This window comes from Quercus lobata, chromosome 3, assembly GCF_001633185.2.
Source record: "Quercus lobata isolate SW786 chromosome 3, ValleyOak3.0 Primary Assembly, whole genome shotgun sequence".
Lineage (NCBI taxonomy): Eukaryota > Viridiplantae > Streptophyta > Magnoliopsida > Fagales > Fagaceae > Quercus > Quercus lobata.
The window spans coordinates 24,774,854-24,846,561 of record NC_044906.1 but is presented as its reverse complement, the minus strand read 5'-3'; the positions used below and the strand labels follow the sequence as shown (position 1 = coordinate 24,846,561).

The following is a 71,708-nucleotide window of genomic DNA, read 5'->3' as shown; positions in this document are numbered from 1 at the left end:
TGGGTACAATTTGATAGGTGCAGTACATTAGGTTCCCTAATTTTTGAATTTAATTCATTGGTTAATGCAACTGGGTGTTTGAATTTTATTGGGGCACCCAAGTTACATGACCTAGGAACTGTATCTAAGTTTTTTTTCTTTTGCAAATACGTATTTTGTTGCTTTTCGGGCAAATCAGATATTGGTTTCATGATACTGTACCTTTGGATGTAATGTTTTTCTTGTCCATGAAGATTATATGATGTTTCCCAGTTGCTGTATAGGTTATTACATTTGTTTTTAATTGATGTGTTGGTAAATCAACTCAAAAAGCATTTGTTGTTTTATGCATTAGTGTGCGAATGAGGTTTTACGGTGTATTTTCTTAATAAGAGCGCTACAAGGAGTCCTGCAATCTATTTAATGTTATGTAAGCCAAAATTGACCTTGAATTTGGATGGTGAGTCTGGTTCCTTTTGTTGTCCCTATAACAGTGATACAATTTTCCTCATATGGAATGGTTAGTTCTTTGTTTTAGGATGGGTGCGTATTTTTTTTTCTTTGGTTTGATAGTTTGAGCTTGGACTGCTTTCTGTGTATTGGTAGCATCAAATATGTTTGGATATGTTCTCACTGTTGTACCATTTGCAATAATTACTGTTCTAGATATTATGTGTTATCATCTAACAGTGTTGAGCTCTTGAGGGTTTCTTTCTCAATTCGTGTAACATACTCTGTAGAGTGGCAGTTTGTCCCCTTGTGTTCTGTGTTTTGATACAGCTCATACGAAGAATGACCCCCTCGGTTGGGGAGCTTGTTTTATAGTAGAGTTCAAAGACTCAAAAGTGCTTTAGAGTCTTCTATTGAAAATTTAATTTTATCTAATTCTGACCAATTATACAACCATTCTGCTAATCTGTTACACTAACCATTTTGTTCTGCTTTTATTTTACAGATTGCTTCTGAAGGGCTTAAACATAGAGTTTTTGAGGTATCTTTGGCTGATCTTCAGAACGATGAGGAACATGCTTACAGAAAGATACGTTTGAGAGCTGAAGATGTGCAAGGGAGGAATGTGCTCACGAACTTCTGGGTGGGGTAGCAAATTATTTACAATTATTTCTTTTTGTTGCAATAGGACACAAGTTGTTTTCATTTAATACTTTATATCTGGTATATTTATTTGGTTTTTCTGCTGAACTCAGGGAATGGACTTCACCACTGACAAGCTGAGGTCACTGGTGCGCAAGTGGCAGACATTGATTGAGGCCCATGTGGATGTCAAGACTACTGACAACTACACCCTGAGAATGTTCTGCATTGGATTTACAAAGAGGAGGGCAAACCAGGTCAAGCGGACCTGTTATGCCCAGTCCAGTCAGATTCGTCAGGTTTGTGTTCTAAGTTCTATTTCCCCCTTTAATCTGATTTGGTGTGGATTTAGATAAAATAATGTTTAAGTTTCTTTTTTGGCTTTCTCTATTGTCAGATTCGCAGAAAGATGAGGGAAATTATGATATCCCAGGCTTCTTCATGCGATCTGAAGGAGTTGGTTTTGAAGTTCATTCCTGAGGCGATTGGCAGGGATATTGAAAAAGCAACTGCTGGTATCTACCCCTTGCAGAATGTTTTCATCCGAAAAGTCAAAATCCTTAAGGCTCCAAAATTTGACCTTGGCAAGTTGATGGAGGTATGTATATAATTCACACGCTACTTTCCCCTCCTTTTTGGAGTTGGTGTTTCAATGTTTTTCTATTACTGTTAATTCTCTGAATTCTTTATTGACATTTCTGATTATTCTGTTTAGGTTCATGGTGACTACCATGAAGACGTAGGTGTGAAGGTAGATAGGGCAGCTGATGAAACAATGGTTGAGGGGGAGACTGAACAACCTGTGGTGGGAGCATAAAAAGAAAATTTATTTTTCTCTTGAATCGTGATAAAGTTTTGCTAATTTGAACAATGAGGGGGCAGAGTTCTGCATAGATTTCTACCTTTGAGAGCTTTGTGTTTTCAGTTAGTGGATGTGCAATTTTTATTATTATTTTCATTAGCAATTTTCTCTGTTTCATGGAGCTCATATATTTTATGATTAATACTTATTATGGTCAATTTGATGAATATCTATGTAGTTATTGATTTTTGTTATTTGAAATATCTGTTTGTTCTCTTGGTTTTTGCCACCCTTACAAAGGTCTCTTTTTTGTAGTTGTATCGTTGGTGTTGGGACAAGTTGTGTGTTAAGGTCAGGTCTTGGTTTTAATCTGCCTTAATACTGAACGAGCTTCTGTCTTGTTTGCAATGGTGCATACTATTGTCAATTGACAAATCAGGAAGCTCCGATTGAGATAGAGAAGGTGTAGTTCTAGTTTGATTGAGTCATGCTTTTTGGCACGTAGTGTATGTTTGGATTGCACTGAAAACAGGGGGCTTATGCATCTGCTTTTTTCTTGTGTGTGTGTGTGGGGTCTTGTGCACTGTTCACAGGACTTGTATGGATTTTAGCAAATTTTTCTTTAAAATTGGGTCTCACGGTATTATTTACACATTTAAAGTCATGTTTTCATTACTTGTCTTCCCCCTTTTCTTTTTTAATAAAAGTTCTCTGAACAACTAACTACTTCTAGTGGGTCTATTGTTCTCAATCCCTTGTAGTTGACCCAAGAACCATTAAACTGTTAGGCTTGTATCTCTTCCCCATATCTAAAATGTTAGTTCAAACTAAAATACAAATAGGAGAAAGAGGATGATTTGGTTACAAATAACTCATGAGGGAACACATATCAGCTTCTCAGAACCATGAGGCAGCGCTGGTGCTGCATAAAATTCAAATTTTGCATCTTGCTTTGTGCTTTCGTTAAGTAGATGTGCAATTTCTATTATATTTCAGTAGCAGCTTCCTCTGTTTTATGGAGATCATTATATATTTGATGCATTATGATGCCTTTGGTGCATCAAGCAAAGTTGTTTTTGGTGTATATGTGGAAGTTGTTTTGTTGGCTTTATTGATTTTTGCCAAAGCAATGCCCTTGCTCGGTAGCATATATAAATAAAATTTTATCACATCAACTCTTACTGGAGCAAAAGACGAGCAAAAGATGTACTAGCCATTTTTGGTAAATTTAATTATTTTTGCCACCTAATTTTGTGATTAGTCCTATTTAGGGTATGTTGGGCGTTTTTCTAGCTGCCCTAAGACACTTTTTTTTTTTTTTTTTTTTTTTTCAGTATTTAAACAAAGCTTTGCCTAGGCAATTTAGATTTTTAGATGAATAAAAATTAGAGTTTATTTTCAGTATTTTTGGTGGCTTCCAAAACCCTATCACCTTGTGGATTCTTAATCACTCTAGGATTTTTTTTTTCTTTCAACATTTAAACATATTGTAGCCTCTAAAGAGTGAAGATATTTCCCTGACCAAAATATTATAGCAAACATAATAATAATAAAAAATAAATAAATAAAAATTGAACCTAGAAACAATAAAGTACCAAGTTCATATCATCTAAAAAATTTGCATATTTCATATCTAACACATCAGTTCAGACTATATTACAAAGAGATTAAAGAAAAAACTGTACAAAACAAGATTGTTGATTTCCTAACAAATGACTCAAGAGGGAACAAAGTTGTAGCCCTTAGAAAACCCATCTACGGACGATGTAACCAAAAAATAAAAATTACATATGATGGTGATCAACAGCAATGGCTAAGCCTTGGCATATGCAGAGACTCTTCAACCTCTCTTTTTCTTTTTCTTTGTGCATTCTCTGATTCCCAGCAGTTCCTTGTGCCCTTTCTATCGATCCCTGCAACATTGGCCATGCCAGCAGTATAACCCAAATCTCGTCGATGATCAAAGGACGTTCCATGTGACATTCTGTGAATTCGATGATAACCATGTTCTTTAGCAACTCTTTGTGTGTCAACCTTGTAATTACGGTCCCAATCCTGAACTTTCTTGTTATCACCATAATTGTTATGGTTTTGCTTGACAGGATGAATACCATAATGGTTATGGGTTTGATTTACATGATGTACAGGTTGTGGAGAATCCTTTGGAGTATAAGGCTTATAGTTACTGTTCCGTTTCAAATTTTGAACTTTCCCGCGGTGACCATTATGGTTATGAAATCAGCTCCGATTGACATGATGAACAGATTGCTGAGAACCCTTTTGAGTATTAGCCTTAAAATCTTGAACTTTGTCACATCTGTCACCATTATACTTCAAATCTTGAGAACCCTTTTGAGCAAGAGAAGATCCAAGCTTCCTGCTAGTGTTATCCCAACGAAAATAACATTTAGTTCTCTGAGTCTGAGTCTTAATCTTGGCTCTTTCAATATTCTCTTCTTCAGTGAATAAGAAAGAGTAATCCCTTGTAAACTGGAGAAAATTTCTCTTCTCCTCTATCAATCTCTTCCTCTCCTCTATTTGTTGAGGAGTAAGCTTACGGAGTTCTCGGTGTTTAATGACAGCAGCCAAAGAAAACTTGCCAACATGAGACCACTTCCTATCTTTCTCAGACAAAGGAGGTCTTCTTGTTCTTGGTTTGGTGGCACATCAAGAACTCTCTTGATCCATGCATCCCCATCATGGGGTTTCATCATCAAACTGATCCTCATCGTTAGAATACAATATGGGTATTGAACATCAAAGAAGCAGAGCAAAGGGGGTTTGGATTCTGAGTTTGTCAGAGTAAAGAGTGTGTGTAAGATATGATACGTTTACAATGCTTTGGGTTTCCTTAGATATTACAATGTGACCGACTCTTGTGTATTAATCCGAATTCTCTAAGATTTTGTTTTCCTAGTTCGAATGGGACTAAGACTACCTATTCAAAATTCGAAATTCTGAACAATGCTTCCCTAACGGGCCTAACCGACTTAAATATTATTGTTTTTACATTAAAAAAAATGATTCTAACCGACTATGGGATAGATTGATGAAGAGGAGAGACCTGGCTTTAGCCAAAACAATTTTTTCTTTTTTAATATTGGAAATAATTCTTTTCTTCCCTTTTTGAGAATTTTTTTATTTGCTGCCCCTCTTTCCAAGATATAATTATTTTAATGCAATCCAATTTGTTTGAAAATATTAAGATAAGAATCAATCATTATATGAAAGATGATGATGCAGATTCTTTTATCTAAAAAATTAAGGGAATTTTTAGCTACCAGAGTTATCATTCTTGTAATAAGAAATACAAATGATGCACAATTACGTGCTTGAAATCAACTCCTTTCCCTCTTTTCAAGAAAGAGAAAGAAAAGTATTGCCTAGTTCGGTTTCAGATTTTGATCTATCGGTTTCAAATTTGACATTGCTAGTGCTTGCTACATAATAAGTCATGATATATTCTTCAAGCCTAAGTTTTTGGGATTATCCTTTAGGAAGATAGATTCAAGAGAACCTGCATTGTTGGTATAATAAAAACAATGTCAACCTCTCTCTCCCCTCTAGGGCAAGTACCTTGTTTTACGAAACGCTTACGGCAAGTACCTTTTTTTCTACCCATCCTCCCAGCAATTGATGATCCAAACTTTTTTTTTAGGAGGTGAAACCCCCTTAGAGTATGGAGAGGTTGACTTCACATCACTAGTACTGTTCAAAGACTCAAAAGTTTCATCTTCAGGATTCATCTAAACATGTGTCGCAAATTAGGGTAGAGAGGAGAGAGAATATTTTGTTCTAGGTTTTTCGCTGGAGCAAAATTGAGCTGATGATCCAACCTAAAGTATAGAAGATAAAGGAAGCTTCCCGCTAAAGGAAAATGGCAAACAAATTGGAGGTAAATGAAATATCGGTGACATTAAAAACACACACTACAAAAAACTGGTTCTACAACCGCGTTTTTTTCCAGCAAGTAATAGAATCAAGAACTTGCTTATTTCCTAAAAAAAGAGGTGTTATTGAGAAACCTGGATGTTCTTTTTCATCCTCATTTACACATAAGAGAAGGATCAAGGATAACACTTCAATCTCATTACATAGAAACCACAACCAACTTAACAAAGAAGAGGTTCATAGAATACATATAGTACATCAGATTATTCCACTCATAATTAAAGTTTGGGAGTGTTTAGATTTTATACTTTGAAATTTTAGAATTTTGATTTTACACCCTAACATTTTAAAATTTGGATTTTATCCCCTCAATTTTAGGGGTGTTTGGATTGTACTCCCTAAAATTTGGGAGTTTTTGAATTTTACATTCTGAAGTATCAGAATTTGAGGTGTAAAATCCAAACACCCCCAAACTTTAGGGGATAAAATTCAAATTCTAAAAAATTAAGGTGTAAAATCCAAATACCCAAAAAACTTCAAGAGGTAAAATCCAAATTCTAAAACTTCAGAGTGCAAATTCCAAACACCCTCAAACTTTAATGGTGTAATTTGCAATTTACCTTAATATAAAACCAAAATGACTTTTAGTTGATCACTTCTTATTGTGCTACATGGGTATATAAATTTGTGCCACATTTACCTTTATACCTTTATAGACACCGAAAAATTGTGCCTTTATAGGGATTTTAACTTACTGTTTAGTTCAATTCGTCTCAAAAGTTACACAAAAAAAATTCGTTTCAAAGCACCTTTTAGCAAAATAAATAACACGAGAAACACCCAACCATATTCTATTTAAATAAAAAAAAAAAAAAAAAAAAAAAAAAAAAAAAAGAAGCAAAACAGCAAAGAACTCATAATTGTAAAATGCCGAGAAAGAGAGAGCAATCTGAGGGTCCTTCACCATCAGGCCAACTTCTCACTGGAAAGCTTTCCTCTTTACTTTCGGGTTGTAGTAACTTTTTTTTTTTTTTTTTTTTATAAAAATTTTTCGAACTAAATATTTACTGCACGAAAGGTTTGAAAACCCTGACTATACGATCTCTTCTTTCCTTCAAAAAACCCAAATTGAAAACCTTAGAACCACACGTAGAAAACTCTGCAACTGTTTCGTTCTCTCTCATTCTAATCTCAATCCAGGGGTGGCTCCACATTGTGTCCAAGGGTGGTCACAGGGCCAAAAAATGATAATTATTATATATAAACTTTTTTTTTTTAAAAAATTATCACTTTTAATTTTTATAAAAAAAAAAAAAAAATCAAAGAAAACGAAGAGATGAATTGATGTATTTATTTTATTTTTTGAATTTGGATCCTGTGGGGCCAGAGAGTTTGTGACCCTAGCCCATTTCATGTTAAGGTCCAAGGCCTGCGCCGAGGAGATACAGGGCCGAGTACGCATCATAAGAGTCATGGACGGTCTAAGGAAATGGCCGAGGACGAGCTCCTGCTTGGCATGCCATAAATGCCCCTAAAAGGAAAAGTGATCACAGTGCGGGAACAACACAAGTAAAAGGCTGCCAAAACTGCAATAAAGCATTCTGCGCATGACAGAGCCATGCCCTTAAACTTTCACAACCACCCCCAACCACTCTGGGTATGGGCTGATGGGATAAGTATCAGTCTTGGAAAAGTCTATCCTACACGTGGACGAAGGATAAGGAACACAGGCTAGTATAAAAAGAGGGACAAGCAATCCGGGAAAAGAGGTTGGGAAAAATGACCAAAAACCAGAGCCTCCCAGCCCGTCTCCAGGAGAAAGACTCCTAGAGCGAACACGATTTAATTATGTATGAACACCACGAAAAAACCACCGTCTGGTGACCAAGGCCTAGCCTTTCAAACCCACGCTCTATAAATGATATTGTTTGGGCCTTTTTACGTGCGAACCTAACATTATTATGGGTCATCACAAATTGTGTCCTTACAATTGGCGCCGTCTGTGGGAAGGCTTGTGTCTTGGCACAGATGGAGGGTTGATACAATCCTTCACATCATTTCCAGCAGCCGGATGTAGTGTTCTAGCGTATAGTTCCACTAGGGGCTATGTTTCTTCACTAGGGGCTGCGCTTCGTAGCGTCAGCAGCACGGATGGTTCTAGGGCCTTGGCCAAGGAGCTAACCCCCCATAACTAAGGTCCCACGCCACAGTCGAGGGGTTAATTCCCCCAACTACTTAGAAATCAAGTTTTGGACAGAACCAAGGTATTGCATGGTCCTCGGACTCAAACCTATGGGGAAACCAACTACTTAAAAATCAAGTTTTGGATAGAACCAATGTATTGCATGGTCCTCGGACTCAAACTTATGGGAAAACCAACTACTTAAAAATCAAGTTTTAGACAGAACCAAGGTATTGCATGGTCCTCGGACTCAAACTTATGGGGAAACCAACTACTTAAAAATCAAGTTTTAGACAGAACTAAGGTATTGCATGGTCCTCGGACTCAAACCTATGGGGAAACCAACTACTTAAAAATCAAGTTTTAGACAGAACTAAGGTATTGCATGGTCCTCGGACTCAAACCTATGAGGAAACTAACTACTTAGAAATCAAGTTTTGGACAGAACCAAGGTATTGCATGGTCCTCGGACTCAAACCTATGGGGAAACCAACTACTTAGAAATCAAGTTTTGGACAGAACCAAGGTATTGCATGGTCCTCGGACTCAAACCTATAGGGAAACCAACTACTTAGAAATCAAGTTTTGGACAGAACCAAGGTATTGCATGGTCTTCAGACTCAAACCTATGGGGAAACCAACTATTTAGAAATCAAGTTTTGGACAGAACCAAGGTATTGCATGGTCCTTGGACTCAAACCTATAGGGAAACCAACTACTTAGAAATCAAGTTTTGGACAAAACCAAGGTATTGCATGGCCCTCAGACTCAAACCTATGGGGAAATCAACTACTTAGAAATCAAGTTTTGGACAGAACCAAGGTATTGCATGGCCCTCAGACTCAAACCTATGGGGAAACCAACTACTTAAAAATCAAGTTTTGGACAGAACCAAGGTATTGCATGGTCCTCGGACTCAAACCTATGGGGAAACCAACTACTTACAAATCAAGTTTTGGACAGAACCAAGGTATTGCATGGTCCTCGGACTCGCCCTCGGACTCAAACCTATGGGGAAACCAACTACTTAAAAATCAAGTTTTGGACAGAACCAAGGTATTGCATGGTCCTCGGACTCAAACCTATGGGGAAACCAACTACTTACAAATCAAGTTTTGGACAGAACCAAGGTATTGCATGGTCCTCGAACTCAAACCTATGGGGAAACCAACTACTTACAAATCAAGTTTTGGACAGAACCAAGGTATTGCATGGTCCTCGGACTCAAACCTATGGGGAAACCAACTACTTAGAAATCAAGTTTTGGACAGAAACAAGGTATTGCATGGTCCTCGGACTCAAAACTATGGGGAAACCAAGTACTTAAATATCAAGTTTTGGACAGAACCAAGGTATTGCATGGTCCTCGGACTCAAACCTATGGGGAAACCAACTACTTAGAAATCAAGTTTTGGACAGAACCAGGGTATTGCATGGTCTTCAGACTCAAACCTATGGAGAAACCAACTACTTAAAAATCAAATTTTGGACAGAACCAAGATATTGCATAGTCCTCGGACTCAAACATATGGAGAAGTCAGCTACTTAAGAAGAATTCTAAGTCGCTCAGTTCTCAGACCAAATACCAGAAAAGGTTAAGGCTATGAAAGTTATTAGGAAGATGGCGAAACGCCTTATTACTCAGCAACCTACAGGGGCTGTACATTTTTGGGTCATATATCCTCGGATGATTACTTCCTACATGGCATCGAGCATTCAACCATCACCTCGTTCAAGTTTGGGGTATACAACCCATTTTCAGGTCGGTCTTATTATACACGATACCTCTAATAAGTTCATAATAACATCTTTTTTCTTAGTAAGGGATTTCGGCCCTAAGTATTGTTTTCTCAGGTCGGCGTCATTATGCCAGACAACTCTAATAAGCTCATCATGATATCTTTTTCTTTTCTTCTTAGTAAGGATTTCTGCCCAAAGTATCATTTGTTCAAATCGGCATTATTATGCCAGATAGTTTCAATAAGCACAGAGCAAGGTCTTTTTATTAACTGGGATCTCGGCCCTAAGCATCGTTCATAGTATAAAAATAAAAAAGAAGTCACAGGATAGTACGTCTATTCACGGCATAACCATTTCAAAAAGAAGAGATAGAATATACGAAATAAAGCAATGACGACTTTTATTAATATAAAGAGGTATTACAGCGTACAATGAAGGGCTTAAACAAGCCTATATAGAAAACGAGTTACAAAAACAATAAAATAAAAAAATAAACAAACAGCCAGAAATCTTTTTAAGCTCTGCTCCCAAGTCTTTCCAAATTCTGCCCCAGTAGCACCCATATTGAGAGGAGGACCTTCCTTGGTGGGAGAGGAGAAGAAGAGGAAGAAGGAAAAGCACCAAGATGGATCTGGTAATGGGAAAGAAGAAGAAGGAGAGGCAAAAGGAGGCACCAGTGAAAGAAGAGAGGAAGAAGTAAGGATACTTTGTCCCTGCGTCAGTCCTGACTCCTAACACGCTGGTGTCATGTTAGCTATGCTCATAAGAGAGCGGCTGGTACTGATAATGGGTGACCCCAGCTCAGTCGCACCAGAAGTTTGATACGACGAGCCCCTGCTTCGGATTTGGGTTGAAGGAAGGATGAGAAGTATCTTGAGTCTCTGCCATCCCTGCCCTGACCGAGTCATTTTGAGCTTCTGAAGAACATGACATTTTTGGGAAGGGTATGGTCCCTTCATTCCCGCTCCTCTCTCGAACATATCACAATTCAAGGTGTAAACTAGCGGATAAAGGAAACTCTGGGGGAGGCTAAGGGTTTTAGACTTTAAAGGGATTAAAAGGTCTCTGTATAAGAGAGGTAACCTCTTGCCTTTCTTCTTATATGAAGGGCAAAACGGGAGGCATTTAATCTATCCAAATTTCCAAGAAATCTGTAAACGAGAATATACCCACTCCACTTTCCCACGCCGTCAATAACCGTCGAATTTAAATGGTCTTGTAAAGGGAAATCATTAAAGGCGCGTTTCGGATAATGAAACGGCAGGAATGCAACGTGAATGAATTCAGAAGAATGTCTCGTAGTCCGGTGTGTTTCCTGGATAGATGAAGAGACACTCACATTGATGAAGGGCAGATCTAAGCAGACTGCAATAAAGGTGTGGCATTACCCAAAACCCTCCTCTCCGACCAAGAGATCGGACAGCAGGATTTTGAGGGGTTATTGTGGGGCCAGAGAGTTTTTGACCCCAGCCCATTTCATGTTAAGGCCCAAGGCCTGCGCCGAGGAGATACAGGGCCGAGTACGCATCATAAGAGTCATGGACGGTCTAAGGAAATGGCCGAGGACGAGCTCCTGCTCGGCATGCCATAAATGCCCCTAAAAGGAAAAGTGATCACAGTGCGGGAACAGCACAAGTAAAAGGCTGCCAAAACTGCAATAAAGCATTCTGCGCATGACAAAGCCATGCCCTTAAACTTTCACAACCACCCCCAACCACTCTGGGTATGGGCTGATGGGACAAGTATCAGTCTTGGAAAAGTTGATCCTACACGTGGACGAAGGATAAGGAACGCAGGCTAATATAAAAAGAGAGACAAGCAATCCGGGGAAAGAGGCTGGGAAAAATGGCCAAAAACCAGAGCCTCCCAGCCCGTCTCTAGGAGAAAGACTCCTAGAGCGAACACGATTTAATTATGTATGAACACCACGAAAAAACCACCGTCTGGTGACCAAGGCTTAACCTTTCAAACCCATGCTCTATAAATGATATTGTTTGGGTCTTTTTACGTGCGAACCCAACATTATTATGGGTCATCACAAATTGTGTCCTTACAGATCCGTTTTGTGACCACCCTAATTTTTTTTTTAGGCCCAACGTAATTAAACTTTGAACAAGGTTAGTAATAAACTTGGTTGTAGACTAAGGTTATAACTCTACTCAATATATATATTTTTAGATGTGAATTTTGATAAATCCACATTTGGATTACATTTTTTTTCTTATATCCTCCATACTTGCAAAATTTAAAGAACATAAAAGATCAATAAATATGCTATCAATCAAATGTTTAAATTTTGAGTTTTTGTAACCTAAAATTATGTATAAAAAATAAGTTTATAGATTGAATAGTAAATAATATCGGATTGACATGGAATTTGATATGTATTTTAAGAACATAAGGAATTAACATGCAATTCAACAGTTATATTTTTAAAATATATAGTCATGTTAATTTTTTCAGTGAGGGTTATAGTCTTAGGTTACAAATAAGTTTATAGTTAAATTTTTTTCTTAAATTTTAATCTCCTTAACAATATATTAGTCCTCGCAAACAATAAAAAAAAGGGATTAGGATTTCTATTTCATGGCTGAGATTTATTTGAGGAAATCTATGGCTAAGATGTGCCCTCATTTAAAATTGGTAATTTATACTAGAGAGAGACCTAACATGGCACTCTATCTAAACAAACGTTAAGTTTAGACAGATTTGATAGGAAAAGAAGAAAAAAGGCTTTCATTAGAGAAGATGGTGGTTTAATATAGGGAAGGGAAGACCCCATCTCCTTCATTGGCTTCTCCCTCCGCTTCGTATTAGGTAGATCTCCCTCTGACACTGTTTCATTTTTGGGTTAGTAAGGGGATGTTTGGATTTCATGTTTCTATGAGAAAATGGGCAAATGCCCTTTTCAAAAAAAAAAAAAAAAAAGAATCCAACATTTTGCCCCATTTCCAAACTAATTAGAAAAATGCCCCTCTTTTGAAATTCGATTTTCTCAAAATCAAGTAATAAGGAAAAAAATAAATAAATTCTGAAACCCTATAGTGACGTTTTAAGGACCTATAGTGGCGTTTTGGAACTTGAGCTCCATGAACTCGAATTACATGCAATTTTTTTTTCTTTTTTTCTATAACTCAAGTTCAAGGATCTCGAGTTTTAAAACGCCACTATAGGTCTTTAAAATGTCACTATAAACTCCTTAAAAACGCCACTATAAGGCTTAACTTGATTTTGAGAAAATCAAGTTTCAAAAGAGGGGTATTTCCCTAATTAATTTGAGAAATGGGGCATAATGCTGCTTTTTTTGCCCGAAAGGGCATTTGCCAATTTTGTCCCATGTTTCCATAACTCATAATTCTGTTTCCATCACCCATAACTCAAAAATGGTGGGACCCATGATTGAGAGGCTTGTTTGGATTTTGTTTCCAGTTATTGTTTCTATCACTCAATTCTCTGATTTTTGAGTGATGAGTTATGGAAGCTAAAAACACATTTTAAGTGTTTTCAGTTTCCATTACTCTGTTTTCAATGGCATTTTCGTAATTAAAACTACATACTAGGTCCTACTGGTCTTATCATGTCAGCTTTCCCTTCTCTCTCCCACCGGTCACTCTCTCTTTTATTTATTTATTTTTCTTTCTTCTCCACTTTTCTTTCTTTCTCTCTTCTTCTTTATCTGTTCTTCTTCAGAGCAAAAAGCTCATACTCACCGACCACTCACACGCTGTTCTTTTTTTTTTTTGTTCTTTTTATTCTTCTCCCACCGGTCACTTGCACGCTGACCCATCTCTCTTTGTCCTTCACCATTCTCACGCTGAAAAGCTCATACTCACTGATATATTGACGAGAAAAGCCAAGAGATCATCGGCGTTGATCTTTAATCAAACGCAGAAAAGCTTCACTACGCGCTCGTTCTCCTCATCGCTGCTATAGTACTTGTTCTTCGATCTGGCCAATCGAAATCGACATCGACAATAATGGCGGATCTCTGTTGGAAATGATTCAATCTGGAAGCTCTGTTGTCGGTGCTGGGAACAGCTCCGTTGGAAACGATTCTATTTCGGTCTTGCTATTTCTAGACAGGTTTTTATTTTTTTATTTTTTTTTTGATTTGGTGGCGTATGGAGTTTAGGAAACTGTGAATGGAGTTTTTGTGAATGTGGTGTATGGAGTCTTTGGTTAAACTGTGAATGGAGTTTTTTGTGTTAAACCATGACTGTGGTGGTGGCAAAATGAAATGAGTAGCAAAGAAAATGGTGGGAAATGAGGGTGAGTTGGGTAGGCTAATAGCAGTCTCTGACCAATTGCTCAAGTATGGGTCCCACAAAAAGTAAAAAAAATTTGAGTGATGAAAACTGAAAATAGTGTCCAAACGGGTGGGGTGTAGGGAGTTGTGGTAATTTAAGTGATGAGTGATGAGTGACGAAAATTGAGTGAGGAGTGATGAGCGATGAAAAAAAAAATCCAAACAGGGCCTAAATCTTCAGTCTTTACTTGGATTTTGAGTTTATGGGCAAAATTTGCTGAATAGTAATTTTTAAAGAAAATTTTAGGTGAATATCATGTGTTTGAAGTTATTTAATTATGTAGACTGTTTTTGGAACTTGAGTTTCAACTCAAAATCAAGTTTAACAAACTCGAGGTCCAACTAGTATAGGTTTGACGTGGAATTTAAAAAAAAAAAACCACGTGTAACTCGAGTTTAGCAAACTCAAGTTCCAGATTGTAAAAATTAATTCACAAAACACTAACACACTATTTCTTTCCTCGTTTTGTTTTCTTTTCAGTCAAAGTCAGTGCTTCAAATTTAAAAAAGGTTGGGCTTTAATCATTTGCTTTTTGACCAAGAAACCAAATGCAGACTAAATTCAAACCAGTGCTTCAAATTTCAAATAGGCTTAAATTTTTTTGTTGGAACTCGGAAGTGAGAAGCAGTGGACGCTTCATAAGAGGAGTGAAAAAGAAGGGCTTGGAACTCGAGTTTAGTAAACTTGTAAACTCAAGTTCCACATGGTTTTTTATTTTATTTTATTTATTTTTATTTAATTTTTTTAAATCCACATCAGACGACTATCAATTGGAACTCAAGTTTGCCAAACTCGATTTTGGGTTGGAATTCGAGTTTGATAAACTTGAGTTCCAAAAACAGTCTATATAACTAAATAACTTCAAATGCATGCTATTCACCTAAAATTTACCAGACTGAATGAATAACTTGCAATTAAAATACATTACGTTAACTATATTTTATATGCTATATGTGCAGTTACACAGCTTGCAAAATATAAATGCTATGTGCTTTAAATAGTTAAAGGAAGATTGACTTGCTTGTTTAAAACAAAATAAAATGAAAAAAAAAAAAAAAAAAAAAAAAAAAAAAAAAAAAAAAGAAGAAGAGAAAGAGTAACAAATAAAAGAAGCAGAAAGGTAGTAAAAGAGAAGAGAAACATGGAGGAGATAGAAAAAGCAACAGCCATACTCCATAGCTGAACCAAATCCTTTATGTCGAGTGTGTCTCAGTTCTTATAGCCAATCTAAGTATCAATGGCCACACCACCACCTCCGTTAGATTTAAATGCCTCTGTTTTTTTGTCTTCTCTATTCTCTATTTTGTTTGGTTAATGTAATGATAGCCTATTTCTCCTTTTCCTGTTAGATCTGTCTAAACTTAACGTTTGTTTAGACAGAATGCTTCGTTAAGTCATTCTCTAGCATTAATTTTAAATGAGGTGGCACATCTTAGCTATAGATTTCTCTCAAATAATCTCAGCCATGAAATAGATTTTCTCCATTTTCACATTGAAATAGAGAGGATCCGAATCTAGATTCAAGAGCAAGGCCAAGAAAATTTTTATTTAACTAAAATTATGAAAGAAGATGTAACTTGCAACATTGATAATGAAACTATCATGCAACAATTTCAAAATAAGAAAATTTTTATAAAGTAATTGTATGACTTTATATGTGTTTGAGTATTTTTTTTTTGTCAATATATAAACTTCTTTTTTTGTTAGATTTTGTATAATTTAAGTTTTTTAATGACCGCCCTAAAAAAAATTTTGGAGCCACCACTGTCTCAATCTCCAACAACCCAAAAAACCTAACCATCCCATTTGCATAGATCATGACTTGTTGTTTGGGCTTGATTCAAAAGCCACAATTTCCACCATTGCCGGTTCTTCTTGGTACGCTTGCTTTTCCCCTCTCCCTCTTTTCTTTGAATTTATTTTGTTTTTGTTTTTGTTTTTTTTTCACCCTTCTCACTTTGGATGTGGAAAAGTCAAAGTGAGGAATTATTATTAAATTTTTTATTTTTTTGAATCTTGCAATGTAGAACTATGCTTTTGTTTGACTGTTCATTGTTTGTTTGTTTTTCTTTTCCTTCCTTTTGGTGCGTGGTGTGCTTGAAATAAATAAAGGAATGCAGTAGGCTTCAATAGTTGTTCATCTTCATGAGCCAAACTGAAAAAAGGGGCTTTGACTAATGGAACTTTCGCTGACAAGTAATAATGGACTGGGAAAGCTAACATGTGATAACATGTTTATGATTTTTATTTTTGTTTTTTTTAATGAGACGTGTTTCTGCTTTTGATTATCAAATATGCAAGTTTCTTGCTTATTTAATTTTATATGCATCTATTTCTAATTAATTCCCTATTTCTCTATTTGTTTAAAGGGATAGTATTTGTAGTTTTTGGGGCAAAAAAAAGATATTGAAATTCTGTCAACACAAGTTCTCACTTACCTAAGGCAGCTAAATCAGACGTGATTGTGAGTTTCAACCAAATAATTTTTTTTATTATAATTTTTGTGGCGAGAATTCCCTCTACATGTGAAAAAGATCAATGAAAGGCTGTTTTTTGTTTGGTTCGTTATTTTTTGGAATACATAAAAAAAAAAAAGAAAAAAAAAAAAAAAAAAAAAAAAAAGCTGTGCGAGTCATAAACAGTCTTAATTTTTTTTTATATAAACTCTATGATTGTAATAGTTCTTTTTAAACCAACTGGGATCTTTGCATATCTGGGTCTCCTCTGCTTCAACCATTTTTGCAGGTTCTTGATTTATTTGAGATGAATCATTCTTCCACTATCTGAATTTCATAAATTCCTCCATTATGGAATTTGAGAAGTTGCTTAATGCTTTGTTAGTGCACTTTGATTCATTGTTTATTTTTTTGCTCACAATTTAGATGTTGTTGACAGGTTTTGAATAACTTGTACAGTTAGTATTTGTTTTGGTATTCTTAAATTGTTGCTTTTGGTTGTAATTCTGTTGTTGTGTTTTGTATATGGTTTTTTCCTTAATTAAATTTGTATAGCTATTTAATTGATTGGTAGATTGGTTTAGAATTGTTATTGTTTCAATGACGTCCCATGGTTATTTGACTTATTAGTTAAATTTAGGATGTTGCTAACTAAATTTTCCTCTACAATTCAAAGATGCTATACAATAAATATATGTAAGCCTAATTTGTAGACTTTGTTCAATCCCTTAACGTCTTAATTCAAAAGAGGATGAGTAAGCCAAATGTCTATCTTTAATGGTTCTTTACATAATTTTATATGCTGTTATTAGTGATTTTGGCATTTGCTCTTAGGTTTTAGAATTTTTAGATAAATTCTGCAGCAGGTGTTTTGGGTCAATAACCACTTGTAGGTTTGGGTGTGGAGAAGAAAATAGATGGACTTAATGCTGTGTGTTAGGGTAATAAGAGAAGGATAAGGTTTAATTGGAGTTATAGGCTGAGGTTGTTGCATTTGCAATCTGAAAATTTCAAGTCTCAAGTTAAGGGAAATCACATATGTTTTGAGATATTAAATGGGATAGAATTAGGCATGGTGAGAGAAAGTAGTAGGGATTGGGTATGGAGTGGCATTGAGACTGAATAGGTATAAAGTTTAGGTTGCTTCAGTTGTATGGTAAGGTGGGGGGATGAACCAGATTAATTTATAAGATCATTATATGTCAAAAGGAATGTGATAAGCTATAGTTGTTGAGTTAGATTTTCTCAAGATTGTGTAAAGAATTAATATAACCTTGAATGATAAGTCTTGTCACAGTTTCTAATTGGGCTTGAAAAATAGCGAATGATAACTATTTAGATAACTTTGAAGAACGCTAAGGCTAATGAGGAATGCTAGGACATAAAGATCATGGATAGTGCCAACATTGGCCTAAAGGAAGCCATCACTGATGATAGAATCAATTCCATTATTGTGAACTATAATAAATGTGTCTTGAGAGAAAGGGAGGGTGAGAATGAGAGGAGGAGGAATATGAGAAGAATGTGAGGAGGTTCATTTAAGGCATACGGGTCTTGGAAGTGCTGGTGGGGACTAATTGCTATGTGGCAAAAGATCACTTGGACTGGTTATGATATTACAATTTGCATGTTATGCTAAGCGGACAAGTTCTATCTGTGATTTTTGTTTTGGAGAAGACGAGGATGAGTTGTCTTTTATCTGTTTTCTTTTTTAGCATAGTTGCTGCAGTAGACATTCATTAATTAATAAGTTTCAGGAAATAAAACTTTTGAACTTGTGATTGGTGCATAAGAGAAGCAGTGTTAAAAATAATGTTAGTGGTAGGTTTACATGAATTCGTTATTTCTCCAATCACAACTTTCTAACCTTAGCAAAGTGTGAAATTGATTGTCCTTAACATTGTTTAATTTGACAACTTCTCAAGTGACATTATCTTTTGAATCTTACATTCAATAGGTGTTAAAAATAATGTTAGTGGTAGGTTTACATGAATTCGTTATTTCTCCAATCACAACTTTCTAACCTTAGCAAAGTGTGAAATTGATTGTCCTTAACATTGTTTAATTTGACAACTTCTCAAGTGACATTATCTTTTGAATCTTACATTCAATAGCTTCCCTGTACATCACATGGGTTAGTAACTAGTATATCTAAAACTGAAGTGTAGCATTTAATATTGCTAAGTTCTTGTTATGTCACCTCATTCACCACGTCATTGGCCACATAATCATTCTTTTCCTTATTTTTTTATTTCTAATTTTTTTTATAATATTAAATATATAAATAGATTGACTTTATACATTCATCTTGAGCGGTTTTAACTTTACATATAACTTTGTCTTTACATATTCTACTTTAATTTTGTCATTTATAACTTCTTCTTTTTTTTTAGAAACTAGATATTTATAACTAAACAATAAAATCAATGAAGAAACAAAAACCAAAAATAATATCTATACATACCTATTTATACTATATATAATAATGGAAGCTTTGCAAGAAATTTTATAAAACTCTTTTTGCGCCACGTCATTAGAATCCTTTCTTCTTATTATTTTTTGCAGTTTTTACCTTATTCAACCTTTCATTATCTCCAACCATTGTCTTCTTAGTTCAATCTTTCATCTCCTCCAATCATTGTCTTCTTAAATTCTTAATTTGATTCCCTTTATAGATTTTAAAATTTTCTACTTTAAATCTTCTTAAATTCTACTATTTCATTTTGTTAATCCTTACATCTACTTCCACCCTTCCTCCACCCTTCCTCTTCCATCTTATTTTTCATATAAATTTCTTATTACTTCATTTCCACCTCTCTCTCTCTCTCTCTCTCTCCTATTCCTCCAAGTTGTTCACGATAAAAAAAGGTCAAGATTCTCTCTCTCTCTCTCTCCAATTTTTTGTGGATTTTTTTATTGTTTCAACAACTTTTATTTTTCACTAATGGCTCTTTTTGTTATTATTGATTTAATTGTCACATCACATTTGTTTTTCTTTTTGACAAATTTGTATCAATTTTATGCATATTTAGGTACTTTGGTATTCCATTTCCAGATTACAAATTCTTTTTCTTTATACTATTGGTTTGATTTGATTTAGGTTAATAATTAGTAGTTTTCCAAGTTAAAATTTGATTTTTTTTTAGTGATCTATTTAGATGTTAAACTATAAGGCTTTACTATAAGTTTTGTAAATCTGTAGATTTTGTAAAGAAGGTACTTTTAACAGTTGTATTAGAAGTACTCTATAGTACCACTTATTCAAACAAAAGCAAATGTTAGTCAAATGAAACTAATTGGATGAGTGACACATTTTAGGTTTTGCAATTATATTATTATTGTTATTATTATTATTATAGAATTTAATTATAACATTTTGCTAATAATTTTTTATTTAATAATCTTTTTTTTTATAGATTTAATAATAATCTTTTTGGGTGGACAAATTTGTAGTTTTTGTAAAGAAAATAATCTCAATAAATTATTAACAACAAATTGTTTTCTTAATCAGTGTTAAGTAATGATTGATATGCCATTTTATTTGTTTGCAAAGCATCTTCATATAGGTATGTTTTGATTCGGTATATATATTTATGAATGTATTGAAATAAGTAATGTATTCAAGTAGAAAATATGATCATATTTTGTATACTTCAAAAGCGATATAATAAATGGGCCATTAGAAATGGGTTCATTGGAGTCCTGCCTCTGTTTTGGTTTTATTGGGTTTCCTTTGTTAGAGTTGCTTGTAGTTTTCTTCTGCTTGAATAAAAGATCAGACATTTAGTAAACAATAAGTAAATAAATAAAATAATCACCAAATATCAAATTATCGTTGCTAAAAATAAAAAAGTCAAGAGATGTATACTTTCAATGTTTCATGGCTCCCTCCAATATCTCAAATGAGTATAAACAGTAAAGATGACAAGATTTCAACTTTCATTAGAAATATGAAAGTATGTGCAGCTATGAATATAAAGAATAGAAATAACAGTAGCATGATTTGTCATAAAAAACTTTCCACCACATTATATTCATGCAAGAGTAAAAGAAAAAATGTTTTTACATTAGTTTGAGTAGTGAATATTGATAGAAATTACTGTTTGGTATTTAATGATTATGACTTTATGGTCATGTCGTATTTTCCATTGTATAGTCTCTTTTTTTTTTCTTTTTTTTTTGGATGGAAGCAAAACCTCTGTATTTATATGTGGAATTGCTAGGTGGATGCATATGAGATTGTAAGAGTCTTATAATTGTACGTTTGTTTAGATTATTATTAGATCTCTGTGTTAACTTATCTTAAAACGATATCATTTTGGCTAGAAAATTGATGTTGTTGTAATAAAGAGTGTAAATTGCAAGTTTTGAAATTTGAGGTATCAACTTAGAAATGACCCCTAGACTTAAAGAGTGTAAGGAGTATTATAGCCCAATATTCTCTGGTGGGCAAGATTTAGGTATATTACTTAGGCACTGTTCTTTAGATTTCTCTTTTAAAATTCTACCATGTAAATTTTTTCTCATGAGATGAAAGTGTATTTTTTAGTTAAGTAGCAATATGGCTAAATTTTAAGAAGAGAACCTAAGGAACAGCACCTAAGGTACTGTACCTAAGTTTTATCTTTTTCGGGCGAATAATATTATAGGTAAAGAATAATTTAATAGTATGTAATAGTGTTGGCAATAATTATAACAACACTATTTATAATAATGCAGTTTTTTTTTTTTTTTTACAATTAATTAATTTAATATGAATGGCAAAATGACCCATATGGCTTTATGATCTACACCAATGGTCGTGAAAACAAGGTCGAAGTGGGGTTTATCATTAGGGTTCAACACTTCGATTTGGGTGAATCGGGTGATTAAATTTACATATTTACTGATTTGCAAAAGAAAATAGTATCTGCCACCGATGTAGATAGAGATGCCGTGAATATGGAATTTTCTGACCAAACTTCTATGTTGTTCGCAATGGAACATACCATTTCTTTACATTACTTTGTCCTTTTTTTTCACCTCAGCATAGGTGTCCACTGTCCACATCTCTTTTGAGTAATTGACTATTTCTCTAGGCAAATTAGGTAATTACAATAAAGAATGAGTTGACCCCCAAAATGCTGTTTCGGGTCTTGAATACAAGACCTTGTAAATCTTATGAGATTTTATGAACCATTAAATCACTTAACCGGTAAAGTTATAAATTTTTGTAGTCTAAAATTTAACATAAAAAATAAGTTAATGAATCGAATAGTAGACACGCAATTCAGCGGTTAAATTTTTAAAATATATACCCATGTTAACTTTTTTATTGAGAGTTACAGCTTTAAATTACAACTAAGTTTGTAGTCAAACTTTGGTTCCCTTAACAATATATTAGGCTCTTACACATAAAAAGAAAAAGCCCAAGAAATTTTTTTTTTAACTAAAATTTTAAAAGAGATGTAACTTGCAATATTGATAATAAGACCATCATACAAAAATTTTTAAATAAGAAAACTTGCAGAAGGAAAATGTAATACTTTATGTATTTGCGTGTGTGTGTTTTTTTTGGCCAATATATAAAGTTCTATTTTTACGTGGGCTAGTGAAAAAAAAAAAAAAAAAACTATTCGTATCATGAAATGGGTATCATAACTCAAAAGATTCAAATCATATTAATTATATCAATTAAAAAAGAAAAAATATATATTAAAAAAAGGAAAAGAAATAAAAATTTCCCTTGCATCTATCATATAATAATATATAGTGATGGAGGCTTAGCAATTAATTTTTCTATTCGATCATTGTGCGATGTTATCTACATGTTTCCAATGCTTCCACTTCCCTTTTTTTTTGCTCTTCTTCTTACTCTTCCCACTATTCCTCACCTTACCATTACTCTTCCCCACCCTTTTTGGATCTTCTTCTCCCCATTATTCTCATCTATTTTATTGTTACTCTTCCTCTAACCCTTCATCTCTCTTACTTGACTTTTCTTACACCTATCTTATTTTCTATAAATTTGTTATTTCTCTCATCCAGTGAATGTTCTACCCCAAAAAAGGAGTGATCGCTCCCTCTTTTTCATATTCTCTTCTTTCTTTGGTTGGATTTTTTTTATGCTTTCTTGTAATTTTTCCATTTCGGTACTTTGTTTCTTAATTCCCCATCATAGGTCCTCTTCTCCTTCTTATTATGTCTTTGGCTAAATGAAAATTATTAAGTATTAAATGACCTCTTTGGATAAGTGAGTCTACTTCCTCTAAAAATGGTTAATCATATCTCTTTTTGTGTTAAATTTTTAGTTCTTTATTTCATTTTAGAATATTCCAAAATGAAGACAGCTTTGAAAAGTCAACAAATAAAAATATTTTTATATTAGGCCCGTGACTAGCATTAGTAATAACTATTGCATGTAAAAATATATCTTACATCCTAAAACTATCCTCAATATTAAAAAGATTTTTATTTATGTAAATTGATTATCACGTACTTCTTAATATATATTGTCCGTATACATCATCATTTTCACATTTTAAATATAAACATCAATATAAAATATGAATATTGCGTGCGAAATCACAAATATGTAGCGGTTCAAGGATAACACTTCAATGTTAACTCAATTTATTGCCATTACATTTACATAGACACCACAACCAACTTAACAAAGATGGGATTCACAGAATACATAAAGTGTATCTGATTATTCAACCCATGATCAAGCCAAGAAAGAAAACTCATATATATCTCTGCGGTGCTTTTAGAGACAATCTTTCAACCAGCAGACAACATTAATGTAAAAGGTTTTTTCATTCCTAATTGTAGTGGTACACCTTGAGCTCGCAGTCAGTATCAGGATTCCACCACTGTTCATGAGCATGTGCTTGGAGAAGCGGTGTATTTTTAGTATTTATGTACAGATTTGCCGAAGGAAGAAGATGCAAACCTTCAGCCCCCCTTGGCAATGTTGTTCCTGATGAGATGTGTTCAAAATAAGCAATATAACCTGAACAAATAAGATCACCTCGGTTCACGAACAGTTTAGGGTGCCAGTCATATAAGGCACGAAAAGGGTCATGCTGAGCCTTATTAGAAGCTTGTGCTGCAGCTACTAAAGTAGCCTTGACAAAACTCTTTGCAATGCGGATTTTGTCCTGCGTTTTTTCAGTACTCTTGGTCCACTTCATCAAAATATCTGTGAGAGATGGGAATGGTGGATTATAGAGGTATGTTTCAATCCTATAATTCAACCTGGCCATGTTCTAAGGAATGTCCAGCCAACCACATATTTGGTGCACCTCCAGAAATACTAACCATTTCTAAAACTTTGTTAATGCCAATTAATCACAACACGTACGTCGTCACTATTAAGTTTGTTAAAGCAGCACTCCACGTCCAACTTCAAGTCCCGCACAATTGTGCCTTCTGATATGAAATTTCCTCGGAAGGCAATAACATATTTTGGGGCCTTACTTGCAGAATCGTAACTGTTACATTTCTCATAAACAGCACCAAAGATGGACGTGTCAACCTGATCTGAAAGCACACAGTATAATTGGAAATCGAAGAATTCCCACCAAGGTGGAGCAAGAAGTGGAGCTCGAGGTTCCTTAAGGCGCTGCTGGCGGTCGTATTCTTGAACATACACTCCTTGGACCAAGCTAGCAATAATGGATCTTCGATGATTTACATTGTTCCTGCAAAAAGAATACAACACAAAAAGGTTGAATTCACCATATGCATCTGATATCATAATAGACTACCTATATATTGTCCCAAAAATTTGGAAATTATGAATTTAATCATTATTCTATCAGTTAATAAGATACAAAAAATGATGTAAAACACAAATCACCTTATTAGACAAAAACCACCAATCATAATGGAACCAATCAGATTACCATTTTGATCACAATAAAATCAGTTCAGCTACAAGGCCTTCACTTTTCTTTCCTCTTTTTAATTAATTGCATGCAGATTATATCCCTTCTATGAACGTGCATGCATGTAATCATGATCTCCTCACTAAGTTTCGTTCCTCTTCTTCATATATTTTCAACATAATTTATCACCGTGAGTGTTATAAGATGTTTACTTATCTTCATTACAAGAAACCCACTATTCTTGACATTAAATTATGCTATCAACTCTCGCTTGTGTGTGTGTATATATATATATATTTTTTGATCACTACTAATAATTACACTCCATGAACAAGTTCTGGGTGGAAAATGGTCTTACCAGTTACCAGTCAACAGCCTTGAGACGCGTTGGTCCTCTAATGTGGAAGCTATATATTTCTGATCTGTTCATTTTTGACCGATAGCCTTTGAATGGTTAATGGAGCCAATATATGTTGATATAATTGATCAGTATGTATTCAGATACTAATATATATGTATATATATATATATATATATATATATCACGTTTGTTTATAAATCTTCTAGCTAGGTGAGGCTAATGCCCTTTGGTCCCAAATGCTTCAAGCACTAACTTTAGGCCGGCCTGATCTTCTTGGAACTTCATTATTTACAGCTGTATCTCGAAAATTCTTGCCAATAGATTGAAAAGCTAGCTAGCCACTTAATGGTTTCATATGTTCTTCTCAAATTGTATTTATAATTTTCTGGAGAATATTTAATTGATCAATTAAAATTTAAAATTCTAAACTGACGTGGATGGCATTTATTATTATTTTATTATTATTTTATGCTGACTTGACATTTATTAAATAATAAATAATTTACTATTATTATTTTATTTGCCACGTCAGCATTTACTGTGTCAACAGTGCACTCCGTTTGCCACGTCAGCTTTTTCTGTTAGTTGAGTGACGGAAATGACTAAAATAACAAGCGTTAATTGGATTAAGGACTAAAAGTGATAAAATATAAATGTAGGGACCAAAATAAAAATAACCCCAAAATGTAGGGACGAAAAAAGCATTTACGCCTTAAACAAATTGTAGCCTCTACAGAGTGAAGATATTTTCCCTGATCAAAATATTATAGCATTAACAAGAACAAAAAAAAATTGAACCTAAAAACAATAAGGTACTGTAGGTGCCCAATTTGTTACGATCCCAAGACAGTGTTGGGCTCGTACGAAAAGAGGCCCTCACAATATCATTTGTAGAGAGTGGGCTTCAAAGGTATGACCTTGAGCATAGATGAGCTGTTTAGTAGTAGTTCCTACGGGAAATACTGCATGGGCGGGCTTGGTTTCCCTAGCTAAACCCCTTTTCTTTTTTTTAGCAAGAGTTGTAAGACCCCTCCAGAGCTTTATTTTCTTCTCCTTTTATACTGGTGTTCCATCCCTCTTTTTTGCGTCCACGTGTTGATTTTACTTTTGGGGTGCAGGCCTGTCCAGTCGACCCATACCTAGAGTGGTTGGGAGTTGCTGAAAAAGCGCATGGGCATGGGCATGGGCTTGTCAGACGCCGAATTCCGTATTACTGTGTTGGCTGCTTTTTTCCTGGCCCTGCCCCTACACTCAGTTTGCTCCTTTCTTTGGGCGTTTAGTGAAGTGCCGAGCAGGAGGTCGTCCTCGGCAATGGCTCTCCTCAGCTTGAGCCGCGGACCTTAAGATAAACTGGGCCTGGGCTACACTTTCTTTGGCCCCACAATAGCCCCTCAAAAGCCTGCTGCCCGACTTTTTAGTTGGGGAGGAGGGTTTTGATAATGTTGGGCCTACATCATAGCCTGCTCTGATTCTACACTCCATTAATATTTGCATTTTTCCACTTACACGGGGGACGTGTCAAATTAAGAGGCATTCCTTCACCCACTCACGTGGGGTCCTTTGACACCCCTACGCTCGAGGTGCTCCTTCATGAGGATCTTCAGATCCTACGGTCACGAATGGCGTTGGAACTTGAGCCCACTATTCCATGTCTGTAGCATTCTTTGGAACTCTGCGTAAATTAAATATCTCCTCCTTTCCCTTTAAATAAGTAGGACAGGAGGTTATTCCTCTTACATTCAAACCCTTCGGTTTTCTTTACAACCGCAATCCTTCAGCCATAATCACAGTCTCCATATTTAGTGCTCTCCATCCTTAGTGTAATATGCCTAAGGCACGTATAGGGGTGAAGGAACTGCACCCGCCACAGAGGCATCGGGTCTCTCCGAGGCTCAAGGTGGTGTGGTCTGGACAAGGTGGACACAGACTCAAGATGATCTTCCATCTTGGTAAGGCGAGGATGGTTTTTCTACCTCTTTTAGCCAAAATCCGAAGCAGGTACTGGTCGCGTCAGACTCTTGACGCGTCAGAAGTAAGGTTTTTCGCCATCAGCGTCGTCTGCTTTATCGCAGACGTGGTTATACGGAGGCTCCTCCACCTCCGACTCTCTGCACTGTTTCTTCAAACGGTGTTAGCCTGAGGTCAGGTTCCCTGCACCTTTTCTTCAACGGTGCAGGCCCCAAGTTGGGCTCTTTGGCTGCCTGAGTTATGGGCATGTAAAAGTGTTGAGGAATGGTTTCCTCAAACAACATCTTGGAACAGCAGCCAACCCTTCCTCTGCACTTCTTCTTCGGCTTTCTCTTCATTCTCTTGTACTTTTTCTTTTCGCTTATGTAATTAGCTTTAGTATAAGTTTATTCCAGCTTTCATTGTACGCTGTACTATTTCTTTGTCTTAATAAAAGATGAACTTATTTCTTTCTAAATACTTTTCCTTTCGGCATCAATTACTTTGTGAACAAGTACGCTTATGTATGTATTTTCCTTTAGTGATGTTTAAAGCAGGAAATTTTGAAACAGAACCTTACCAATTTGAACTTATCGGCATTATTAAGTATTATCAAATATAATAACGATAACTCCCAGTAAGTAAAACTCAGAAAACTAACCAAGAGAATGGCTTAAAACCCCGTAACACAGGCACGGCGATCGTCCGAGAACGATAAATACAAAATATACCCTCCGAGGGGCTGCCGAGCAGCGAGGGGCTTTGACCATGTTTTAATAACACTTGGCCCTATAACAGTTGCACCAATTCCTTTTATATCGAGGATCTGAGGGTAGGCTGCGGATTTCAGTCGGTCTAGGAATTAACCCATCTATCAATGGATAGCTTTCATCTGGGGTAGACTCTTAGGGCCATATAACGTCCAGGCTGTGTCTACTCCCTGCAATTTTCCTCTTCAGTAGTTGGTCTTCCCAGAGGCTTGAGTCCGAGGACCATACAAGGCTTTGGTTCTGTCCAAAACTTGTACTATTGCTTCTAAGTAGTTGGTTTCCTCAGGGGCTTGGGTCCGAGGACCATACAAGGCCTTGGTTCTGTCCAAAACTTGTACGTTTGCTTCTAAGTAGTTGGTTTCCCCAGAGGCTTGGGTCCGAGGACCATGCAAGGCCTTGGTTCTGTCCAAAACTTGTACTTTTGCTTCTAAGTAGTTGGTTTCCCCAGAGGCTTGGGTCCGAGGACCATACAAGGCCTTGGTTCTGTCCAAAACTTGTACTTTTTCGTTTAAGTAGTTGGTTTCCCCAGAGGCTTGGGTCCGAGGACCATGCAAGGCCTTGATTCTGTCCAAAACTTGTACTTTTGCTTCTAAGTAGTTGGTTTCCCCAGAGGCTTGGGTCCGAGGACCATACAAGGCCTTGGTTCTGTCCAAAACTTGTACTTTTTCGTTTAAGTAGTTGGGTTCCCCAGAGGCTTGGGTCCGAGGACCATACAAGGCCTTGGTTCTGTCCAAAACTTGTACTTTTTCGTTTAAGTAGTTGGTTTCCCCAGAGGCTTGGGTCCGAGGACCATACAAGGCCTTGGTTCTGTCCAAAACTTGTACTTTTGCTTCTAAGTAGTTGGTTTCCCCAGAGGCTTGGGTCCGAGGACCATACAAGGCCTTGGTTCTGTCCAAAACTTGTACTTTTGCTTCTAAGTAGTTGGTTTCCCCAGAGGCTTGGGTCCGAGGACCATACAAGGCCTTGGTTCTGTCCAAAACTTGTACTTTTTCATTTAAGTAGTTGGTTTCCCCAGAGGCTTGGGTCCGAGGACCATACAAGGCCTTGGTTCTGTCCAAAACTTGTACTTTTCTTCTAAGTAGTTGGTTTCCCCAGAGGCTTGGGTCCGAGGACCATACAAGGCCTTGGTTCTATCCAAAACTTGTACTTTTGCTTCTAAGTAGTTGGTTTCCCCAGAGGCTTGGGTCCGAGGACCATACAAGGCCTTGGTTCTGTCCAAAACTTGTACTTTTGCTTCTAAGTAGTTGGTTTCCCTAGAAGCTTGGGTCCGAGGACCATACAAGGCCTTGGTTCTGTCCAAAACTTGTACTTTTTCGTTTAAGTAGTTGGTTTCCCCAGAGGCTTGGGTCCGGGGACCATACAAGGCCTTGGTTCTGTCCAAAACTTGTACTTTTGCTTCTAAGTAGTTGGTTTCCCTAGAGGCTTGGGTCCGAGGACCATACAAGGCCTTGGTTCTGTCCAAAACTTGTACTTTTTCGTTTAAGTAGTTGGTTTCCCCAGAGGCTTGGGTCTGAGGACCATACAAGGCCTTGGTTCTGTCCAAAACTTGTACTTTTTCGTTTAAGTAGTTGGTTTCCCTAGAGACTTGGGTCCGAGGACCATACAAGGCCTTGGTTCTGTCCAAAACTTGTACTTTTTCGTTTAAGTAGTTGGTTTCCCCAGAGGCTTGGGTCCGAGGACCATACAAGGCCTTGGTTCTGTCCAAAACTTGTACTTTTTCGTTTAAGTAGTCCCTGGTTTCCCCAGAGGCTTGGGTCCGACGACCATGCAAGGCCTTGGTTCTGTCCAAAACTTGTACTTTTGCTTCTAAGTAGTTGGTTTCCCCAGAGGCTTGGGTCCTAGGACCATACAAGGCCTTGGTTCTGTCCAAAACTTGTACGTTTGCTTCTAAGTAGTTGGTTTCCCCAAAGGCTTGGGTCCGAGGACCATACAAGGCCTTGGTTCTGTCCAAAACTTGTACTTTTTCGTTTAAGTAGTTGGTTTCCCCAGAGGCTTGGGTCCGAGGACCATACAAGGCCTTAGTTCTGTCCAAAACTTGTACTTTTGCTTCTAAGTAGTTGGTTTCCCCAGAGGCTTGGGTCCGAGGACCATGTAAGGCCTTGGTTCTGTCCAAAACTTGTACTTTTGCTTCTAAGTAGTTAGTTTCCCCAGAGGCTTGGGTCCGAGGACCATACAAGGCCTTGGTTCTGTCCAAAACTTGTATTTTTGCTTCTAAGTAGTTAGTTTCCCCAGAGGCTTGAGTCCGAGGACCATACAAGGCCTTGGTTCTGTCCAAGACTTGTACTTTTGCTTCTAAGTAGTTGGTTTCCCCAGAGGCTTGGGTCCGAGGACCATACAAGGCCTTGGTTCTGTCCAAAACTTGTACTTTTTCGTTTAAGTAGTTGGTTTCCCCAGAGGCTTGGGTCCGAGGACCATACAAGGCCTTGGTTCTGTCCAAAACTTGTACTTTTTCGTTTAAGTAGTTGGTTTCCCAGAGGCTTGGGTCCGAGGACCATACAAGGCCTTGGTTCTGTCCAAAACTTGTACTTTTGCTTCTAAGTAGTTGGTTTCTCCAGAGGCTTGGGTCTGAGGACCATGCAAGGCCTTGGTTCTGTCCAAAACTTGTACTTTTTCGTTTAAGTAGTTGGTTTCAGGGCCTTGGCTTTACGGAATTTAGCTCCTCGGCCGAGCCCCTAGAATCATCTGCGCGGCTGACGATATAAAGCGTAGCCCCTATTCAAGAATAATAGCCCCTGATGGAACTTTACGCTAGCATGCCATAACCAGCTAGTAGAAATGCCAAGAGAACTGTCTCGAATTATCGCCTATGCCAAGACACAAACCTCCCCACAGACGGTGCCAATTGTAGGTGCCCAATTTGTTACGATCCCAAGACAGTGTTGGGCTCGTACGAAAAGAGGCCCTCACAATATCATTTGTAGAGAGTGGGCTTCAAAGGTATGACCTTGGGCATAGATGAGCTGTTTAGTAGTAGTTCCTACGGGAAATACTGCATGGGCGGGCTTGGTTTCCCTAACTAAACCCCTTTTCTTTTTTTTTGGCAAGAGTTGTAAGACCCCTCCAGAGCTTTATTTTTTTTCTCCTTTTATACTGGTGTTCCATCCCCCTTTTTTGCGTCCACGTGTTGATTTTACTTTTGGGGTGCAGACCTATCCAGTCGACCCATACATAGAGTGGTTGGGAGTTGCTGGAAAAGCGCATGGGCATGGGCATGTGCTTGTCAGACGCCGAATTCCGTATTACTGTGTTGGCTGCTTTTTTCCTGGCCCTGCCCCTACACTCAGTTTGCTCCTTTCTTTGGGCGTTTAGTGAAGTGCCGAGCAGGAGGTCGTCCTCGGCAATGGCTCTCCTCGGCTTGGGCCGCGGACCTTAAGATAAACTGGGCCTGGGCCGGGGCTACACTTTCTTTGGCCCCACAGGTACCAAGTTCATATCATCTTAAATTTGCATATTTCATATCTAACATCAGTTCAAACTATATTACAAAGAGATTAAAGAAAAAACTGTGCAAAACAAGATTGTTGATTTCCTAACAAATGACTCAAGAGGGAACACATTTGTAACCCTTTAAAAACCAATCTACAGAAGATGTAGCCAAAAAATAAAAAATTACAAATGATGGTGATCAATAGCAATGAGTAACCCTTGGCATGTGCAGAGACTCTTGAACCTCTCTTTTTCTTTTTCTTAATGCATTCTCTGATTCCCAGCTGTTCCTCGTGTCCTTTCTGTCGATCCTTGCAACATTGGCTATGTCAGTAATATAATCCAAATCTCGTCGATAATCAAAGGACTTTCCATGTGACATTCTGTGAATTCGATGATGACCAAATTCTTTAGAAACCCTTTGGGTGTCAAACTTATAGCTTCTTCGACCATCAACTTTATACCTACGGTTCCAATCTTCAACTTTCTTGCGATCACCATAATGGTTATGGGTTTGATTGACATGATGTACAGGTTCTTGAGAACCCTTTGGAGTATAAGCCTTATAGTTACTGTTCCGTTTCAAATCTTGAACTTTCCCGCTGTCACCATTATGGTTGTGAAATCGGCTCAGATTGACATGATGAACAGATTGCTGAGAAGCCTTTTGAGTATTAGCCTTAAAATCTTGAACTTTGTCATATCTGCCACCGCTATGCTTCAAATCTTGAGAACCCTTTTGAGCAAGAGAAGATCCAAGCTTCCTGCTAGTGTTATCATAACGAAAATAACATTTAGTTCTCTGAGTCTCAGTTTTAATCTTGGCTCTCTCAGCATTCTCTTCGTCAGTGAATAAGAAAGAGTAATCCCTTGATATCTGAAGCTTTATTCTCTTCTCCTCTATCAATCTTTTCCTCTCCTCTAGTTGTTGAGGAGTAAGCTTACGGAGTTCTTGGTGATTGATCACAGCAGCCAAAGAAAACTTGCCAACATGAGACCACTTCCTATCTTTCTCAGACAAAGGAGGTCTTCTTGTTCTTGGTTTGGTGGGCACATCCAGAACTCTCTTAATCCATGCATCCCCATCATGGGGTTTCATCATCAAGCTGATCCTCATCGTTAGAAAACAATATGGGTATTGAAAATCAAAGGAGCACAGCACAGGGGGTTTGGATTCTGAGTTTTTCAGAGTAAAGAGTGTGTGTAAGATATGATACGTTTACATTGCTTTGGGTTTCCTTAAATATTACAATGTGACCGACTCTCGGGTATTAATCCGAATTCTCTAAGGTTTTGTTTTCCTAGTTCGAATGGGACTAAGAATACCTATTCAAAATTCGAAATTCTGTTCCTAAAAAAAAAAATTCGAAATTAAGAACAATGTTTTCCGCTAACCGACTTTAATATAATTTTTTTTTAAAAAGAAATAAAGAAATAAAAAAAAAGTGACTCTAACCGATTATTGGATAGATTGATGAAGAGAAGAGACCAGGCTTTAACCAAAACATTTCTTTTTTCTTTTTTAATATTGGAAATCATTATTTTCTTGCCCTTTTTGAGAATTTTTTTAATGTCTCCCCTCTTACATAGATATAATTATTTAAGCGCAATTCAATTTGTATGAAAATATTAAAATAAGAATCAATCATTATTAAAAAAAATGATTCAGATCTTTACTTTTATTTCCAAAAAATAAGATGATTGCTCTTTTTAATATCTTTTTATTGGATATGAATTTTAACAAACCCACAATTAAATTACATTTTTTTCCTTATGTCTTTCATACTTACAAAATTTCAAGAAAATCAAAAACTAATAACTATATCATTAACTAAATATTTAAATTTCAAATTTTTATAGTCTAAAATTATGAATACAAAATAATGTTATGAATCAAATAATAAATAATATTTGGTTAGCATGAAATTTGACATGTATATTAATAACATAAAGAACATGCAACCCAACAATTAAAATTTCAAAATAGGGTAAAATGCTATTTTGGTTCCTAAACTTTACCAAAAATTTGTTTTTCGTCTTTAAACTTTAAAAATTTCTTTTTCATCCTTAAACTTTGTAGCTATGTTAACTTTTTTAACGGAAGTTGTAGCTAAACTTTGTCCAAGTTATTATTCCTAGTATAAGAAATACAAAGGATGCACAATTACATACCTATGGAGTTGTTATTCCAGAAATCAACCTATTTTCCCCTCTCCTCAAGAAAGAGAAAGAAAACTGTCGCCCCAATTTAGTTTCGTATCTGAACTATCAATTGCTTGTGCTTGCTGCATATTAGCTAATAAGTCATGGTATATTCTTCCAAGTCCTCATGTAACTTTTTAGTGATGCAACCAAGCCCAATGGACGCGAAGAAGTTAATAAATAAATAAACCATGTATTTTTGGGACTATCCCAAATAAGATAGATTCACAAGAACTTGTATTGTTGGTATAATAAAAACTGTTAAAGAGAATAATAATAAAAAAAAAAAAAAAAAAAAAAAAAAAGCAGAAGCAAGAAAGAAAGAAAAACACATAGAATTACGTTGTTCAGCCAACGGCCACAGAATAATGCCCTTATAGCTACATCCTTACTATATACTCAAGTCATCTATTTCAGTGAACTCTTAATAGGGTTTATATAAAGACTAGAAGTTAAGGTTAACCCAATATCGGTTTACAACAAAATTCGGCCTCTTGGGCCATTTCATCAATCATAAACCCAATCCTTTAACAAAACAATGTCAAACCACCCTATATAACTCGAGTGGTTCTTTTGGGATAAACTAAGGTTAGCCCTGAGACAAATTGAGCCACTGAGCTTTGCACAAATGTTTGGATCTATACACCGTCCAATCTTTATTCCAGTGGGTTGCGAAAGCTTTAAAAGAATAAAAGAGAGAATTCTCATTGTTGGTATTTAGCTGTGGAAGTCACAAGTCACAACAGACATGGAGTATAAAGGATTTGTGATACAATTAGTAAAGATTTGTAAAGGTAGTACTGGTAGTTGTCTGCAATTATTGGAAACAAATACAGTAACATTACACATTCCTTCAACTTAGTCTAATCATACAACAGAACATTGCCCAAATTAGAGCTGAAAGGTACAAGCTATAATAGAATTTGAGAGCATATTAAGGAATAAGGATGGGAGTTGGGACATTTAAAAATAAAAAATAAAAAGGCTAACAGAAAAGAACCACTTAAATAAGAGAGGCTAACTGTAATACTAATTTGTACATATTGACAATGCCACTAGCTGAAGCATGCTACTATTTCGGAAGGATACATTGAATTTGCTCGAAATAGTACAACCAAACAACATTTCACAGCATCATGAAAATCACTGCTCTCCTGTTGAGCTGAGAGATGGGAACGGTGGAATAGATCTCAAAATCAACTTTCTACCCATCCTTCGAGCAGTTGAACCAAACTCTTGTTTAGGAGGTGAAACCCTCTTGGAGTTTGGAGAGGTTGACTTCACATCACTAGTACTATTCAAAGCCTCGGGAGTTTCATCTTCAGGAATCATCTGAAGATGTGTCTCAAATTTGAGCCGAGAGGAGAGAGAATATTTTGTTCTGGGTTTTTGGCTGGTGCAAAACTGAGCTGATGATCCAACAGAAAGCAGAGAAGATAAAGGTAGCTTCCCACTAAAGGAAAATGGCAATCGGATTGAAGGTCTGAAAATGAAATATTGGTGAAATTAAAAACAGATATAGTACAGATAAACAATGTCCAAAACTCACAATGAATAGAATCAAGAACCTGCTTATTTCAGAAAAAGGTGTTATTGAGAGATCTGGATGTTCTTTTTCACTCTCATTTACTTCCTGTAAACTTATCTCCAATGCATTCTTACAGCCTTCTGATTCTTGACTCAGAGATCTGAAAGAAAAGTAAATTTATCAAATATTTTATCAAAAAAAAAAAAGAAAAAAAAAAAGGAAAATATTTTATCAAATTTAAAATGAGTAGAATTGATAACCTGCTATTCTCTGATAATTCTGTAATTGGGAAATCAAGATGTTCCTTTTCATCCTCCTTGACTGTGTGTAGACTTGCATCCAATGCATTCTTTTTACAAGCTTCTAATTCTTCCCCTTCGATATCAGTTTCTTCAGCTCCTATTACATTAAAAGAAAAAGGAAGTTGTAAAACAACTAGAATTATTGCATGCTCTACTTAGTGTGATGCTTAGAAATCTATGGTCCAAGTAAAGGGCACCAGGGTGGGAAGAGGAAGAAATTTAAGTATATTTACTGCATATTAGAATTCAACTTAAAAATAAAAATAAAAACTTTAAAAAGCACCTCAGTTGGTCATAAGATCTGTTAACAACTTATAGAAGTAGAATTGAAGTGTCACAGTTCAATTCAGTTTCAGGATAAAGATTAGTGCAATTAAACCAAATAAAACACTTACCATCCTTCCGCCCGAATGCGTTCTTACATCCTTTACATCTGCAGTTGATAGAGCATCCAACCCCACCCTTTTTATACACAAAACAAATGGTCCACATTAGATGTCAATTATCATAAGGCATGTACACAAAGGGGTATCAGAAAAAACCTGAAAGCATTCACAGTATTTCTTTAAGCAACTTGATTTTTTACAGTTGCATCCTCTTTTATGCCTGGCTGAGGCTGGAGTTTTGTTAGATTCATCCTGCATAGGGAAAAAAATGAAGAATACATGTTTAAGGGCATTGGCCAAAGGAAGAAACTATTATTGAAAACAAATTAGCACCACAGACATCATTGCTCAACCCTCACTATGAATCCTAGCAAGTTGCTTTGGAATTATAAAATTTAAAATCAAAGGATTTAAAGAATAATTACTAGTATAAACCACTTGAAATGATTTTTAATAACAAGTGATGGGCTTTGGCTATGAGAACTTTGCTCCAACAAAAACCCAGGTCTTATGAATTTGAAAGAACATGCTGTACTTAATCCTTACATATCCACAAATTGATAAGGCTTAAATCCACCCATAAATTTCATCAATAGAAAAAATTGTACTTTATTCTTTATTCAAGCCATTAAAACTAAAACCAGAAATCAAATTCCTTCTCTTCAAATACTTGTTATTAAAATGACCAAAAATAAATTTTGTCAGTCCCACTTCACAAATGAGGCCAGGCTCCATCCAATAAATTGATGGAGTTTGAGCAGAATGACTGTGATGCCTCTCAAATCTGATGTAAGGAAGTATCAAATCTAAGAGGTGATTTCTAACCCCAAATTCAGGAACAACATCTGCGCTTCTGATCACTTTGGGAGCAAATGCAAGTGGGTTGCGAGATTCAATGTTTCTCCTAGTCTCCAGAACAGTGCTTTCATGAATAGGTTTGTTAAAGCAATCTTGGCATGAACAAGGCTCAACACAGTAGAGGCCAGCAGCAAAGCATTCACAGTAACTGTATTGAAGAACATGACCAGTAAGACTACAAGTGTCTATTAAATCTGCAGGGTTGTTGATGTCAAAGGAACATTTATAAAATACGTAGCATTCCACCATTGCATAATAATAATATAAGTACTGTCAAGTGCACATACTGAAAATTTAATTTAGTAGAAACAGTAATTGTTATTTTAGCTAATCTCCAGAACCTGATACAGTTGATCCTTCTGTTGTCAAGACAACCTTCAAAAAATGTCCTCATTTTACTTTGGCTGACAGCCAGAAAGATATTCTCAGCTCAAAATTTGGGATTCCTAAGCACTAGTTGAGGATATAACACTAGACATGTAAGCAGGAGAAAATTATATATCGCCACCATTGTCAATTGGTTTTTTCATCAGAGTAGATGTACACATGCATACATGATCGGTTCTGAATATTTCAAAATTTCTCAACGTGAGTTTTATATTTTAGAAACAGTGAATTAATGATGCTCATGCTGTAGCTTCATGGCTGGCATTTCATGCATGAGGAAGTTCTAAATTGTATATTCCTAGTGCCTCCCCTCATGATTTCATAACTGAAATGGCAAGTAATATACGTCGAGAACTAAGGCACAAAAATAGATTGATGATAATCAACCATACTCCATAGCTATTTTATACTCTCTCTCTTTTTTGCTAGGGAAGTGGGAGGAGGGGAGGGCTGTTTGTGATGGGGTTAGAAACCCCAGTGCCCAGGCACCATGAGAGGTGCTGAAACCATTGGAGTATCCCTCAAACCTCCCATTTTATACCATTTAAACAAAGAATAGTGAGTTTGGCTAAACTTTTAGAGTCAATCCACCATAAAACCAGTCAAGACATTAGCAACTGATTTTACAAACACATTTTGTCTGAGAGACGAAGATAATGCACACAAACCATGAACTTAATTTTAAGTAAATAAAAATAAACTTACAGCTTCAAGCATTTTGACCTCTTACAATTACAGCGCTTGCAGGCGTTGCTTTCTTCAACATGTTCCAACTTGAATCTGAAAATTATCAAACATTATAACAAAAATGGCAATATTAAGCACTTAATTAAAAAGTAAATGTCGACGATCAAACAATAGTATTGTCCACACATGCCTCTTTCTTCTAGGACTACTCTGGTCAAACTCTTCACTAACAGCACTTGTAGATGTTTGAGGAGCATTTTCTGTAACCTGAGCTTCATTATAATGTGGAGCCAATTCACCTTCCAAAGTTTTAAGAGTCAGGGCTTTATCAAGAGGATTCTGGCCAGGTGTTAAAGGATTGCAAGAGACCAGTGAGTTTAGCATAATTATTTGTTTACTTCTGAAAGCTGGACTCTCAAGCTTGACAACTTTATTATCAGTCGGAGCAGTTGCAAGAGCATTCAAGTGCAAACCAATACCAGGTAACATGGTTGATGAATAACCACTTGCAGTATTGATTTGAGCTTGCTTTTCATTAGAAAAAACTTCACAATCAGATGGTATTGCCGAAGAACTACTATTAGAATCACATATTGGCTTATTTTTATGAGCTCCTGAAGTTTCAAAAACCAGACAGCGCCGTCGTATACTACAAAGCCTGTGAGAACCAGGCTGAACAAGGTCCAAAATATTATTGAATAGGGACAAATAAAGCATTAAAAAAAAAAGGGACAAAGGGGGAGCAGGCATGTGGGGTAGGGACAGTATCATGCATAGACACACAAAAAATTGATGCAATGAACCTGAAATCACAACACTGTTCATTGATGCAATTCATTGCATACATGGCATTGTTGTGATTTCAAACAGTCAAAAATTGCATTAGAAATAAAGATGAGATTTCAACATTAGGTAAAGCATTAATGTCAATGGATATGTGGTATCTACAATTTATTATTCTCATAAAAATCTAAACACTTGGCATATTTTTTATACGTCTACTCTGAATTCAGCTTCAGCAATACTCTATCCACAGTGCTTATGTAAATACATGACAAAGACCAAAAACAATTGATGCAATGAACATGACAACAATTTTGTTGTAATTAAGTTTTGTTTAGTTTTAGAAGTCAATTGTATTTTTACTATTACCCCCATTGGATTTTATTCTAACTCTTATTAGCAAATTAGGTTATTAATATGTTATTTAATTTCCTATAGTCAAGGTTGTTTTTGTAATTTAATAATTGAGCATTGACTCTAGTCATCTAAAATTAGAGTTTAGTTTTAATAGTTTGTATAAGCATAGCATTGTACTCCAACGGAGAGAAGTTAATGATTACTAAAATTTTGGTTGGAATTTTTCCAATGGCTTGGTGTTGAGTCCAATCAACACTAGGTGCTGGTTCTTAAGCTTTCCATCTCATTTGGTGTTGATTCCAAGTAACCCTAGGTGCTGAATCCTATGTTTATTTTATTATTTTTGTTCTTGGGTTCTTTTTTTTTGGTTCTGCATCAGAAGCAGATCAATGATGGAGACGCACCATACGAGTATCTAATTTAGAGAAGTGAATTTAAGCTATGAGTTTTATAAGGTTAATAAACTGTGAGAAATATGACTGTGGTTATGTAATTCTACAATATATTAGACACCATGTATAAGTTAAAGCTTGAAGAGACTCTCACAATGTATGTGCTATAAACTCCACAAAACTTTAGTTTCTAACTGTCAGACAGCATTTTAATTATCCAGAAGAAAGCATACACTGCATAAATACATATAATACGTTTTACTTCTGTAATCTGTATAACAACATAGGCCAAAAAATGCCATACCTTGCTGCTGGAATCCATGCACTTTTTCCCCTTGTCATCCACTTTATCACTCAAATCACTAACAACTAGCTTATCCAGCAGAGTGCTAGAAAAGACTGCTGAAGTTTGATCCTTTTTTTTCAGGTTTCCAATTTCTCTGGATTGAGTTACTGTTTCTCCTATTTCACGTTGTTTGCAACTGATAATACCAACGGTTTCTGTCTTCTCTACATCATTTGCATTGTCTTGTGGGAGCTGTAGGACAGTTGAGAGAAAAGAAATTGTCCCAGGATCAACTGATTTATGATTTTGTCCCTCAAAATGCTCTTCAATCATGGATGAATCCAAGTTCAACAGATCTGCAGCGCCAGAAACAAATGACACCCAGTCACATGCTTCTATATTTTGCTCAATCGAACAGATGTTGCGCAAATTTTTTTCACTTTCAAAATAATGGAGCTTCCCTTTTGAGTCATCCCGAAGAAATTCATCGAATGATTCCAGTGTGCCTGCAACTTCTGGTGCAGCATCTGTCTTAATAGCATCAGGAGGTACCATATCACTGTCAGGGCTACCACAATCATATTTCAAGGTATTTGGCAACTCAATGACTAGTTCCGAGGGCTCATCAGTTGGCTCATTAGTAATCTCTCTTGCTGAACTGGCAGAAGTACAACATTCAAAATTTTCAGTACATGAATCAGATGATTGAACAGCAACTGAAACCCCTTCACTTGTATTGTTTTTGTTTCCAATCTGAGAGGACTCATTTTTTGAAGGGTCTGAGAACTGATGCCTGATAACAGTGTAACTTGAATTGTGAATAACAACTGCACAATTTTTGTTATATGATTGAATGACACAAGAAAAAGTAAATTAAATTTACCTTCTAATTGAAAATCTAGATTCTTTGTGGATACCAATCTGTGGTGAAGGAAATACTGATGAAGGGGATGCAAAAGTTAGCGAAGTAAATGCATGATCAGTGGGTATGGACTTGACTGGCTCGATAGGAGAAAGATTGCTGATGTAATTAAATACAGGAGAGTCCTGCATAGTATAAACAAAGATTATTACCCAGCACATAGCCTCAAAAATAAAAACAAGTATTAACCAATCCAGAACAATAGCAAACAAATTAGATTGTCACCAAGCAAAAAACAATAACATCTTGCCAAAATCAGTAACTGCTTACAAATATATAAAAATGGTCACTGCCTAATGCCTCTCTCACTTAGCTAGGATTCAGAGAGGGTTGGCTTGGATACAGTTCTAGCCTTTAACTTTTTTTTTTTTTTTTTTTGCATGAAGTGACCACTCCCTGTGCACTTGCACTTGGCAGTCCGAGACTTAACCCTTGCACTAGACAATGGTTCCAAAAGTTTCAACTCCTCTTTAGATATTTCCTTGGGAGGAAAAAAAAAAAACACACACACACACAATTGCAACTATAAAGTCCATAGAAGCATCTGGCTAAATCACCCTTCCCCCATGTGTGTGGATGGTGGACCTATCATTTGGACCAAAATACACCTCTACTCTCCAAATTTATAAAAAAGCCCTATGAAACATCCACATGGATATATGCACTTGTTAAACAAAGTGAAACCCCATTCACACTTAAAAACAAAAGGCAATTCACATCAAAATCCACCAAAATACAATATCATAGCAACCCCAGGTTCTAAAAATCCAATCCCTAAAGAACCCAAAACAACAAATTTAGCCCCACAACTCAACATCTTAATACAACATTACAAAATACCCTTTTTCCCCTCAGAAAATAGGGATATTAAATTTATGGTAAAACCTTAGGCTTCACAGCATCAGGAACCAAAGAGAGCTAAAACCCCCAAATTGAATTTTGACCCTTGAACATAAACTACTTTTAAGTAATGGGAATTGGGTTTTTCTTATTTTGGTGAGTAAAATGGATGAGATAGTGAAATTGAAGACATGGGTTTTGTTTTTCTCTAGTTCAATTTCTCGGTAACCAGACAGAATAATTTCATTTTACCAAAAAAAATAAATAAAATAAAAGCACAATGATAATGAGTAAGACAAAGAAAAATAAGATAGAGAGAGTAGGGTTTATAGGAAAGACCTCAAACTTAGAAGTGGTGGCAAGTTGGTTCTTCACTGGAGTGTCCATTTTCAGAGTAGCCCCAAGAGCTCCTCCACATTCTCTCTCTCTCTCTCTCTCTGTGGGTGGGGGTGTGTGAGAGTGTGATGTGAGAGAGAGAGAGAGAGGAGAGAGAACGAAATATGAAATTCAATGAGGGGGGCGGAAGGCGGGAAAGGAGGATTTTTTTTGGCCTTTTTGGTTTTTTTTCCAATGTGGGGACCATTTTTCTTTGACTTTTTTCTTCATTCTTAATTACTTTTTATTATATATCTCTATCTGTAATTTAGCTTTGTTAAATTGCATAATTAACGTAAATTATTAGCATTGTCTTATGTTAGTGTAATTTTGTAATGTCCAAAACTATAAAAATTTATTATTAGATATAATATTACAATAATATAATTAAATTGTTTAAAAAAAAAGTAATTTAAGGAATAGTTTATGTTTCTTATTAAAAAAACAAGGTATGGTTTGTTTAAGTTATGTGACAAGAGTGGGGCTTTTAAAACAAAATTTTTATCACCGTAAAGATTATTAAAATTAATAATGGAAATTTAATAAAGTTTAAAAATGCCGAGATTAATAACTTGAGCTTGCACTTTGTTTGTTTCAACAATAATGTTTTCTAGAAAATAAGTCATTTTCTAAGAATCATTTTCAATAAAACTATTTCATTTTTCAATGTTTGGTAGTAACTTTAAATGAGTTGAAAAACAACCTCTTAACTTCCCTTATTTAGTTTGTTGTGAGATAAAGTTTTTTTTTTTCCAAAAAAAATTAGTGGAAAACAATTTCTAAAAATAAGTCATACTTTTTATGTTGACCAAATATAGTTTTCCTTTGACTTATCTTTTTTTATGCTACCAAACACTGGAAAACACGGAAAACTATCTTTACATAAAGTTTTCCATTGAAACAAACGGAGCGTTGTAGTCAAGTGAAATATTAAAGTGGTTGAAAATATGATAAAATTGGTTTTGGTTAAGATTGTAATTTGTAAGGTCTGTCAGTCAGAGTTAACCCTGGGGGTGGAAATTTGTGTTCACATTTATAGTTCATGTCATGTCGACTCATAAATATTCGACTATATTAGTCAACACTAACCCAACACATTTATTAAACGAGCTAGGATTTCTCAACCCTAACATGACATGTTTATTAAATGGGTTAGTTGTGTCAACCCATTTATTAGATTTTTATCAAAGTGAAAAAAAAATACAAATTTTAGTTTTAACCCAATTAATCTAAACTATAAGAGATAAAACAAATAGATTTTTTTTAATATAAAATTCATAATTAACGAGTAATCGCATTACAAGAGAGCCCACTTGGAGACTTGGGATCTTAGTAGGAAATGCAAAGGTTGCTTAAATTCGGCTGATAGGCAAAAGAGATTATTCAAAATTAAAGCAAATCTTAATTTCACAAATAATCAGTTACAATATGCCAAACAAAATAAACACAACAACTAATAAGTTTATATACCTAAGGTTTTGAAAAGTATATTGATAAAATGACATTTAATTAAATAAGTTAAATGAGTTAAACGAGTTCCATGGGTTAAACACAATCATGACATGTTTATTAAATGAGCTAGTCATGTCAACCAAAATATAACATGAACCTATTAAGTTTTAACCCATGACCTGCTAACTTTTTTTTTTAAAGGGTTTGAAATGAAATTATATTTTCTATATAAAAAAAAATTTTCACATTATATTTCTAACTATTAAAAAAAAAAAAAAAGATTACCACTTGGTTTTTTGAGGATTTTAATTTAAGCTAAATTTCAAAACTCGTCTTCTAAGTTTCAATTTTTTTTCATTTTAGTTCTCTAAATTTACGTTTTCTCATTTCAGTCATCTAAATTTCAAAACTTCCCAATTCAGTCTTTTATTAAGTAGACATCCACTATTGCCTTTAAAACCCCAAAACCAAAGTTATAAAAATTATACTGGAGGTTGACCTAGCTGAAGAATTGATTCACTAGTCCATTGGTTAAATTGTAGGTTTATTAATTAATTATATAATATATTTTATAATTTTAAAAAGCAACCAAAAAAAATATACATTTAGGTAAATTAAGAAATTATAATAAAAAAATTACATCATATGACATAAAGTAAGAGAGTATAAACAAAAATAAACACATCATTTACATAAATCATCCAATAAATAAGTTATATAGTCCAAAAGTCTTGAAATAACATATCTCATAAAAATTCAAAATAGATTTTCAGCTTAATCATCAAACCATAAAGCATAAAAAAATCATTTAAATCTCCGAATACAACTAATGATTAAAATCAATCAGGTGTTATCGATGTGATATTTGTTGCTTGTGTTCTATGTATAACAATTGGTATTTTATTTTATTTTATTTTATCTGTGGGTTAAAAAGATTAACCGTACAATCTGTCAATTTACTCGGTTTGATAATAAGTCATTGCATATTTGGTATTTTACATTAAACCATTCCATATACTATTTTACATTAATCCGTCGGTTTGTAAATTGATTTGCAAATAATGAAATCAAACCAACACAAACTGAAAATAAAATTTTTTTTAGACCATTGATGGGCTCTTCTTGGGTCCAAGAAGAGCCCATAACAATTTGGAATTCGGCCTTATATCACAACTTTTTACTCTTTGCGGGCCCATTGATGGGCTGAATGGGCTTTGAAGTCCAATCTGATTGGAAATTAGGGTTTTAGTCTTTACTCGGTCGCAACCCTAACCCTCTTTCTGTGTTTCCTTCATCTTTCGTTCTCTCTGTATTTTTCTCTTTTGGTTACAGAGAGAAAGCAAAAGAGAGAGATAAGAATGGCGGAAGAGGAGGCACCGTTGGCGTACATACCTGAGGTTATACTGAAGAAAAGGAAGAGCAATGAAGACTGGGCTTTGAAGAGGAAAGCTCAGTATGAGGACAGACAGTCTGCTCTCAAGAAGAGAGCCAAACAAGAATTCATCAGAATGCCTGAAGATTTCATCAAACAATACCGCACCAGGGTTTCAACTCTTTCACCTATTTTTTTTTTATTTTATTTTTTTTATATATATCTATTTGTGTTTGTTTGTGGGTTTGTTTTACTTTTTCACAAGTGGGTTTTTGTTGGGTTGCTATAGCTGTATTATGCTTATAAGATTGATATTATGTTTTTTCTGATTTCCTTTGTTGTGGTTTGAACTGGGTAAGTTTTGGTTTTTGAAGTTTATGTTGAGTTGCTGGATATTTTTTTGTTTGTATGTATATGCATATATGTGTGTGTGGGTTTTACTTGGTGCAATATTATGCTTATAAAAACGTTGATATAGTGTTTTTTATGATTTCTTTTACTGGGTTTAAATTGGGTAAAGTTTGCTTTTTGAAGTTTCTGTTGAGCTGCCAGAGTATTTTTCTTGTACATATATGCATATATGTGTGTGGGTTTTACTTGGTGTAATGTTATGCTTATAAAATTGATATAGTGTTTTTTTTTTGTTTCATTTCTTTTATTGTGGTTGAAATTGGGTAAATTTTGCCTTTTGAAGTTACTGTTGGGTTGGTGGAGGTTTTTGTTTTTCTTGTATACATATGCATATGTGTATGTGCAAGCATGGAGGAGTTTGAGAATTGGGGGGTTATTTTGGGTGTTATTTTGATGGCTTACAGGTTAATATTTATGTATTTATGATTGGTTTTTTGAGAGAGTTGGAACTTGGGGACATCTTAGTTTTGTGTCGATAATCTGTTGTAGAAGATTGATGTGATTAGAAATAAGCTGGGATGGAGAAGTTTGAAGTGTTCTTTAGAGGAGTGAAGAAAGCTGAGGTTTTCGGTTATTTGAGATTCGATTGGGTTCATTCAGTTTTGATATGTTGGAAATGTTCAATTTTTTATGTTTAGCACGTGACATGACTGAATGCTGTTTTGGTGCCTTTCCTTGGTCTTTTCTTCTATTGTTTTGCATGTTAAATTTGCCTCTTGGGCAGTTGCCTAGTATTAGGTGAAATGGGCTCTTCTTGGGTCACAGATTATTTGTCCATGAGAAGCATGCAATAGTAGCTGAAATGTGTATGCTCATCAATCTAGGTGATGTGCTTGTTAAGGTTGAAAACTTTGGTAGATACTTAGATGTTTGTACTCTTTATGTCTTTCATTTTAGATTAACTTCTGTCCAGGACAAATGTTTCCGGAGCTGCCCTGCATTGTCTGCAATATCATGATATATTTACTAACATAATGGTATTGTCAAATAATCCTTCTTTTTTTTGGGTAGGAACTAGACCTCATAAAATTGAAACAGAGGACAAAGAGGAATAGACCAAATTTGACAGTGACCGATACCAAATTGCTTTTTGTCCTTCGCATAAATGGGTGAGTTACCAGCTTTTGTGATTATTTTCTTGATGTTATCTACAGTTAATTCTTTTTCTACCACTCTGATGTCTCTGTTTGTTTCCCAGAAAGAAGGAAATGCATCCAAGAACTAGGAAGCTCTTATACAACATGAGATTGAGGAAAGTCTTCAACGGTGTCTTTGTTATAGCAAATAAATTTATAGTTGAAAAGCTGGAAAAAGTGGAGCCTTATGTTACCTACGGGTAGGAGACACAAAACCTTTTCTTATTGCTATGCAGTAAATATGCTTAATAAGCTGGATAAAACAGAAAAGCATAGAAATATGGGGGCTCCCCCATAATAGTTCATGATTTTCAGTATGAAGTGGTTATGAATGAAATTGTGACCACTGACTAGTATCATAATTGGAATTAACTCTGTTGCCTAATTCTTTCTGGCTTCATTAGTTAGATAGCTATATATTGTTTTTATTCCATTACTACTAATGATATAAAGCATAGTGTTGAAAGACTACAAAAAGCTCTAGCTTACCATCAGGACAAGAAGCAACTAGCTTTCATGCTCTTTTACTTATTTAAACTTTTTTGATTTCTGTGTAAACCTGTCAGTGTCCTATGCTCTTGCTGAAATAACTTTTTCTTTTTAATTTTTAATTTTTACATTATTTTGAGATGATCCCTTTTAATGGCACCAACCATTTTTTTGCATATACCTTTTCATTGAGCATTGTTTTGGTGGCTTCTGTTTTATGTATTCTCTGTGTTGCGCTCTTCTTGGAGTAAGGATACTTATGAATCTGGACAATCCTATTACCAGGCTGTTTGGGCTTGATAAGCACCTTTAGATTGAACCAAAATCAATCTTGAAACTTGTCTTATGCTTGGTCCTTGGTCAATGTTAATTTGTGTGCATCAGATAGACACCAGAGCAGGTTCAAGGGCATGATTGAGTAAGCCTTTGAATGTAAACAGATAAGTTCTGTGTTTTTGGTCTAGTGGCTCCTCTGGCTCCCTCCCTCACTCCTCCCCCCCCCCCTTTTTCTCTCCCCAGAAGGATGAGCTTGGTTTTGATCCACCAGGTTGCCCCTTAGGGTGAGCCTTACTTCCTTTGGCTAAAAATTTTATTAAAAAAAAAGTATTTTTTTGGTTTAAAAAATAACTAGTAGCAGTGAGAGTGGGAGTGTGGCACCAGTCTCTTTCATTTATTTCTGGTGGACTTGAAAGGGGAATTCCTCATTAGCCACTATGATATGCTCTAAGAATTTCATGTAATTCTTGTAAGCTTTACACACACTGACCATTGTCTGTTGAAGCGTCAAGTTTGATGGCAGTTCAAGATAATAAAAAAAATATTGAGTTGAGCCTCTAGTTGTTTAGGTTTTCTTCTATATAGTCTTCAACTTAAGCTTTTATTTGGCTTGTTGAGGCTTCCATAGACCTTGAATAAGCTTATTGACAACCTGGCGTGGACATTTGTTGCACGAACCCTTCATTTAGCTCTAGCCAGAGTCAGATCTATGCTAGAATATAGAGAGTTACCATTGGCCCTAACTTTAATAGCTTGTGACTGGAGCATGTTTAAATAACGGTCTCATTTTGCCCTTGGCTGGGGCTGAAATTAAAAATTATTGAGATATTAGGCGATCGATTAGGTGCCTTTAGTTTATTTTTTCCACTGATGTTCCAAGTCAATTGCTTGTTCAAGTGGAGGTCACTGGAATCTTCCCTCCCTGTCCACATTAAAAAAGTTCATTCTCTATATCAAATTATCAAAGATAACCTTGTTTTTGTTATGTCACATGAAATGTCTCATTGTCTTGCATGTAATCTTGAAATTTGTTGCATTTCCTAAAATACAATGATGAGAAATTTGTCCCTAAACATGCTTAATTACAAAAATTGTGGAAAGTTACGGCATTTGTCTTCACTAGGCATATCGCATATGGCTGAACTTTCGATCTTAAGCTGTGACTCTTCCTTATAAGAACTACTATTTGATATATGGGTTTCCATGCATTTCCAGTTTCAACTTCAGATTATCCTAAAGGTTCTTTTCACTTGCATCTTTGCCCCTGTATCATTATAATTACAAATTAATGATCAGTGATATTCTTTTCACCTGCATCTTTGCCCCTTTGTCATTGTATTAATAATTAATGATCAGTGATACATGGTTCTTATTGGATTTTGCTTGTTTGTAAAGATATCCTAATCTGAAGAATGTGAGGGAGCTGATTTACAAGAAGGGTCTTTTAAAAATAGACAAGCAGCGAGTCCCTCTGACTGACAATAACATTATTGAGCAGGTATTAGATATCATCTTGCTAAATTTTGGACTAAGTTTTTGTAATTTTTTATCCAAAATTTTCTAATGCACCCCCTCCCCCCTACAATTTTATCTTTTTGGCAGGCATTGGGAAAGTACGACATTATATGCATTGAAGATATTGTGCATGAGATTGCTACTGTTGGTCCACATTTTAAGGAGGTTACAAGTTCCTTATGGCCCTTTTCACTTAACAAGCCAGAAGGAGGATTGCAAGGAACAAAAATAGTATACAAGCGAGGGGGAGATGCTGGTAATCGTGAGGATCACATCAATGAACTGATCAGTAAGATGAATTAGGATTAAGAAAAAATGTACTGCATATAAAGAAGAAATCTAGAGTGTTGTTACTATTTCAACTACCCATAAAATGACTTTGCAGTGGTATGTATCGCAATTTTGAAAGTTATTGTTATTTTGGGTCTGCTAATTAACATTTACTGTGTCACAATTTACTTTGTTTTGCTGCTTTTAATTTTTAAGTTGTTCCCGGGTTGATGATGGGTCTGTTTGGATAGAACTTATTTTGTTGAAAATTGAAAACTGAAAAAAACGTAGAAAACGTAAACGCAGTTTCAGTCCAATCCAAACTGCACTGATATCTGTTTTCTCTAGCTTGAAGTAATCAGTGTCAATGAATTCGTTGCGGAAAGAGTTCTGCAGTGTCTCCCTACTCAGTGTTATAGATATTACATTCAAACCTTAGATTGTTCGTGAGAGAGAGAGAGAACCAATCCCTTGTGTGCTAGTTTCTTTTCATGCTAACTTGACCAAGAATTTTCTTTTTCTCAAATATCTTCTCTTTTTTTGAGTGAGATAAGCAAGATAAAAGAATTGTCAAAGAAAATCATAAAGTTATTATTGATGAGCTTGGAGGTTGTTTTTGACTTTTGAGAAAAATTTTATGAATCTGAATTCAAGAAATTGTAATGGGCATTAAGAGAATAAATTGCTACTCACCCCCCGAGTCTGGAGGATGAGATTTGAGGGGTTGGCACTATCAAGATGAAAGGAGTAGTTATCATGAATCATGATGAAGGGTGTTTTTGTGGGATAAGTATTGTGATGAAGAATTTGTATCAAACCATCCTATCAAATTCTAATTTTGGAAAAAGAACAAAACATCTAACTAATTTATCATACATTTCACGTGCACGTAACAAAAGGTTGGTGGTTGCATCATCACCAAAATAATAAAGCAAATTTTGAGAGAGAGGTGTATTGATTATTACCCACCCTAAAAAAAAAAATCCGATAAGATATTTGAGTAGATAAATAAAAGAGAACTTTTAAAAGAAAAAAATCGGGTGAGGAAAATAAAATACCCTAAGGGCACGTTTGGTAGACTGTAATAGACACTGTAATGTAATAGATATTTCTATGGCATAACTATTCAGTTGTTTTGTTATATTTTTATTACAATGAATAATTATTCCTTATGAATAGCTATTCTTCAAAATGAGGAATAACTATTCCTTATCAAAAGTGCTGAACATCTATTCCTTCATCTTATGTAATAACTTTTTAAAAAAATTTCCTAAAAAGCTATCAGTTGCCACATCTTCAAAAGGAAAGAAAATAAATTTTTCTTATTGTAAATTATTAGCTTTATTTTGAACACCCTAAAATAAGTGTATTTTAGGAAATTTGACATAAAAATGATTTACAACAAGGAAAAGTTATGCGGGTGGTAGCAGTGTTGCGGGTGTCCTCGCCGTTGAAACTCAAGAAGACATCATACGTCCATTGGCTGGTAGAAGAAATAGAAGAACTTGGGAAAGATGACGAACTTGAAGCCATTGAATCAAGGAATAGATCTGCATGGAAAAAAAATCAATTAGAACTGAAGAAAAATTGAGAAGAAAATAAATTATGAAAGAAGAAAAACTATTTGATGCAATGGTTTGAATCCCTCCCTTCATCAGATGAGTCAAACATTACCCTTTTTTTTGTTCTTTATGAGAAAGAGAAACCGCAAATAAGTCAAACTGTTCAGAACTCAGGGGCGAGTGTTGGGTATGTAAGGCAAAGATGGTCTAGGTATATGTGTTTATTAGTCTTTTGTTGGGAACTCAGGGGCAGTTCTTATAGGTTCAGGTTTAGGCACATCTTCTTCTCGTTAAAACCTTTTATATTATGTTTGGTTGTACTGGACGAGAGGAAGTAGAAAATGGGAAAATTGATAGAAGCTGTGGATTCTACACATTTTTCCAAATTTTGTTTCTGTCTGACTTGAAAAAACTATAAAATTAGTTTTTGAAAATGTGTGTTATTTTCTGATTGATTAAAAAATTGTAAGGTTATTGGAATTGGACGCTTTGATGCAGCATCATGTAGATTGCCATAGGAGCACTGTAATGCAGTTAAATAATACCTTTTTTTCACTTTGCAAATAGTTTGACCTACATTATTGCTATATTGACATTTAGAATGAATACAGTTGCCCTTAACAAGTTCACAAGTTCAAGGGGCTTATTACGGAAGTCTTACACTCCATATCACATACACACATCACCGAGACGCAAGGTGAATAATTTTGATGAAGATTATAAATTCGCTTCAAATTTTTGACACCAGAGTAAAGTTCCTTGGCTTGTTCCCAAACAAGTTTAATAGTTGGTATGAAAAAACCTTAAACTAATGAATAGTAATACTTATTACATTCCAACTTAATGTATTCATTATAATACTTATTCCTATTCCTATGTAATAATCATTACAGTGTACCAAATGTGCCCTAAGCTTTGCCATGAGAAATGAACATGATGGAATGAATGTAGATTTAATATTAAATTCAAGTGTTGAGAATCATAGAAAATGGAAACAAACAATGCTTCATAAAATAATCATATCTTGAATTAGTGAAATAGAAGGTGAAGAAATCAGATTGACTGAATTATGCTTTGATTGGATTAGATGGAGGCTGGGAAACACAGCTGTGAGAAAGAGGGAGAACAAAATCAGAGTTATATAATGGCCAATGGGATTCAAAGAAGAAGATAGTAGGATAAGGGATAATTCATTACTCTGTATTTCACATCAATGGGTAAGGTAAGGAATGGTTAAGACCTTGAAGAAGAGGGAAGCCAGAAATAAGTCGTTGCCTGACAGAATTCATATCCTTGCTCATGCCTTAATGATGTGAAACATAGTTATTGAAGAATTAACACCAAAGGCTACCTAACTCTTAGGACACTTGGTAAACAAAATCCATCAATACAAAGCTAAAGCGTGCCTCTCGAAATTCATTTTTACCTCTTAGTTTAAAGGTCACTTTATTTCTCCAAAAAGCAGTTTGATTGATGTAAAACTCTCATTAACTCATTAAAAGAAATTATAAAAGAGTATTATTAAAAACTAAAATCACAACCAGGTATCACAGAAAAGTCTTCATTTTTAACCACCAAACAAGGAAGGATGGTATTCAAAATATATCCTTAACGACCATGAATTAGATACAGTGGCATTAAAGAAAGTTTCAACACAAAAACTGCTTCTAGAGTTGCAAGCTAGTAACATGTACAGCATGTTGTAAGCTGACAGACAAAAAATCTCTTCCCCAAATGTACCTTCCATCTATATCAAATCTCCCCCTATTTTATCTACAATAAAGTTTTGAAAAATACATACGTGCACCTAATCCTGATCACCAATATCCTAACCCAACTAACAGAATCAAAGAATATGCTACCCTGAAGTACAAAGCTACCATGGCTAATTTATAGGTGTGAAGATGAGATACCACTGTCCCCATTTATCCTTCATAGGAGATCTGAGTAAAGAATTAATGCTTGAAAGAGTCATTCCCTTGCATCAAATTTCAATATCTACGCGGGTTTTGATGGGCTTCAGCTTGATGCCTAAACCCTCTGGAGAAAGAAGTTCTGGTGCTATGCATGAATGGCTTGAAGGGCTGGTTGGGTTTGAGCCATTACTTGATGAAGAAGTAAAATGTCGTTTTCTGTAGTAACCAAACTCCATTAAGAAAATTTCAATAGGAATTAGCATAGCATATGGGTGCTCTTCTGTCACCAGTGAGCCACAAGCTTGAACCTACCAAGCACACAAATGGGACCATTATACAATAACTGTATACACTAAATTAAAGTGAGAAGTAAAATAATAATGTGCTATATTCATGGAGTCCTCTAGTTATAATTACAACATCATTCGAAAGCAATTCATCGGTTCTAAGATATAGAAGAACATAAAAGCTAGTTCTTCTTTGGATTACTAATTCTAATCTTAACAAAGAGACCAACGGAGGGGGAGGAGGTTGTGGGTTTGAGATCCACGGGTGCATGAGATCATTGACCATCTCATGTTTGCATGTAATTTATGTCATTTAATTACCATTATTGAAAGCTAAATCAAGATAACACATTGAAAAAGTGAAGATCACTCTACCTCAACAAGAGCGCAATTTTTCTTGCCCATTTTGGCACTCATATACACAGATTCTGCGTGGAATTCACTACTTTCACCTACAAAAATAAGCGTCTTACACCTCAACTTCTTCAAGCCCTCTGTAAGGTCATGCCTCCTGCAAATAGACTTTCTAATCAATAAAACAGTAGGCAGTGTTACAGAATATGTGATTCTTCTCGCATTTAGAAAGCTAGCAAGCAAATGCCCGCACAAGTAAACTAAATTTAACTTTGTAATTTTTCAGCTCTGTGTCTTATTAATTTACTGAACCGAATTAGTACTGTCTAAGACAATCTGTTCTGTGGTATGTCATTAAACACATAACTTGTTTTGAAATAAATACCAATTTCAGGTAAAATTCTTTATTATAAAACCCTTGTACCAGTTAGGTTTCCACTTGTAAGCATATAATCAAATTCATGTGGCTGCCGCCCAGGGCCAGCTGAATGGGTGAGCAAAAGATGCGATCGCCTAAGGCCCCAAGTAAAAAATAGGCCCCCAAATTTTAACCAATAGAGTTATTTATAATCAATAAATAAAATAATATTTTTTTTCCCAGATGAAAAACAAATAAAAAAAAGAGAAAAATGCAACGTTCACAATATTTTTTACAACACTTTTACAACTAATGCTAAATAGTAGGTTGTTACAACTTGTTATTGATGACAAAAAAATAATTATAGTGATATTGTCAAGTAGAAAACAAAAAGCAACTTAAAACCTAGGAGTTTTTGTAAAAAAATATTGTGAATGTTGCACTTCTAAAAAAAATAAGAATAATAATAAGAGTTGAGTTAGCAAACTTTTACTAGTTCTCATCTAAGTCTACCACTAACACCACTCTTTTACTAGTTCTCATCTAAGTCTACCACTAACACCACTCTTTTACTTACTATTACAATCTGCCACATCAATAAGTATGAAAAAATTTGTCAAATTTTTTCTATCTATAAAATTTCTAAAAAAAGAAAAATTTTTACATGGTTCATATTAATTAGTAGTAATTTTGCATCTAAAATAAGATAATCAATTTTCGCCTTAGGCCCCCAAATGCATCAAGCCGCCCCTGCTGCCGCCAAAAGAAGACTTGAACTGTTATAACAGTTTCAAGCCCTCATGGGTTGACTTAATACAGGTTTCATGGAAGGATCGGTGGGAAAAAGGAAAAACACACATTTATAGAATAGATACGATCTTACTCATTAATTGCTTGAAGGAAACGCATGACATTCAAACTTTGTCTTTCATCCAGTAACTGTAAGCACAGTTGAAATAAAAAAGGGTCACGGCAGTTCAAGTGATATAAATTTATCACTTTATTGAAACTATTGAAACTGAGCTTTCCCTACCCTTTTGAAAACGTGTATTATGTCTGATTCTGCATCATGCAAGCCACACCTAAGTTCCTGCATTTAGTATATGAGAATTATAACATACCAAGAGCAGAAAGGCAGAAAGTTCCTGGAAAACAAGGTAACGTGGAGTACCTTACTAAAGTAACGCTGTAGGAGGCATTCCTTCAATACACCACACATACCATAAAAGTATAGCAAGTTCAATAATACCTGCAGAAGTAGATTTTATAAAATCTTATGCAATCCTCACAAGCAATAAATATGTAGTTTTAATTCCCACAACCAAAAAAAAAAAAAGGTGTATGCAGTTTTTTTCCCTCTCTTTTATAAACTTTATCTGATATCAAAATGTTGCACTGCAGGTGCACACTCAAACCATCATGTGTAATGCAGTATTGAACCGACATCATGAACATGTTTGTTATTAATATTCTGCTTGTTGCATGAAGAAAGCAATGACTTGGGGGATTGGACAATGAATGATAATCACTTCTGTTGGTAGAAACTCCAAGAAGGGCATAGTGCTGGAGAGTGTTTGGATATTGGCTACTGATTGCAGCCAAGTGGCTCTTAATAATACCAAATGGAAAATGGTGAACTTTGCAATAAGGAAGCCCTCCTTCTGCCCTTTGCTATTTTAAATACACACTTGGACCGTACAAAAATTAAATTGATATAAAGTTTTCTATTGATACTCAAATCAGCCTTGATGTTGGATATTGACACCTAATGGTTCCTTCATTATATTAATTGCACATATTCTAATTACCTTTATGTAGAGCCATTCACTCCATGAGGGTGCTTTACAAATAGGGGACACAAGAATTAGCCCAACCACCCGCTGTGTATATTTCATCTGCCACATGGGAAAAACACAACTTAAAATAAGAATATCATGATTAAAAAAAAGAAAAAAAAGGGAAGCTGAAATTTGCCAACTTACTGCAAAAAGGGTAAGGATGTAAGCACCAGCTGTTACGCCTAAGCACAAAACCTCTTTCAGCCTGAAGTAGAAATATCATCAATACATGCTTAAGAACACTGCAACTGGCAACAGTGTAAGATATATACCATTCAACATAGCTGAACTAAAATGCACCCAATTTAGTACTGACTGAAAAAAAAAATAAAAAACTTGGCACCAAAGCAGTTAGATATTATTGGGGCTGGATCTGTTTTCCCTTTTGTTATACTTATTATCAACATCCCTTGATATGAAACTATCGATAACTAGTTCTAAATTTGTGACACTAGCACAAACCAGTATGTCTATGAAGTCATGCAACATATCCTGATTAAATGGGTCTTCCGCCCTTTTCTCATGTTCCAGCTAAATTATAACGGAAAGCTCTAGATTCTGAGGTATCAATCCATATTTCTAATTTTTCCTCTTACTAGGACGTGAAGCTTGTCAAAATCCTTCATGATATCACAAACTTTCATACAAAACTAATGTATTTGCCAATATTGACCATAATAACTCCCTGCTTGGAACTCCGTGATATCACAACACATAAGTAGTCTAGAAAATATGGGACACATTTCGCATTTGTGGATAAGAAAGAAAAAGAAAATAATAGTACACATTGATTAGCTGATAAGAATCAGTATGTCACTCTCCCAAACCAATTGAAATCAAGGGCTGGCAGATTGAATAAAAGCAACCAAATAACAGCAAACCCTGTAAGGAAAGAAGATAAAGAGATGTGTTCTACAACCCAATGTAATTAATAGGCACTTCATGAAGTCATTGAGTTAATTTAATGAGAATTAAAGCCCCAAAGTTCCCATTTGAATCCATTGCCACCAAAACAAAATAGAAAAGATAAACCGGTAAAAGTGAACAACACTAGCATACCCGAAGAAATCAAGCACTTCAGCCACCTGGTCTGCAAGGTCGTCCACACTGAGCAATGGAGCATCTGAAGAAATTACATCAGCTCCCACCTGCAAGAACTCTTAAGCAAATGGAAGGCAGGAACTCTATTAATATCAGCAAAGGAAAGAATTTGAACTACAACACTTACATACATAAATAAATGCATGGCTGATACTGACCTCATGGCCTGGGGCATCAATGTGGTAAATGCAGAAGTTATGAAGCAACAAAGAAGCTGCATCCGGGCAAAAGAAGAGGCCTCGGAAGCAAGACATGTCTGTGTAAACCCAAGAAATCAGTAAGCACCCAGAAACTAAAAAACCCTTCCATTTCTACAAAAACCAATTGGGTTGCACAATAAGAACCCAATAGAAACCCCAGAAAGCAAATAAAGTAAAAAACACTTTCATTTCTACAAAGACCAATTGGGCTGCACAACAAGAACCCATTAAAAACCACAGAAAGCAAATGACACATAGAGATTGAAAACTAACTATTTTCCATGACATTTGGAGTAAAACAAAAAGACCCTTTACAAATAACTTCAAGACATATACATTAAGCACCATTTCTAAATTCTTTCATTCACTCTTAAGCATATTTGAAATTGAAATGCAACAGAAAAAAAATTAGCATTAACCACTAAAAAGAGTAACAAGAAATGAAGCATACAATTGAGAGCAACATCCGGGTATGTTATCAAAGCAGGCTTTTCTTGATCCCCACACACAAACACAGAGATTGAGCCTTTGCTTGTCTTCACCACATATTCCTGCAAAACCACATTAAGCAAACAAAACAAAAAACACAATTAAATAACCAAAAAAAAAATCACACATACAACCAAAAACTCACCAAATATACAACAAAGAAACAACAAGTACTACAATTACAAAGAAAAAATAAAAATGTAATCTTGCATTTGAATAAAACAAAAACAGAAATAAAAAATAAAACTTTCTTGGTGGGTTCTTCATTTTTTTTGTTTTTTTGTTTGGGGGGTTGCTTTACCTTCTCTCCTAAAGGTACCATATCAATGTCAATGGAAACCGAGTCACTTGACTCGGCCATAACTCAGCCCCTCTACACCAACCACAGAAAATAAAAGATACCCACAAACACTAAACTCAATGAGAGTTTCAGAGTTTATCAGTAGCAAAATGCTTAAAACTTTCTCATCAAACACCTTGCTTCTTCTTCTTCTTTACTTCTTTACTTGTACTTGGTTTCTCTGTGGCTTTTCTTTCACTCTCTTTGGAGATATATAGAATTACACAAACACCCTCGACGAAATAACGGAATTACAACAATTAAGTTTTAGTTTAACCTTTCACAATGACCTTTTTGCCCTTTAGTCAACTCTTTGACTTCCCTGTCTTTTAGCTTGGCTTTGTGTTATCCAAATGACCGTTGGAGTGGCTAAAACTGTCAGTTGGGGATAGTTATTGTTGGGTCCGTACACATAGGGGCAGTCACTTAAAAATTTTGATAACGTGAAGGAATTCAAACGGTGGCGTTTTGGGGGTTGAAAGGGTAGGTGGAGTTGTGAGGAAATGAAATATTTTACTATGGGCATTTTGGTAATTTCATAGAAGAGGGTATCATACAGCTGTATGACACCTGGAAGCACCAAAAAGAATGCTCCAGAGTTAAATCTGTCAGAGTGCGCCAGCTCATCACTGCCCTTGCCTACTAGCCCCCAAATTGCCTCTATTTTATTGTATTCATTCATTTCATTAATGCTAAAATATTTTTTGGGATATACCCAATAAAATAAAATGAAAAGGACTTTTTGGGATGGGATTGGGATTGAGTTTTTGGGTTGAGGGGTTCTAATCTTATCTGGTTTATATTGCTTTATCAGATCGATTCAGAAAGTAACATTGGATAAGTGTCAATCTTGTTTTTTTAGGTGATAAAGTGTTACTTTTGATATATATTGATTCATGGATATCTCATATTATTAAAGTGATAATAAATTTTAAAATAACATTTTATATAAGAAATGTTATGTTTATAATATTTTTATAACAATTTTTAAATTGTAGATTTTTACAGGTTGTTATTGGTGGGATAAAAAAAATAATTTTAATAATAGATTCAAATTATAATCAATAAAGTTTCAAAAAAAATTATAATCAATAACAACTAATTACTTATGATTTGTTATGAAAATGTTATGGATGTAACAGTTTTCCTTTTCATTCTCACATATTGTTAGTTGTGGATAAAAATCTAATTTTTAAGAGGATATATTTCATGTTGTTTTTAAAAGATATACCGTACGTAAAAAGGTATAAATTTCCAAAAATTACTCTCTTTTTTTTTTTTTAATCACAAAAACTACTTTCTTAATTTAAAACTTAAAAGTTTATTAAAGGAAAAATAAGAACTTTTTAAATGAAGTATTATGTTAAGAAATTTACTTACTGAATTTTAAAGGGCACTTCATTTTGGACCATCTCAAAATAAAATAAAAGTTAATAATTTGAGATGGAATGACTAATGAGTATATTTTTATAAAAGTATACCCATTAATTAAATATAAGTTTAGCCAAAACTTAAGCATTGCAATTGAATACAAAATTTTAGAGTGTAGATTTTTATCCAATAAATTATTGCAGTATGATTTTAGCTTGGTCATACTCTCTAATCACTATAAACTCATGGTGTCATACATTCAAACTCCAAAAGAGATATAGAACTCCAACATTTACACGAAAAAGACGAAAGAAAAATTTATGAATTCCAACACTTTTCTTAAATTTAGTAATACAACTGATTTTTCAACAATACTATTTTTTTTTTTTTTTTTTGGGGGGGTATAATCTTCCCACAAGTCTATTGTTGTGCAGCGCTACAATGCCAACCTTTATTGATTAGCGGTCACTATCTATAAACTTAGGTGCGAATAGACATCCTCACATGTAATTGGACAGAAACTCTCACAAAGTGCTCCAGAGCTTGGGAATATGTTAACGCGTTTTCAACGACAATCACGGCTACTTTACTCAATGCCAATGCGGATGCCAATGCCAGAAAAACATGTCTACTGCAAGTCTGCATTTGCTTTTATTATTTCATCTTGGGAAAAATTCCAATCAACATCTAAGTAATAGTAGTTATAATGATAAATTTTAGAGTCCAACTAGTAATGTCTCTAATAATTAAATAAGGAATTTGAAGTTCAGTACTCATCTATACCAAAAATTAATTAGTGTCTTAGTTTGATGACAAATAATGTAATCATTAAAAGCAGACGTCATAGTTGAAACCCTATAAAAAAAAAATTGTAATAGTTATAATGAAGTAGAATATTTTGTGCTAATTAATTTGCTGAATTTGGCACATTGTGCCTTGTGTTTTGACTGGTTGTGGTGGTAATTATGATGAACAAACTTATTACACCTCCATAAAAAGATGGCCTACTACAAAAGTTTTTTTTTTTTTCTTGTTGACCCTTTGGCTATTGCTTCGCTTACTATAATTGATTCATATGCCTTCAAGTCTATATAACCAAACATTGAGAATCTTTCTGACATATTATATGCCTGTTGAATAATCGTTGAGAGGGCTCCTTCATGATGTTGTAATTATGTCTTTTGATTTAAATGTTGAAATATAGGGTGCATAAATAAAGACCTCATAAATGGAAAGGGTGTCCATGATGAGCATCTTACTGTATGTTTGGTCAAGTTGCAGTACCTGTTCCTGTTGGTGTTGGGTTTATTTATTTATTTAAACAATAATAGTTTCATTTGTCTAACACTTAAAAAAAAAATTATAAATATGATAAAATTTTAACCTATTACACTCGCTCTATGATAATCGTCAAGTTAAGATATCAATTGCTCTTTGGTTTAGGTGGGATTCAACGCTTGGATCTTTTGTTTAACAATAAAATTTTTATTAATTGAGCTAACTAGAATCTACTCATTTGTCTAATAATGAAAGCATATTATGATATTTGTTCATTTTTAATTATAGTAGAAAATGGAAATCTATGTACGAGTTCATTGGATGCTACAACTTAGACGGCAGCAAACCAGGACTTTGGACTTTGGACTCCCAAAACTATATAACATCAGTCATAACTCATATCTCTTTGTTTACCCCCAAAAAAAAAAAAAAAAAAACTACTATCTCTTTTGGTGGGTTGTTTTTCAATTTTATGAGAATATACTCATATAGCTAATAATGAAATTAAACCTTTTCTTTTTGGAGGTTTTTATTTATTTATTTATTTTTATATATCTCAATTTGATAAAAACACCAATTTCACCTTTTTATTTATTAATTTTTGTAAAATTAAGTTTCCATTGTCTTCCATTTTAAAAAGAAAAAAAGAAAATGTTATTAAGTGACTTATTTGAGATTTTTTTTACATTTAAAATTTCACCTCAACAAAGCTAGCATTTATATCAAAATATTTGTTTATTGCTTTAGCCAATGAATTATCTATGTAGGGGTGGTAGGCCCAGTAGTACGTATTTGTGTATATATTGGGCTGGGGGCTTAAATTGAGGACATTAAATAGTCCGAGGACGGGTGTCGGGGACGTTTTTGCGATAAGGGCCGAAAATGTGAGAATGGCCCAAATATCCCCTTGGGTTCTTTAGAAGTGTTTATTTGTGGAGAATCAAACCCAAAATTCCAAATATATAATGAACAAAAGACTAATGGTGCTTTGACAAGAGAAAATCAAAATGCTAATAATGAAAGTGTAGAAAAAGCATAAAAACATAACAGGTCTGAAATTTCGACCCACAGTCACACAGAAGAAGAAATTGAGGAAGGTCGTGAGGAAGAGAGGGAAGGTTTCCCTGTACCCATATTTCCACCCCTAAGGTTTAGAATTGTGAAAATGTCTCTTGGCTAAGTGGGTTTTTGCTCTCAAGTTTCAGCTCTATAGGGAAAACGTGGTTTAACAGGTCTGAAACTTCGACTCACAGTCACACAGAAGAGGAAATTGAGGAGGTTGTGAGGAAGAGAGGGAAGGTTCCCCTGTACCCATATTTCCACCCCCAAACTTCGGAATTGTAAGATTGTTGACTGGCTGAATGGGCTTTTGCTCTGAAGTTTCAGGTCTTTAGGTAGAACGTGGCCTGTTGTTTTTTTTTAGTTGAAGAAAGACTCTTGTATTGAGCTTGGGGTGTTGCTCTCAGTGTAAAACCTCCTCCTTTTGATTGTGGAATTTATATTGAGTTTGGGGTGTTCTAAGTGACTGGTTTTTGTCAATAGAAAAGGCTTTGGACCCCAAAGTGTTAAGCAAGTAGTAATTTTCAGGTTTGCTTTTGTTTGGATAAAAGGAAGAATTACTTTTGTCATCATTAAGGGAAATGCTTGACTAAACCCTCATTGGCTCCTCATTTTCAGTTGTTTCAGACTATTGGGAGGCTCAACTAGATGAGAGCTAGTAGCTGAAGTTGGCTAATGAGAGCCAACCATTTTTAAAGGAAAAAAAAGGTTCGAACAGAAACTTTGGGCCACAGTCACACAGAGCATAAAAGCTGTTTTGGGATGAAAATTTTGGATACAAGTCCTCTTCCATGAGCCTGAGGTGCTACAAGTGTCTCTTACCCACTTGGTAGCACGCATGGGCTGGGCTCATGCAAAAGGTCCGAAAGGAACCGACCCATACCCTCCAAACCATACTTCCTCAATTTTCCCAAAAAGTCGCATAGGCTTGGGTTATGCTTAAAAGAATAAAATAAAACATAATACATGAATTGGGCTTGTAAAAATGTGTCGCGAAAATGGGTATTAACAACGGGGAAACACGGTCAAAGGAGTCCATGTTAATGAATGAAGATGTGAGGTATGATCATGAGAGTTCAAAAAAGTGATTCGAGGAGGAATGCTTCCTCGGTTGAACAAATCCGAGGTTAGAAGGTGCGGTTTGACATTAAGAGCAACATTCTGGACAACTCCACTAATGATGATAAGTATCAAGAAGAAACAGGACAGAGGGAGACTATGAAATATCTAAGGGAAAGCTGCTATCACTGCATTAAATGCTCTACAGCTAACTCTTTGGCTGCATTAATGAGGAAGTAATACCTAAACAGTAGTTTTTAGCCTTACAGTTACTCCCCAAAGACTTCGGGAAGGTGTTGATATGACAAGGATCAACACCGAAAATCTAATCCACACGTGGAGGGCAGAGATGAAAGGAGGAAGATGGTATAAAATAGAGGAGATGCCCTAAGAGAAGGGGGTCTGAGAATTAAGAGAGAATTACTGTAGCAATAAAAACTGTACTTGTAATCAACTTTAAGAATTATATACAAGAACTGATCTCTTCAGATTATGTCGAGGACGATTTTCATTAGATACAACCAGTCTATTTTCATTTTATTATCATTTGGATCCATTATAATTGCTACCCAACTCATTAGAACCTAGTTTTCCAACTCACTCTTTACAAATTCATTGTATTGAGCTCTTTGGGCCTAGATCCTTTTAACTTTTGGACTTAGATCCTTTTAACTTTTGGGCTTAGGACTCAAATCCAGTCCCTACAATATACATATATTAATTATCTATAGTTGTGCATTAATTATTAATATTAAAGGAATAGATATGATTATTTTATAATTTTTATATAAAAATATTTTTATTTGGAATAATAATAATAATAGTAATTGTGGGGCTCAAATAATTTATGGGCCAAGCCCATTTACCCGTAGGGAGTCCAAAGGCCCAAGCCGAGGAGGGCTATGGCCCAAGCTCGATAATATAAAGCACAAGATAGCCTTGGGATACAGCCGAGGACATTTCAGTCCTCGGCAGACCCAAAGTCCCACCGGAAAGAGGGGCAAAAACGGTATAGGACTAAACTTGAAAGAAAATCTAAAATATCCAGGGAAAGTTGCCCTTACTACCATTCAATGCTCTGCACCTGACAGAGCCGTATTCTTCGGCTTTTACAACCACCCCCAACGACTTTGGGTATGGGCTGATGGGACAAGTATCAGTCTTGGAAAGGTTGATCCTATACGTGGACGAAGGACAGTGAACGCTGGCTAGTATAAAAGGGAAAAGAAGTAACCTAGAGAGAGGCTGGGAAAAATAGCCAAAAAACCAGAGCCTCCCAGCCCACCTCCAGGAGAAAGACTCCAGGGGTGAAGAAAACTTAACCATGCATGAACACCACGAAAAACCCACCACCTGGTGACCAAGGCCTAGCCTTTCAAACCCACGCTCTACAAATGATATTGTTTGGGCCCTTTTACGAGCGAGCCCAACACCGTTGCGGTTCGTTACGAATCGCGTCCTTACAATTGGTGCCGTCTGTGGAAAAGGCTTGTGTGTTGGCATAGGCGGTAGGTCGAGAAAGTTCCTTTGTCATTTCTAAACAACTGATTATAGAGTTTTAGTGTAAAGTTCCGCGAGGGGCTACGCTTCTTGACTAGGGGCTAATCTTGGTAGCTTTAATCGCATGGATAATTCTAGGGGCTCGGCTGAGGAGCTAACTCCCCTAAAGCCAAGGTCCCACGCAAAGAGAAAACTGAGTTTCGGACAGAACCAAGGCATTGCATGGTCCTCGGACTCAAGCCTATGGGGAAACCAACTACTCGGATGAGAAAACTGAGTTTTGGACAGAACCAAGGCATTGCATGGTCCTCGGACTCAAGCTTATGGGGAAACCAACTACTCGGATGAGAAAACTGAGTTTTGGACAGAACCAAGGCATTGCATGGTCCTCGGACTCAAGCCTATGGGGAAACCAACTATTCGGATGAGAAAACTGAGTTTTGGACAAAACCAAGGCATTGCATGGTCCTCGGACTCAAGCCTATGGGGAAACCAACTACTCGGATGAGAAAACTGAGTTTTGGACAGAACCAAGGCATTGCATGGTCCTCGGACTCAAGCCTATGGGGAAACCAACTACTCGGATGAGAAAACTGAGTTTTGGACAGAACCAAGGCATTGCATGGTCCTGACTCAAGTCCTCGGACTCAAACCTATGGGGAAACCAACTACTCGGATGAGAAAACTGAGTTTTGGACAGAACCAAGCATTGCATGGTCCTCGGACTCAAGCCTATGGGGAAACCAACTACTCGGATGAGAAAACTGAGTTTTGGACAGAACCAAGGCATTGCATGGTCCTCGGACTCAAGCCTATGGGGAAACCAATTACTCGGATGAGAAAACTGAGTTTTGGACAGAACCAAGGCATTGCATGGTCCTCGGACTCAAGCCTATGGAGAAACCAACTATTGGGATGAGAAAACTGAGTTTTGAACAGAACCAAGGCATTGCATGGTCCTCGGACTCAAGCCTATAGGGAAACCAACTACTCGGATGAGAAAACTGAGTTTTGGACAGAACCAAGGCATTGCATGGTCCTCGGACTCAAGCCTATGGGGAAACCAACTACTTGGATGAGAAAACTGAGTTTTGGACAGAACCAAGGCATTGCATGGTCCTCGGACTCAAGCCTATGAGGAAACCAACTACTTGGATGAGAAAACTGAGTTTTGGACAGAACCAAGGCATTGCATGGTCCTCGGACTCAAGCCTATGGGTAAACCAACTACTTAGATGAGAAAAAGATTGAGTTTTGTAAGGTTGGCTACTTAATAGCAATTCTAAGTTACTCATTCCTCGGCTCAAATACTGTAAAAGGTTAATGCCAATAGGAGTGTTAAGAAGATGTATCCGTTCCACTATTCAGTAGCCTAGGGAGGCTGTTCATTTTGCGGGGGATATGTCCTCGGATAGTTACTTCCTACATCGCATCGAGTATTGAGCTATCATCTCGACTAGTTTTGGGGTAAGTATCGTTTTTCACAGGTCGGCATTGTTGTGCCAAACAACTCTATTAAAGTTACGGTGATATCTTTTTCTTAACAAGCATTTTGGCCCTAGGTGTCATTGATTCAAATGCTACATTATTGTGCCGAATAGCACTTGCAAATTCGTAATAGCGCCCTTCTCTTTGATAAAGGATTAGGGCCCCAAGTATTGTACTCTAAGGTCGGCGGTATTGTGCCAGGCCGACTCAGTAAGCTCATCATAATGTCTTTTCTTTCCCTGCCTAATGGGAGTTTCAGCCCTAAGTATCGTTTGTTCGATTCAGTATTATTAAGCCGGATTGTTTTTATAAACACAGAGCAAGATCTTTTTATTAACTGGGACTTTGGTCCTAGACGTCGGTCACGATTTAAAAATAAAAAGAATTCACAAGATTGTATGTCTATGCACTGCGTTATCATTTCGAAAATATAGAGATAGAACATGTAAAGTAAAGTGATAACAATTTTTATTAATATAAAGGTGTATTACAACGTACAAAGGAGGGCTTAAACAAGCCTATACAAAAGGTAGATTGCCAAAACAATAAAAAAAAAAAGCAATACATTTAGCAAACAGTCAGGTCTCTTTTTTTAAACTTGTCTCCGAATTCCTTCCAAACACTGCCTCAGTAGCGCCCATATTGAGAGAAGAACCTTCTTCAGAAGAAGATGGAGAAGATGAATGAAAAGAAGGAGGAGAAGAAGAGGGAAGAGATGAAAAGAAAGAAAAAGGAGCAAAAGAGGGAAAAGGAAAAGCACCAGGATAGATCTGGTGGTGGAAAGAAGAAGAAAGAGAGGTAAAAGGAGGCACCAGTGAACGAAGAGAGGAAGAAGCAGGGGCACTTGGCCCCTGCCTCAGTCCTGACTCCTAACACACTGGTGCCATGTTAGGTATGCTCATGAGAGAGCGGTTGGTACTGATGATGAGTGTCCTCGACTCAGCCACGCCGAAAGTTTGACGTGACGAGTCCCTGCTTCGGATTTTGGCTGAAAGGAAGGTGAGATAGATTTTGAGTCTTCGCCATCCCTGCCCTGACTGAGCCATTACGAGCTTTATTGGAATGTGGTGTTTACGGGGGGGGGGGGGGGGGGGGCGAGTATGGTTCCTTCATTACTCGTTGTTATGGTGAACGTACTATGATTTAGTGTATAACTAGTGGGTAAAGTAAACGCTAAGGGAGGCTAAGGATTTCAGATCTCAGAAGGGTAAAAAGGGTCTCTGTACGAGAGCGATAGCCTCCTACTTGTCTTCTTATAAGAAGGGAAAAACGGAAGGTATTAAATTTGTCCAGGTTTCCAGAAGAACCTGTAAACAAAGATGTGTCCGTTCCACTTCCCCACCTCATCAAACAAACCGTCGAATTTAAATAGTCTCGTAAGTAGAAGTCATTAAAAATGCGTTTTGGATAACCAAACGGCGAGAACGTGTCAGGAGTAAGATCAAAAGAATGTCTCGTAGACCGGTACATTTCCTGGGCAGATGGAGAACCACCAGTATTAGTGAAAGGCCGAGTTAGAAGAGCCATAATAAAGGCTCGGTATTACCAAAACCCCCCTTTCCAACCAAGAGGTTGGACAACAGGGTTTTGAGGGGCTATTGTGGAGTCCAAATAATTTATGGGCCAAACCCATTTACCCGTAGGGAGTCCAAAGACCCAAGCCGAGGAGGGCTATGGCCCAAGCTCGATAATATAAAGCACAAGATAGCCTTGGGATACAGCCGATGACATTTCAGTGCTCGACAGACCCAAAGTCCCACCAGAAAGAGGGGCAAAAACGGTATAGGACTAAACTTGAAAGAAAATCTAAAATATCCAGGGAAAGTTGCCCTTACTGCCATTCAATGCTCTGCACCTGACAGAGCTGTATTCTTTGGCTTTTACAACCACCCCCAACGACTTTGGGTATGGGCTGATGGGATAAGTATCAGTCTTGAAAAGGTTGACCCTATACGTGGACGAAGGACAGTGAACGCTGGCTAGTATAAAAGGGAAAAGAAGTAACCTAGAGAGAGGCTGGGAAAAATGGCCAAAAAACCAGAGCCTCCCAGCCCACCTCTAGGAGAAAGACTCCAGGGGTGAAGAAAACTTAACCATGCATGAACACCACGAAAAACCCACCACCTGGTGACCAAGGCCTAGCCTTTCAAACCCACGCTCTACAAATGATATTGTTTGGGCCCTTTTACGAGCGAGCCCAACACCGTTGCGGTTCGTTACGAATCGCGTCCTTACAGTAATAAATTTAGAATATGACATTTTCCCTCATGTTTAGCTAAGTTGACAAAAATTGACATAAAAGAAATCAAAAAATTAAATATTTGTAAATTCACTAAACTTAATCTTAACCATTTAGATTTTCTAACTTCTTCCAATGATATATATATATATATATATATATATATATATATATATAGTAATTAAACTAATAGGATAAATACATTTATTTTTTTATATTAATTTTTTAAGTAGTGCATTAATTATGAATGTATAATGAAATTTTTTTTGAGAAGAGAAGATGTATAATGAAATTTTGATGTCATTTTTTAAAAATTTATATGAGAAACAATTGATTTAAAATATGATATTCTTGCTTAAATTTAGTTGCTTTTGCAACAATTAAAACAAAGTCCAACAAAAGGGGGGAAAATCAATAACAAACAACCATGAATGTAAAAAAATAATTGAAGGATATTTGCAATTTTATCTTAACAAAACAATATTTGCATTCTTGAGTAGGCATGTATATCAGTCATTATATCATGCAATTTTTAAATTTGCAAACACATATAGTATGATCAAATTATTACACTAGTCTTATTGTCTTTCTATTTTGTATATAAAATAGAACATGAAATATTACAAGTTTATGTAAGAAAAATTATTGAAATACTAGAGGAAACTACTAACAAATTAGTGACATAAATGTTATTAATTATTTCAAAATGCATGCGCTACAAATCTACAATAATCAACCTTTTCTATTGTGTGACATTTGTAACTTCTTCCATCAAGTAGATGTAAGAGATAATTTTTTTGATTTATCCTACTCAGATGGGGTAACCAAGCTAGGCATACATGTCATGTCACTGGTTTCTCAATGTGGATGGAAGATGTCCCATCTCACACACTTGCTGCTTATCAGGCAGATATGCCTACTTCTGAATAAAATTATCTTATTTCTTTCTCAAAAAAAAAAAAAAAAAAAAAATTTAGCACATTGTTTGGCTAAGTTAGTTGTTAATCTTCTAGATTGTGTTGTATGGATGGAGAATGTTTCACCCTCAATATTCCCTTTTGTTCATGTTGATTTAGCCTCTCTTAATTAATAATAAAAGATTTCTTCTTTCCAAAAAAAAAAATATAGATGTCAAAGATTTGACAAGCATTATCTCAATCTTTTTGTAATTTTATCAAAAGTTAATTAATTATATAAATTAAATACAATAATCTAGTTAGTTCAATTGAAATACATACTAAAAATTATTATGTTATTTACCATATCAAGATTTGTATTAGAGGCAGAAAGTAAAAAATAATTTTAAAAAGAATTAATCAAATTCCTTCTCTTTTTAAATTTGTTGATTTGTACAGTAATCCTAAATTCCCTTAAAATACTTGTTACAATAATGTGATTAATGGATTGCATGGTTTTGTGACATGGATAATGATCACAAACTAATAATAAAAAAACTTGTTACAAGAAAAAACTAATACACGTGTATTAATGGATGACATGCTTGTAAGTTGTGAAATGGATAAAAAACACAAACTAAAGCTACAGACAGTTTAGCTACAATCTGTTTATATACGACCTGTAATTTCTTCCTCTTTCTTCTAATACTCCTCTTAATATGAACGTTAATATTGATGACACTCATTTTAGACAATAAAGCTGAAAATTGATGAAAAGTAACAACCTTAGTTAGTAGGTCCGCCAGTTGAAAATGAGTACCGATTTGTAGTAGCTTTTAATCACTAGTTTCTTTGAAGTCCAACATGTAGTCCACAATCTCAAGATCAGCATTAGAAGCTGAATATCAAGCTGTCGCAATAGCCACATGTGAAATAATTTGGATTTTGGCTCTTTTGAATGACATCTGTTTTATGGAAAACATTTGTCAAGACAAATTACATGGAAAGCATTTAATTTCAAATGTTTGAACGAAAATTCCACCAAACTACTATGTGATGATTGATAAACCATGTACTTGTTTTTTATTAACTTCAAATGTTTGAATGAAAATTCCTCCAATCTATGTGGTGATTGATAAAGCCATATACGTGTATTTTATCAATATGACCTATTTAATAAGTCATGTGACATATCTATATATACAATATATAATAGTCGAAGGCATTTGACTATTAGTTGACCTTAAAATGTTTCGTCACCTAAGCTTTGGTAGTTCTATAATTTTACACTTCATTTTTTTATTATATCAAAACGAGATTTTTAAACCGACTACTACTTAACAAATTGAAAAGTTTCAAACCAACTATTTTTCAGCAACATGAAGAGTTTTAAACCAAGCCAAGGTCTTTTGACTATTAGTTGACACTCTGATATTTTGCCACTTCAGTTTTGGTAGTCTCACAATTTTACACATCATTTTGTTTCTTAATTTATTTATTATGTCAAAATTAGAATTTTAAACCGACTAATACTCAGCAAATTAAAGAGTTTTAAATCAACTAGTTTTAAACCAAACCGACTTACTCCTATATATACAGAGCACCACACCAAAACCCTCTTTGTGATTTACCCATTATCTGCCGTTTCTACTCTTTTATTTCTACAAACTCTTTGTCTACAAGCATCAAGGTATCTTTTACATGAATTTCTCTTCATAATTACTTTTGTTTTCATTATTTTTTCTTTAATATTCTATGTTTGTCTGTCTTTTCTCTTCATAATTACTATTGCCCGTGTGTTTGTGCTTATGAACCAAACTTTTAGACACCATGTTTGATTCTAGAGGAGTAAATGCTAAAAGAAAGGTAGAGGTAATGGATGGCACCAAAGTATCCTTATTTTTTTTATTCTCCTGCTTGACATCTTAGTTTTGTTGAATGAATACTTTGTGTCATAGAATATATTATTTTTGTATCACTCTATTTACTTCCCCTCCCCCCCTCCACCTTCTAAAAGCCTTGGTAGAATTAAGAAAATTTTCTTTTGTTGTTAAGTTGTTATATTTTTTTGTTCTAGCTTTCATAAAAGTTTAAACATGCTAGAAATATAAGCAGTGTTTTTTGTTTCATCCTATAAAAAAGACAAAATATGGTTATTTTTTCAAAAAATATATATTTTTGTTTCGTATTATAAATATTAATTTTCATTCATTTCATACTAATTGTAGCACTGAACATAACGAAGATATATATTTATAATAATCATTAATTATCTAGTGCATAATATGAGTTAACGACTAATTTAAATAATACATGTTGATGTTTTTAGTAGTCACCTTGTGATATCTCCAAATCGGGTTGGAGGAAACTTTATTCCAATTATATTCATATTCCCTTCTATCTATAGTTGCATTTAAAAAAACCAATAGTCTTAAAATTGGAATCGACTTCAATTCAATGCACTTGTGCACAAAACTTGTTAGGTGTCCATATCTCAACAGGTTTTGGCACCTTAAAATCTCTTACGTGCACAAAATCAAATAAATAACATGTATCAACAAATCTAACTAAAAATGTAAAGGAATTAGAGAATTTAAATGATAAAATTTATAATAATAATAAGTTAATAACATTAGCATTCTAATTAAAATACATAATTAGTTAATTACTCGTAAAATAAAACAAGGAATGCTGCTACCAGTGCTAAGTAAAAAGCATCTAAAAGTTCACGGGAGTGATAAACGGAAATGTCGGTGACAGAACCGACAGAAGAATGTACATTAAACTATTGTACACCCAATCACCTCAATGAAAAACACACAAACACACGCGTGTTCAGAGGAAGTTGATGTCACGCGACTTTGTCATGCACCTTGGTGACACGGGTGGTCCTATTCTTGCACATGCTCCATGCCTTTGGAGTTTGGATAATTCCTTTTACTACAAGTTTGCATTCCTACCAAAACTGCATCTTTCATAGCTTTCTTTTGTTTTTTACTTTTTATTTTTTAGGGGATATGTTTTATCTATCATAGCCTTCACAAGATAAATGCTGTGCATTTTGACCTCATATATATATAGAATCCAAACAAAAATAATAAATTGTTTTTCTTGGATCTCATCCCCTTTTTTCAGGTGGAGAATGATTAGACTTTGCTTGTGTTATGGTAATGACTTTACATACATAAAGAAATGCCAAAAGAGTACTGTATTATGGCTATACTCATAAACTTTTTTTTTTTTGTTCATATACATATTATAATGTTCTCATTTATACATACTATATTAGCTAGGTACTATGTAAGATTTGACACTGACATTATTGTATTTAAGCTACAAGTGAATCGATTCACATATTGAATTATTTTATCCAATTTTACAAGTGGGTTGTACTTTCACTCTCAGGGCCAGCTAAGATGGTGTGATTGGGACTAGTATTATGGTTTATGTGCAGGCCCATTCTAGCCATGAAAACCTAACTCTGGTTTGGCCTGAATAACAGTCCTATTTTACTTCTGGGTCCATTACAGGTGTGTTGTACTTATATTCAACCTTATAATCAACTCCAAGTTAATGACAGGCTGTGTAAGTTTGATAATTGATTTTAAGATTGATTTTAAGAATGATTTTAAACTCGCAGTCTCGCACATCTTGATTTTCTCTTAAGTTTAACTCCAATAGCTCAGTTTTTTCGAGGATAAAATATGGAATTAACTCAAGTAGTAGACCATACAAGCTTCATTAATTCCTTTTTCAAGTCAAGTAGCATTTTACTAATGTTCTCAAACCGAGTTCAAGTAGCTTGGCTCATTTTATCGCCCTAATCATAGATCATTGTGAAGCTTAATCCAAAAAGATGAATTGTCACACGTATTAAAATGGAAAATGTAAAGAGCTTGTAGCTCATCTGGCACATTCTGGTGTTTCAAACAGATACATTTAGAGTTCAAATCCTTCCACCCCATTACAAGTATCAAATCATCAAAAAATCAAAGAGTTTCAAAATTAAGATTCTGACAACCCAATTGGTGAAGAAACAGTTCTGCGCTTTCTTGCAATAAAATCAATAGCAGGATCTGCTAGAGGCAGATAAAATAATAAAAAGGTGGCACTAAGAAGCATGCAGATATAATGTACAAATATTTATGTTCTTCACGTACATTGGCCTTCACATAATGCTGTTTTTTTTTTGATGGGGTTCACATAATGCTGTTAAAAGCTCCTTAAAGGAGACAGTAAATGCAGAATGCTAGTTAGAACACTCAAATTATTACGTATTTATGTCTCCACTTACTACCTAAATGAAGTAACATACCAGCTAGC

General features: G+C 35.3%; 5 protein-coding genes across 5 annotated transcripts in view; 2 read left to right on the top strand and 3 right to left on the bottom strand.

Annotated features, from left to right (window-relative positions):
* LOC115982544 (40S ribosomal protein S3a-2) overlaps positions 1-2,134 on the top strand; it is a 2,957-nt gene extending 823 nt beyond the window's left edge. Inside the window, exons 4-7 of the mRNA XM_031105172.1 lie at positions 935-1,072; positions 1,185-1,370; positions 1,469-1,669; positions 1,787-2,134. Of these exons, the coding sequence (XP_030961032.1) occupies positions 935-1,072; positions 1,185-1,370; positions 1,469-1,669; positions 1,787-1,888 (627 nt within the window). The 3' untranslated portion in view covers positions 1,889-2,134. The remainder of the gene's footprint in view (positions 1-934; positions 1,073-1,184; positions 1,371-1,468; positions 1,670-1,786) is intronic.
* Positions 2,135-23,252: 21,118 nt separating this feature from the next.
* Positions 23,253-24,765, bottom strand: LOC115980626 (GDSL esterase/lipase At4g10955-like). Its single transcript, XM_031102855.1, has 3 exons — positions 24,686-24,765; positions 23,795-24,134; positions 23,253-23,699 (listed from the first exon to the last, which is right to left on the bottom strand). The coding sequence occupies exons 1-3, from the start codon at positions 24,748-24,750 to the stop codon at positions 23,253-23,255; spliced, it is 852 nt and encodes a 283-aa protein (XP_030958715.1). The 5' UTR covers positions 24,751-24,765.
* A 9,044-nt stretch (positions 24,766-33,809) lies between these two features.
* LOC115981691 (protein tesmin/TSO1-like CXC 3) lies at positions 33,810-41,214 on the bottom strand. The gene is made up of 11 exons (XM_031104000.1): positions 41,094-41,214; positions 39,876-40,039; positions 39,011-39,785; positions 37,365-37,846; positions 37,193-37,267; positions 36,068-36,248; positions 35,399-35,494; positions 35,252-35,318; positions 34,815-34,953; positions 34,595-34,714; positions 33,810-34,509 (listed from the first exon to the last, which is right to left on the bottom strand). The coding sequence occupies exons 1-11, from the start codon at positions 41,139-41,141 to the stop codon at positions 34,170-34,172; spliced, it is 2,487 nt and encodes an 828-aa protein (XP_030959860.1). The 5' UTR covers positions 41,142-41,214; the 3' UTR covers positions 33,810-34,169.
* Positions 41,215-43,846: 2,632 nt separating this feature from the next.
* LOC115981681 (60S ribosomal protein L7-1-like) lies at positions 43,847-48,238 on the top strand. Its single transcript, XM_031103981.1, has 5 exons — positions 43,847-44,125; positions 45,376-45,473; positions 45,563-45,700; positions 47,661-47,763; positions 47,868-48,238. The coding sequence occupies exons 1-5, from the start codon at positions 43,940-43,942 to the stop codon at positions 48,081-48,083; spliced, it is 741 nt and encodes a 246-aa protein (XP_030959841.1). The 5' UTR covers positions 43,847-43,939; the 3' UTR covers positions 48,084-48,238.
* Positions 48,239-51,176: 2,938 nt separating this feature from the next.
* Positions 51,177-56,674, bottom strand: LOC115980032 (protein NDL2-like). Its single transcript, XM_031102226.1, has 11 exons — positions 56,457-56,674; positions 56,118-56,217; positions 55,625-55,722; positions 55,425-55,513; positions 54,510-54,570; positions 54,336-54,422; positions 53,699-53,776; positions 53,561-53,617; positions 53,411-53,466; positions 52,191-52,326; positions 51,177-51,836 (listed from the first exon to the last, which is right to left on the bottom strand). The coding sequence occupies exons 1-11, from the start codon at positions 56,514-56,516 to the stop codon at positions 51,597-51,599; spliced, it is 1,062 nt and encodes a 353-aa protein (XP_030958086.1). The 5' UTR covers positions 56,517-56,674; the 3' UTR covers positions 51,177-51,596.
* Between the last annotated feature and the right edge of the window lie 15,034 nt (positions 56,675-71,708).

Coding starts and splice junctions, on each gene's coding strand:
- LOC115980032 (XM_031102226.1), bottom strand. CDS start 56,516: ATGGCCGAGTCAAGTGACTCGGTTTCCATTGACATTGATATGGTACCT. Junction 54,571..55,424: donor GAAGTGCTTGATTTCTTCGG/GTATGCTAGTGT, acceptor TTTCTACTTCAG/GCTGAAAGAGGTTTTGTGCT. Junction 51,837..52,190: donor AAAATTGCGCTCTTGTTGAG/GTAGAGTGATCT, acceptor TGTGCTTGGTAG/GTTCAAGCTTGTGGCTCACT.
- LOC115981691 (XM_031104000.1), bottom strand. CDS start 41,141: ATGGACACTCCAGTGAAGAACCAACTTGCCACCACTTCTAAGTTTGAG. Junction 40,040..41,093: donor CCACCACTTCTAAGTTTGAG/GTCTTTCCTATA, acceptor TATACTATGCAG/GACTCTCCTGTATTTAATTA. Junction 35,319..35,398: donor AATACTGTGAATGCTTTCAG/GTTTTTTCTGAT, acceptor GTGTATAAAAAG/GGTGGGGTTGGATGCTCTAT.
- LOC115981681 (XM_031103981.1), top strand. CDS start 43,940: ATGGCGGAAGAGGAGGCACCGTTGGCGTACATACCTGAGGTTATACTG. Junction 45,474..45,562: donor TTTGTCCTTCGCATAAATGG/GTGAGTTACCAG, acceptor TTTGTTTCCCAG/AAAGAAGGAAATGCATCCAA. Junction 47,764..47,867: donor ACAATAACATTATTGAGCAG/GTATTAGATATC, acceptor TCTTTTTGGCAG/GCATTGGGAAAGTACGACAT.
- LOC115980626 (XM_031102855.1), bottom strand. CDS start 24,750: ATGAACAGATCAGAAATATATAGCTTCCACATTAGAGGACCAACGCGT. Junction 24,135..24,685: donor CGTCTCAAGGCTGTTGACTG/GTAACTGGTAAG, acceptor TTCTTTTTGCAG/GAACAATGTAAATCATCGAA. Junction 23,700..23,794: donor ACAAACTTAATAGTGACGAC/GTACGTGTTGTG, acceptor GACATTCCTTAG/AACATGGCCAGGTTGAATTA.